General features: G+C 42.9%; 1 protein-coding gene across 4 annotated transcripts; it reads left to right on the top strand.

The window, feature by feature from the left end:
- Positions 1–13,831: 13,831 nt before the first annotated feature.
- LOC110508399 (nuclear receptor coactivator 6) lies at positions 13,832–51,922 on the top strand. Of its 4 annotated transcripts, none has more exons than XM_021588910.3 (19): positions 13,832–13,955; positions 21,047–21,335; positions 21,557–21,712; positions 21,845–21,967; positions 22,068–22,190; positions 22,301–22,404; positions 22,532–23,270; positions 23,513–23,656; positions 35,897–36,513; positions 36,629–37,218; positions 37,319–37,437; positions 37,528–37,862; positions 37,953–38,174; positions 38,289–41,376; positions 43,098–43,154; positions 44,444–44,474; positions 50,713–50,754; positions 51,286–51,419; positions 51,562–51,922. In XM_021588910.3, exons 2-19 carry the CDS (start codon positions 21,095–21,097, stop codon positions 51,606–51,608), a joined length of 6,912 nt encoding a protein of 2,303 aa, XP_021444585.3. In that variant the 5' UTR covers positions 13,832–13,955; positions 21,047–21,094; the 3' UTR covers positions 51,609–51,922. The 4 variants fall into 4 exon arrangements, with proteins under 4 accessions (XP_021444585.3, XP_021444583.3, XP_090081809.1 ...); XM_021588908.3 differs by having other exon boundaries at positions 37,950–38,174; XM_090225683.1 differs by lacking the exon at positions 23,513–23,656.
- The last annotated feature ends 20,167 nt before the right edge of the window (positions 51,923–72,089 follow it).

Here is a 72,089-nt window from a genome sequence, read left to right as displayed (position 1 = left end):
GTGTTTCTCAAACTAGACACTCTAATGTACTCGTCCTCTTGCCCAGTTGTGCACCGGGGCCTCTCACTTCTCTTTCTATTCTACTTAGAGCCAGTTTGCGCTGTTCTGTGAAGGGAGTAGTACACAGCGTTGTACAAGATCTTTCGTTTCTAGACTGTTTCTCACATGGAATAGCCTTCATTTCTCAGAACAAGAATAGACCGATGAGTTTCAGAAGAAAGGTCTTTGTTTCTAGCCATATTGAGCCTGTAATCGAACCCAGAAATTCTGATGCTCCAGATACTCAACTAGTCTAAAGGACAGTTGTATTGCTTCTTTAATCAGGACAACAGTTTTCAGCTGTGCTAACATAATTGCAAAAGGGTTATTAAATGATCAATTAGCCTAATAAAATGATAAACTTGGATTAGCTAGCACAACGGGCCATTGTGTTAGCCTCTGTATGTCTATGTAGATATTCCATTAAAAATCAGCCATTTACAACATATTTCTGATGTCTACACTATATTTCTGATCAATTTGATGTTCTTTTTATGGTAGAACATTTTGGCTTTTCTAACAAAAACAAGGACATTTCTAAGTGACCCCAACCTTTTGATCGGTAGTGTAGGACAACCAAACAAACACGAAAAAATTGCACTGTTAGTGACCTCATTTCTCTTCCCTTCCCAGAATGGTGTGAATGGACGCCTAGCCAACAATACAGTCCATCCAGATGACAAGTGGGATGAAGAGAAAGGTTCCCCAGAGCTGAAATTGAACCAGACAGCCATTGCCCTGGTTGACCGACCCATCAACGGACAGGTTTGTAGTGTGATATACGAAAGTATAGTGAGGCATTTTAGCAAAACAATTGTGTAGATGTATGAACCCTGAAAAGATTCAGATGTGTAGCCACCCCAGATTTGGCCCCTGGGGCTGTGGCTTCCATTTTTCAAAGTTGAAACATGAAAAACACCTTGAGGATTGATTATAAACAACGTTTGCCATGTTTCTTTCGATATTGTGGAGCTAATTTGGAATATTTTTCGGCATTGTAGTGACCGCAATTTCCGGTCGATTTCGCAGCCAACTGTGAAGAACAAACCGAGCTATTTCGCCTACAAAAATAATATTTTGGGGAAAAAGGAACATTTGCTATCTAACTGGGAGTCTCGTGAGTGAAAACATCCGAAGCTCATCAAAGGTAAACGATTTAATTTGATTGCTTTTCTGATTTTCGTGACCAGGTTGCCTGCTGCTAGCTAGTCATAGTGCTATGCCAGGCTATCGATAAACTTACACAAATGCTTGTCTTGCTTTGGCTGTAAAGCATATTTTCAAAATCTGAGATGACAGGGTGATTAACAAAAGGCTAAGCTGTGTTTCAACATATTTCACTTGTGATTTCACGAATAGGAATATTTTCTAGCAATATTTATGTCTGTTGCGTTATGCTAATTAGTGTCAGTTGATGATTACGCTCCCGGACCCAGGATGGGTAGTATCAAGAGGTTTTAAGTGTTCCCTTTATTTTTTTGAGCAGTGTATTTTCATGAATGTTTAATATGACTATTTATGTAGTGACAGTACGCAGAGAGGTTAATATTGTTCATTTCACTCAAGTCAAATAACATTTTATTAGTCACCTGCGCCGAATACAACAGGTGTAGAACTTACAGTGAAATGCTTACTTACGAGACCCTAATCGACAGTGCGGTTTCAAAGAATTTGGATAATAATAACAGAAAAGCAATTAAAGAGAAGTAAAAAATAACAATATACAGTTGAAGTCGGAAGTTTACATACACTTAGGTTTGAGTCATTTACATGAAATTAGCGGAGTGGTTGAAAAACAAGTTTTAAAGGCACAGTCAACTTAGTGTATGTAAACTTCTGACCCACTGGAATTGTGATTAGTGAATGAATCTGTCTGTAAACAATTGTTGGAAAAATGACTTGTCATGCACAAAGAACATGTTCTAACTGACTTGCCAAAACTACAGCTTGGAAAATTCCAGAAAATGATGTCTTTAGAAGCTTCTGATAGGCTAATTGACATCATTTGAGTCAATTGGAGGTGTACCTGTGGATGTATTTCAAGTCCTACCTTCAAAATCAGTGCCTCTTTGCTTGACGTCATGGGGAAATCAAAAGAAATCAGCCAAAACCTCAGAAAATTGTTGACTTCCACAAGTCTGGTTCATCCTTGGGAGAAATTTCCAAAAGCCTGAAGGTACCACGTTCATCTGTACCAACAATAGTACACAAGTATAAACACCATGGGACCATGCAGCCATCATACCGCTGAGGAAGGAGACACGTTCTGTCTCCTAGAGATGAACATACTGTGGTGCGAAAAGTGCAAATCAATCCCAGAACAACAGCAAAGGACCTTGTGAAGATGCAGGAGGAAACAGGTACAAAAATATCCTGCTCCTTGAAAGCGGCATCTCTATCCTTTAACTCAGTGTGGATGTTGCCTGTAATCCATGGCTTCTGGTTGGGGTATGTACGCACAGGCACTGTGGGGACGACATCATCGATGCACTTATTTAGCCAGTGACTGATGTGGTGTACTCCTCAATGTCATCGGAAGAATCCCGGAACATATTCTAGTCTGTCATAGCAAAACAGTCCTGTAGCTTAGCATCTGCTTCATCTGATCACTTTGGTTGCACAGTTTTTTCCCTCTGGTTGCACATTTAACATGCTGATAGAAATTAGGTAAAACTGATTTGAGTTTACCTGCATTAAAGTCCCCGGCCACTAGGGGTGCCACCTCTGGATGAGCATTTTCCTGTTTGCTTATGGCCATATACAGCTCATTAAGTGCATTATTAGTGCCAGCATCGGTCTGCGGTGGTATATAGACAGCAGGTGAAACAGATCAAGGTGTGACACCTTATTCCGCTTACTATGTCCTTGTTAGTATAAAATTCAAGGAATTCATAAAGTAAATAGTTACTTAATACTTAGGATAGAATTCATTATTAGTTGTACATTGAGTGCATGAAATTTAACTGAATTGAAACACCGGAGAATTCAGGTGCCCTTGCTGTTCTTTTACAAGAGTAAAGTTGAAATTTGTGTTTACCTGTATTGTGGCTACACATTTACTGTCAGTTTTTTCAGACACACACTATGGTGGAAATTCTAATCAAGTGAGAGAGACTTTGTCATTTCTTCAAACAATCATTTTTAATATTGATTAATTATTGCAATAATGAAGCTGGTTGACCCCACATTCTGAAGTGTGTTGCCGAGAGCAGAACTAAAGCACAGAATTTTATGGCAAAGTCTATCCTCTTGGATGTTCATGACAAACAACAGATTTGCAGAATTATACAAAGGTACGTTGTGATATCAAGCAACAGACAGCAAGATTTACATTGCGCCAGGTTTCTGTCTCTAGGTCAGTTACTGCTTGTTTATCCAGAAATACAAATGTAACATAGGACACTAGGTCCTTCTCTCTAATTATGAAGTCCAGTGTTCATCTGCGATGTGGGAGAAATAACCTGGAGGGAGGGTCTGCTTGGCACCGGCACACAGACACTAATCATGGAATGGAATGCAGTCTCTAGGTTTTATCACCAAGACATCGTAAATCAATTGCCAGCCCAAGCCTCAACTCAGTCCCGTAAACACAGATGAGACAGTACTAAGAAACCTTATTTGATGCATAAACAGTATTAAAAAAATATTGTATTTTTTGTTTTACCTTAACACACACCTCCTCCACTCCTCTCTGCACCTCAGATCTCCAGTGCCCTGCCCTCTCTCTCTTCATGGCCATGGCTAAAGTCCTCCTACTAAGTCTTTATGAGTAGAGTCCCTGCATGTGTCTGCAGTTGTGCCAAAATGCATGCTCTTGTTGTTCTCTTACAGATGAATTGTGTGTTTAGCTACACACACACACACCTCTTTGAATACTTGTTTAATTTTTTGAAACATTTTTATAACATACATACCTGTCATGTTCTTCCCTGTACTTGAGTAATGTTTTCATAGTCAGTTTCATTTGTTTATTAGTGTCTCATTTAGACTTAATCTCCTTTTTCCCCCCAACGCAGTTGCAGATCTAAGATAAGATGAAAGTAAAAACCCATTCTCGTTCTAATTGTTTTTTTTCCACCTGCATTTTGTCAGACCAGTGAAGATGGTGGAAAACTGTACTATTTGTATGGACGCTAGGTTACCTTTTCCCATTGTTATCATACTAACTGTATGTCACATAACCTTAATTAGAGCTCTTGCTCACCTGATGTACCATGCCAGGTGTGTATAATACGGATGTTAATGGGAGAAGGAAGGTGTGGTCTCTCTATGAGAGGTCCTCCGCAGGTAGTAGTGGAGAACACGTGACCTTCACGCAGACATCGACATTTGAGGGGCTGAGACAAAGCACTCTCCGATACATTTTCCACCGGGCTGCCAGAATCCCAAAGGCACATTTGAACAACTAATCTTGCCCTAGACAGTCGTTTGTTGAAGATCCTTACAGACCATGGCAGCTGGCGTCTAGCGTAGGGCCTCATGGGGTTGGGTTTCAAAGGGAAGACCTCGTCGCCGACAAAGACGTTGGGAATAGGTCCCAGGTCTTCAGCCCATGGAGTGATACAGGTGGTGGAATCTCCAGGGTGCCATCCTGGTGTGCCTGGCCAAAGGCAGAGTCCCGGGGGGTACCGCCATCACTTTCCTTGCCGTAAGCACCGACATCAACGTCATGAAAACAGTACATGGAATCCACACACTATCAACAAGACAGGTCCTAGTTTTGTCACACCTGGTCTACGGTTCAGTGGGGTGGTCAGGTGCCACAAACAGGGACTTAGGAAAATTGCAATTGGCTCAGCATGGCTGGCCCTTGTATGTCCACAGAGAATAATAATATGCATGTCAATCTTTCCTGGCTCAAAGTGGAGGAGAGATTGACTTCATCACAACTTGTATTTAGCAGTGACTGTGAAGCAACACAAACATAGGCACAGACACATACATGTTATGCACGCCTCTATGAAGAGGGAACGCAACACCCTGCTACAACTAAACTCTCTGTGAAGTGAAAAAGGTATGGACTGTAGGTGCGAGTAAGGATGACAGACAGAATGTGGTACCGTTTTACAAGGACTTTATTCCTGTACACGGTAATATGGGGAAAAGGGGCTGGACGGAACCAAAGCAAAGAAAGTAAATCTCAAAGCCCCCCCCCTCTCCTATCTTACCTGCCTACCCACTACTTACCTATTTTAGCACCACCTGGTGCGCTAACCAAAATACAGGGAGTGGTCCACCCAGGTCTTAACTAGTGTGCCTAGACAATGAATATACTACGGGTATATGTATGCCCGCGGGCCTCTTGCCTAAGCACTCCCAAGGTGCCTTCCCCTTCCCCCCGGGAACAAATGAAACAGAATATTACACAATTTCAAACTAACAAAGGACATCAAATAAGCTCCATCTGAGCAACAAACTCATAGAACATACCACTTCCCAGCAATGAACTCCCAGCACAATCAATCTCCAGCAAAAAAAAAAAATCTCTCTATCACAAACAATCGCTCTGCAATGACCTCAGAGCAAATCTCTAGCAAAATCTCTCTCAGCAATCCCTACCTCCAAAATCTCACTAGCAAAATCTCTCTCAGCAATCCCTACCTCCAAAAATCTCTCTCTCCTGAACAGAACATTGGCTTTTATGTAGCTTCAGAATGAATGTGTAATTGGAGACAGCTGTGTCTTGACGAGGGGGCGGGGTCAGCTCTCCAATTAGCCCTGGAGTCGACCAATCAGCTGCTTGAGGATTTCAGGAAGCCATTTCCTGAAATAAACACATGCACAAACACAAACTACAACACATAAACTGGGGAACGTAACAACACACAATAACATTCTCACTATACACACATGTACACATGGATTTTGTGTTGTAGATATGTGGTAGTGGAGTAGGCACACACTTAATGTGTTGTGAAATCTGAATGTACTGTAATGTTTTAAAAATTGTATAACTGCCTTTATTTTGCCGGACCCCAGGAAATGTAGCTGCTGCCTTGGATCCATAATAAATACAAATACAATATTCTTTCTACTCATATAGCTACATCACTATTGTTTATTAGGCTCTACTGATTATATTGTAATACTCAACAACAGTCATTAACAATACCTTGAACAGTACAATTCAGTCTATGACTGTACCAATAAACTTGACAAGGATGACTAGGTGATATCTAGAACCTAAAAGGGTTCTCTGGCTGTCCCCATAGGAGAACCCTTTGAAGAACCCTTTTGGTTCCAGGTAGAACCCTATTGGGATCCATATAGAACCTCTTCCCCAAAGGATTTTACTTGGAACTCAAAAGAGTTCTACCACTTTTACTTTTTTCTAAAAGTGTACATGATCTCAATAAGAATGTAATGAATGACTGTCTTGAACAACAAGTGGTCCTGGAGGAAACTACCCTACCTTCATCAGGGCAGAAGGCACCCTAACTTTCTTATAATTTGGTAACTTAACATTTAATATTTAAAAAAAAATGATTTTAAACCAACTTTCGGAAAAGTAATAGTACTTACCAACATTCTGTAAAAGTACATCCGATGTCACATAGGGGCTATTAACTAGAGAGCCCTTTAGCTAGCTAGGTTGCACATAAAATATATCTAATATCAATCAATTACGGTATCAAAGGCTGTGAATTTATCTTACCGGAGACAAATCGCAGGGGTAGAGAGGGTGATCGAACTTGCACATAGGCACAGGTGATTAGAATGGCGCTGGAGGAGATGGGTGGCGTTTTAAGGACTTCTAACCAATTGTACTATTGTGTGTGTTTTTTCGCATTATTTGTAACTTATTTTGTACATAATGTTTCTGCCAACGTCTCTTATGACCAAAAAGAGCTTCTGGATATCAGGACAGCGATTATCCACCTCGTACTGGACAAATATTTTTTCTTTAACGAGTCGTCCACGAAGGATTTACTACAAACACCCGACAAGGCCCATTTGCATGAGAAAGAAACTGAGATATCGGGGACGAAGGTCGGGGTGCCATGTAAGGATCCGACGGCGAGTGGGTAATCTGCCTCTACCATCAGTCCTATTAGCCAACGTAAAATCATTGAATAACAAAATAGACAAGCTACGATCATGAATATCCGACCAACGGGACATAACAAACTGTAATATCTTATGTTTCACCGAGTTGTGGCTGAAAGACAACACGGATAACATACAGCCAGGGTTTACGCTGCCTGGGCAAGATAGAACAGCTGACTCCGGTAAGACAAGGGGTGGTGAAATCTAATATTAAGGAATACTCTAAGTGTTGCTCACCTGAGGTAGAGTATCTCATGATAAGCTGTAGACCACACCAAGAGAGTTTTCATCTATATTTTTCGTAGCTGTACATTTACCACCACAAACCGATGCTGTCACCAAGACCGCACTCAATGAGCTGTATACGGTCATAAGCAAACAGGAAAACCCTCATCCAGAGGTGCTGCTCCTAGTGGCCGGGGACTTTATTGCAATCAACTCTGTTTTAACTCATTTGTACCAGCATGTTAAATGTGCAACCGGAGGGAAAAAAAAGTCTAGCCACCTTTACTCCACACACAGAGACGTGTACAAAGCTCTCCTCGCCCAAATCTGACCATAATTCTATCCTCCTGATTCCCGCTTACAAGCAAAAAATTAAAGCAGGAAGAACCAGTGACTCATTCACTAAAGAAGTGATCAGATGACGCAGACTCTAAGCTAGCACAGACTGGAATACGTTCCGGGATTTTTCCGATAGCATTGAGGAGTACACCACATCAGTCACTGGCTTCATCAATAAGTGCATCGATGGAGTCGTCCCCACAGTGACCGTTCGTACTTTTCCCAACCACATGTCATGGATTACTGGCAACATTCACACTGAGCTAAAGGGTGGAGCTGCAGCTTTCAAGAAGTGGGACTCTAACCCGGACGCTTATAAGAAATCCAGCTACGCCCTCCGACAAACCATCAAACAGGCAAAGCATCAATACAGGACTAAGATTGAATCGTACTACACAGGCTCCGGCGCTCGTTGGATGTGGCAGGGCTTGCAAACTATTACTATTACCACAAAGGAAAGCACAGCAATGAGCTGTCCAGTGACACAAGATAATCAACTGTTCCGGATGACTGTGTGATCACACTCTCCATAGCTGACGTAGGTCAACTTTCAGGTCAACTTTCACAAGGCCGCAGGGCCAGACGGATTACCAGGACGTGTATTCCCGAGCATACGTTGACAGTTGACCAACTGGCAAGTGTTTTCACTGACATTTCCAACCTGTCCATGACAGAGTCTGTAATACCAACATGTTTCAAGCAAACCACTATAGTCCCTGTGCCTAAGAACACCAAGGTAACCTGTCTAAATGACTTCTGACCCGTAGCACTCACGTCTGTAGCCATTAAAGTGCTTTGAAAAGCTGGTCATGGCTCACATCAACACCATCATCCTTGTAACCCTAGACCCACTCTAATTTGCATACCGCCCCAACAGATCCAGAGATGAAGCAATCTCTATTGCACTCCACACTGTTCTTTCCCACCTGGACAAAAGGTGCTATTCATTGGCTACAGCTCAGCGTTCAACAGCATAGTTTGCTCAAAGCTCATTACTAAGCTAAGGACCCTGGGACTAAACATCTCCCTTTGCAACTGGATCCTGGACCTCCTGACAGGCCTCCTCCAGGTGGTAAGGATAGGTAACAACACATCTGCCACGCTGATCCTCAACACGGGGGCCCCTCAGGGGTGCGTGCTCAGTCCTCTCCTGTACTCCTGTACAGGAACAACTCTAACGCCATCATTAAGATTTCCGACGACACAACTGTGGTAGGCCTGATCACCGACAATGATGAAACAGCCTATAGGGAGGAGGTCAGAGACCTGGCCTTGTGGTGCCAGGATAACAACTTCTCCCTCAACCTGATCAAGACAAAGGAGATGATTGCACTTGCTTGACTGACTACAGGAAAAGGAGGACTGAGCACTGGATTCTCATCAACGGGGCATAGATGGGGCAGCAATGGAGCAGGTTTAGAGCTTCAAGTTTTAAGGTGTCCACATCACCAATCAACTTTCATGGTCAAAACACACTAAGACAGTTTTGAAGAGGGCACGGCAAAGCCTATTCCCCCTCAAGAGACTTTTGGCATGGGTCTTCAGATCCTCTAAAAGTTCTACAGCTACACCATCGAGAGCATCCTGACCGGTTGCATCACAGCCTGGTACGGCAACTGCTTGGTCCGACTGCAAGGTACTACAGAGGGTAGTGCGTACAGCCCAGTACATCACTGGGGCAAAGCTTCCTGCCATCCTGGACCTCTATACCAGGTGGTGTCAGAGGAATCGCCTAAAAATTGTTATAGACCCTATCCACCATAGTCATAGACTATACGGAGCGGCAAGTCTAGGTCCAAAACGCTTCATAACAGCTTCTACCTATAAGACTTCTGAACAGCTAGTCAAATGTCTACCCAGACTATTTGAATTGTCCCCCCCCCTCCACCTCTTTTACTGGAGCAACGAACCGCCCTTGCTGTCTCTGACTGGCCGGTTCTCCTGTTTCCACTGGGATTCTCTGCCTCTAACCCTATTACAAGGGCAGAGTCACTGGCTTACTGGTGCTCTTCCATGCCGTCCCTAAGATGGGTGCGTCACTTGAGTGGGTTGAGTCACTGACGTGGTCTTCCTGTCTGGGTTGGCGCCCACCCCTTGGGTTGTGCTGTGGCGGAGATCTTTGTGGGCTATACTCGGCCTTGTCTCAGGATTGTAAGTTGGTGGTTGAAGATATCCCTCTAGTGGTGTGGGGGCTGTGCTTTGGCAAAGTGGGTGGGGTTATATCCTGCCTGTTTGGCCCTGTCTGGAGGTATCATCGGATGTGGCCACAGTGTCTCCTGACCCCTCCTGTCTCAGCCTCCAGTATTTATGCTGCCTGTCCCAGACCTGCTGTTTTCAACTCTCTAGAGCATGGGTGTCAAACTCTGGCCCGTGGGCCAAATTTGGCCCGCGGGGTAATTATATTTGGCCCGCGAGACAATACCAAATTACTACTAGAGCTGGCCCGCCGGTATTATACAGCTCATTCACCACTAATACTACGAATCCCATAATGCTCTGCTGTTTTCGCGCGCCAATCAGGACAGGACCCAGAAACGCTCTCTCCTCTGTGACAGTAGTCATAGCAACATAGACGCTACAACTGTCAGCGAGCTAACCCTTCCCAAAAATGGCGAAAAGAAAGGCAGAAAACAGGAGCTTTCTGGACAAGTGGGAGGCAGAATATCTGTTTACATATGTAAAAGACAAACCTGTTTGTCTTGTTTGTGGAGTCAACGTGGCTGTAAGTAAGGAGTACAACATTAGACAACACTATGAAACGAAACACCATGACAAATACAAGGACCTGGACATGACTCAAAGGAGCCAGAAAGTAGAGGAGATGAAAAGAAGTTTGGTTTCACAACAGAATATGTTTAAAAAAGCCACATCACAAAGCGAGGCTGCTGTAAAGGCTAGTTATATAGTGGCAGCAGAGATCGCAAAATCAGCCCGGCCCTTTAATGAGGGAGAGTTCATGAAAAAGTGCATGATGAAGGTTTGTGACCTTGTATGCCCAGAGAAAAAACAAGCATTTTCAAACGTGAGCCTGAGCAGGAACACAGTAGCTGATCGCACATGTGATCTTGCCACCAATCTGTATGACCAGCTGATGGAAAAGGGAAAAGATTTTGTTGCGTTCTCCCTCGCTGTGGATGAGAGCGGCGACGCATCTGATACTGCTCAGCTGTCAGTCTTCATCCGTGGAGTGGACTCAAATCTGTGTGTTACGGAGGAGCTATTAGGATTCAAATCAATGCATGGCACAACCACAGGAAAGGAAATCTTTGAGGAGGTTTCCAAATGTGTAACTGAAATAAAGCTGCCGTGGGATAAACTCGTTGGATTAACGACAGATGGTGCGCCAGCGATGTGCGGTAAAAAGAGTGGACTGGTGGGCATGGTTCGGGAGAAGATGCGGGAAGAGAACTGTGCAGGTGAGCTAACTGTTTACCACTGCATCATACATCAGGAAGCACTGTGTGCCAAAGCCCTAAAGATGGAACATGTTATGACCACAGTAACACAGGTAGTTAACTTTATAAGAGCCAAAGGTCTAAATCACCGCCAGTTTAAATCTTTTCTGGAGGAGTGTGGTTCGGAATACGCAGACGTGCCGTATCACACAGAGGTGAGATGGCTAAGCAGAGGAAAAGTACTGAACAGATGTTTCGAGCTGCGTGAGGAAATATGTAAATTCCTGGAAACCAAAGGGAAGGATACAGCAGAGCTCTGGGAGCAAAAGTTCCTGTGTGAGCTGGCCTTTCTCTGTGACATCTCGAGCCATCTCGATGCGCTGAACCTGCAGCTTCAGGGGCGGGGGCGCATCATCACAGACATGTACGCTGCAGTGAGGGCCTTCAAAACTAAACTGTGCCTGTGGGAGAATCAGATGCTACAAGGAAACCCTTGCCATTTTCCCTGCTGCCAATCCATAAAAGCGCAGATCTCTACCGCCGTGTTCCCATGCGCACAGTTTGCTGAAAAACTCAGTGTTCTCGCCACTGAGTTTAGCCGGCGATTTGCCGACTTCGATGCCCAGAAATGCAAGTTTGAACTGCTTAGTAATCCCTTCCCAGTTGATGTGGAAAATGCACCAACCAACATCCAAATGGAGCTGATTGAACTCCAGTGCAACGACACGCTGAAGTCAAAGTATGATGCTGTGGGCGCCGCACAGTTTCCACGGTTCATCCCTGACACAATGCCTCAGCTCCGCACCCAAGCTGCTCAGATGCTCTCCATGTTCGGCAGCACTTATCTATGCGAGCAACTTTTCTCCTCGATGAAGATGACCAAAACAACTCACAGGAGACGTCTGACTGAAGAACATCTTCGCTCGATACTGAGGATTTCTTCAGCTCAGAGCTTGAGCCCAGACATTGATGAACTAGCATCCAAGAAGAGATGCCAGGTATCTGGCTTGGGCACATCAGATTAGACCAGTGTGCAATAATTAACGTTTTATTATGCACTTTTTCTTGCTACAAGGCATGGGCTTGAATGGTTGATTGATTTATTATCATTTTATTTGTAAAATTATTAGCCAGTGGAAAAAAATTATTTTGGTATTTAAATCAGAAGGCTGCAAATAGAAAAGAGGCATACAATTTTTATTTAAATTTTATTTATTTAATAAATGAATGCCATTGATGTGTTTTTTCATTTGAAATTCGATTTTGCATGTCTCCACTATTAAATGATATATTGTATGGTAATAAGCGATGCTTGTTCCATATTCAATGTTAAAGCAAAACTTGTTTGGATCCATATTAAAAGGTTAATTTGTTCAATGTTGGCCCGTGACTTTGTTCAGGTTTTACATTTTGGCCCACTGGGTATTTGAGTTTGACACCTCTGCTCTAGAGACAGCAGGAGAGGTAGAGATACTCTCAATGATCGGCTATGGAAAGCCAACTGACATTTACTCCTGAGGTGCTGACCTGTTGCACCCTCTACAACCACTGTTATTATTATTATTTGACACTGCTGGTCATCTATGAACATTTGAACATCTTGGCCATGTTCTGTTATAATCTCCACCCGGCACAGCCAGAAGAGGACTGGCCACCCCTCATAGCCTGGTTCCTCTCTAGGTTTCTTCCTAGGTTTTTCCTAACCACCGTGCTTCTACACCTGCATTGCTTGCTGTTTGGGGTTTTAGGCTGGGTTTCTGTACAGCACTTTGAGATATCAGCTGATCTAAGAAGGGCTATGTGATTTTACACTGCTGTTACTCTCTGTTTATTATCTATGCATATTCACTTTAACTCTACCTTGACTAACCTGTACCCCTGCACATTGACTCAGTACTTTCCCCCCCTGTATATAGCCTTGCTATTGTTATTTTACTGCTGCTCTTTAATTATTTGTTATTTTAATTTTTTACTTCTCTATTTTTACTGAATACTTTATTTTTTCTTAAAGCTTTAGGGCTCGTAAATAAGCATTTCACTGCCAATTACAGCACCTGTTGTAGTTGGCGCATTTGACGAATACAATTTGATTTGAGACACATACATACACACACATGATAACATATGCACTATACACACATACACATGGATTTTGCATTGTAGATATGTGATAGTGGAGTATGGGCCTGAGGGCATACACTTACTGTGTTGTGAATTCTGTAATTCATGTATTGTAATGTTTTTAAAATTGTATAAATATCTTAATTTCTATGGACCCCAGGAAGAGTAACTGCTGCCTTGGAAGCAGCTAATTGGGATCCATAATTAATACAAATACAAATCATAATAGCTTGCAAACAGAGTTTGAATAAGACATCCGATTACCACTTTACAGTTAGAACAGTTGGTTTTATTATAGCTAATAAATAACAACATAATTGATGGATCATAAAACAAATGCATGTTTTACATTTTTTTACTTTTTTATTAACAAATATCAATAAACAGAAGAGGAATAGTCACATGCAAACAAGCATACATACAAACTATTTACATTGCCAGGATTCCTAAACAAAGTTTTAATTGCCTTTTTGTATTTCATTTTAGTTAAAGTGTTGCCATATTGTTAAAATTAATTTATAAAGTGAAAAAAGTTAGGTCTCGAATTAGACCATTTGCATTTGTGAATATGAAATGTACCTACTATTATTAGCAGTTGAATGAAATATACTACATCTTTATCAATGTCAGAATTTCTGAAATAAATCCTATCAAAACCATTAAACTGTTGCAATGCGTTCGGCATCTGATTGGTTGACTCTGTGGCTGTGTTAACTAGAGACGGCTCCCCGGTTCATGTTTTCTAGCAGGCGTTGCATTGTTGTACTTGCCCCCAAATGGATTTTTCTGGTAAGGATTTCGTTGTTTGTTTTGAGAATTTGTCAGTTGTATGTAGTTAGCTAACCAGCAACATAACGTTAGCTGGAACGGAGGTCATGAAATAGCTAGCTAGCTACGTTAACGTAGTTAGCTAACCGGTACATAATGAATCAATGTACTAGTAGCTTGCAGCTAGCCAAATCCCAAAAGCGAACTGCTGCTAGCCAGCAGGCCCAGTTAACTGTGTTGTGATCTAGTTTTCTAATTGTATTGCGCCGTGTAATGGCAGCTTAACACCAATTGGTGTTTTGGTGATCTCTTAATATTCAACTTCGCTTGCTTGCGCGGTATTATGCAAGCTTGTCAATGTCTTATTCGATAAGCAGCGAAGGCCTCGTTCTCCTTAGCCGATCGAATAAATGATTGAATCGCTTTTGCCAGATACTAGTTGGCTAAATATTTTGTAGCAGCAGGAATGGTCTAATTAGTTTTTGCTAAAGCATGTACCGTAACTATGGTGTTCACTAACGTTAGCCCGTTGGTGTTGGTTTCTCATCAACAGTTAAGCCAGCTAACGCTAGCTACCTACCTGTCTTGATGTTCATGATAACAAGCAGCTTGCTATTGAACGCTGGACCTAGTAATAAGCTATAAGTAACCACATTATCACTACTGCTTGAAACAGAGTTACAACGCCCGTGACAACGGCAGTATTCTACATTGAGCTACAATGTTGTTAGACTAAGCTTCGGACACACCGACAGCATCATTGCGCAAAATAGTACACAGCATCATCTGGATATGTATGCAACAAAAGTTAAACATTCACCTTATGCTGCCATTTCTGTCAAGCCGTTTTCGCATACAGTTTGTATTGACCACACCGAATGCACTGCATGTGCCACGCAATGTTGCAAGGAAAACGCAGCGTTTTCTTGGGTATGAATGTAATGCTGGTGTACCAAAATGCAATGACACTGTCGGTGTGTTGGAAGTGAGCACCTTGGCACCAAAGACCTTTTCCCAAACGTCCTACTCCCAGACCATTGTCCGGCTTCGCCCACGTTAACCTTGTAAGGTACCTCGCAGGGTTGCCTCACAAGTAACTAATTATTAACATGGTTACGACTCCATTGTGAGTACGCTCACTGTTTGCCCGGGCACACGTCCTGGCGATGGCTGGCGCATACCAATCAAACGGTAAACATTTTCTGGTCATGGTTAACCATATTTGTTTTCAAAAAAATGCTGTAATGACAAAACCCGTGTTCCAGTCCTCTCTTTCAAGATGTGGCCGATTTTAAACATTTTATAATTAAGAAATAACCGAATAACCAACTATTTGTGGTTTCTTGTTAATTTGATATGCGTCGAAATCTGTTCATTCATAGACATCGAATTGAGCGAATGCTGAGCAGATTCACTGAGTTGCAAATCAAATGGATAGGTGTAGCTCATTGATTTGTAGATCTGAAGCAGTTGCTACCTCAGATTATGAGCCTAGCAAGTGTCACAAATTAGTTATGTAGTACCCACAGAAGGCCACAGTGAGGAGCAAGAGCTAGCTGTTTTTTGCCTTAAAAAAACTGATCCCACGCATAACCTATATTAGCCTCAACCATAGGTTTCACCTATTTTAGCCATAACCCCTAATTTTAGGGTTAGGATTATACAATAGGGATAACCTAGAACATTTATAGAAAATATTTTATAACTAATATTACGTTATTAAATACCATTATAGTACTAAATAGCATTTCGATTGTTATTAAAAAAAGAATAATCAAAACCTATGTAAGCATTTTGCTGTTTTTTTGTTATTAGTTATTTTAGGATATTTATTATTGCAAAGCAGAACACTTGATTAACAAGCCACATTTGTTTTATTTTTTAAATGTGATTTGAATTGGGTGTGACCTAGTAACCACTATGTGAAAGTCCAGAAATTGGCGTGGGGCAGGGTTGAGACTGATCTCGGGAATTACTAAGAAAAATACCCTTTATTTCTCGGCTGCCTCACCAATGTCTTTATGCGAATTAATAACTTTTAATTGCTAAATATTTCCAATAGATGGCAGCATAAGACCACAAAGAATCAGTTATAATTTTGGCTATGAGCAGCAATATGATTGACATAAAATAGCATGCAACTAAATACTATATGTCCGATGATTTTCTAAAATGGTCACCCATTGCTTTACAGTTAGCTACTTGTGTGAGAAGGCAGAGCTTCTCGAAGCTGGTTGATGAATTTGACAATAAATGTTCTAGAACAATACATTTCTCGACCAGAGGTGACTGAATTAATGTTCAGGATTATTGATAATCGTTATTGAAATAGTAATCAAGTATAATTTCAAAAATGAACATGAAAATAGGTAATAATAAACGTTAATCATCATCATAGTAATTCACAGTTATCTGTTAAAAGGGTGTTTCTGTCCTTCCTCTTGAGTTAGCCGTGTGGAAGGGACAGAAAAAAGTGTTTGTGGGGGGGGGGGGATGCTGTCGGCAAGAGCTTGAGTTGGCTACTTGCATGAGAAGGCAGAGCTGCTCGATGCCTTTTCCTCGCTTTGGCATCAAACTTGGTTGAATAAACCATGAACGCTATCAGCAATGACGTTCATTCACGGACGGTCCAGATTATCAATACATAACATACAGATTAACAATACATACAATTCTGAAAACTTGTTTTATCCATAAACAGTCTTGCATTTTAATTGATAAACTCATCATTACTGCCGGGCTATCCAGGCTGTATCACATCCAGCTGTGATTGGGAGTCCCATAGGGCGGTGCACAATTGGCCCAGCTTCGTCCAGGTTTGGCCGTGTTAAGCCATCATTGTAAATAAGAATTTGTTCTTAACTGACTTGCCTAGTTAAATAAAGGTAGCAGTCAATAGCCAATTGGCCCTGGGCATTTGTTTTGCATACTGTAAGGCAGGGGTTCCCAAACATTTTATAGTCCCGTACCCCTTCAAACATTCAACCTCCAGCTGCCTACCCCCTCTAGCAGCGCACTCTCAAATGTTGTTTTTTTGCCATCATTGTAAGCCTGCCACACACACTATACAATACATTTATTAAACATAATAATGAGTGTGAGGTTTTGTCACAACAAACAAACCAATTCTTCCTTTGGCCGCCTCTCCTTCCAGTTCTCTGCTGCCAATGACTGGAACAAACTACACAAATCTCTGAAACTGGAAACACTTATCTCCCTCACTAGCTTTAAGCACCAGCTATCAGAGCAGCTCACAGATTACTGCACCTGTACATAGCCCATCTATAATTTAGCCCAAACAACTACCTCTTTCCCTACTGTATTTATTTATTTAATTATGTTGCTCCTTTGCACTATCTACTTTGCACATTCTTCCACTGCAAATCAACCATTCCAGTGTTTTACTTGCTATATTGTATTTACTTTGCCACCATGGCCTTTTGTTTTTGCCTTTACCTCCCTTATCTCACCTCACTTGCATATAGACTTATTTTTCTACTGTATTATTGACTGTGTTTGTTTTACTCCATGTGTAACTCTATGTTGTTGTATGTGTCAAACTTTATATTGGCCAGGTCGAAATTGTAAATGAGAACTTGTTCTCAACGTGCCTACCTGGTTAAATAAAGGTGAAATAAAATAAATAAACAACCCGGTGTGTGGGAAGTGACAAGCTCTTATAGGACCAGGGCACAAATAATAATCAATCATTTTGCTTTATTTAGCCATCTTACATAAAAAAAACATATTTGTTCATCAAAAATCGTGAATAACTTACCACAGGTTATTGAGAAGGTTGTGCTTGAAAGGATGCACATAACTCTGCAATGTTGGGTTGTATTGGAGAGAGTCTGTCTTAAATCATTTTCCACACACAGTCTATGCCTGTATTTAGTTTTCATGCTAGTGAGTGCCGAGAATCCACTCTCACATAGATACGTGGTTGAAAGGGATAACAAATCCAGTTGTTTTTGTCATCCGTTTCGGGAAAGTACCTGCGTAATTGCGCACCCAACTCACTCAGGTTCTTTGCTATATCACATTTGACATTGTACGTAAGCTTGAGTTCAAGAGCTCCAACTTCTTAATCATAGCCTCAATTTTGTTTCACACATTGAATATAGTTGCGGAGAGTCCCTGTAATCCTAGAATCAGATCATTCATGCAAGAAAAAACATCACCCAGATAGGCCAGTCGTGTGAGAAACTCGTCATCATGCAAGCGTTCAGACAAGTGAAAATTATGGTCAGTAAAGAAAACTTTAAGCTCATCTCTCAATTTAAAAAAAAGTCTCAATACTTTGCCCCTTGATAACCAGCGCACTTCTGTATGTTGTAAAAGCGTTACATGGTCGCTGCCCATATCATTGCATAGTGCAGAAAATACACGAGAGTTCAGGGGCCTTGCTTTAACAAAGTTAACCATTTTCACTGTAGTGTCCAAAATGTCTTTCAAGCTGTCAGGCATTCCCTTGGCAGCAAGAGCCTCTCCGTGGATGCTACAGTGTACCAAAGTGGCGTCGGGAGCAACTGCTTGCACGCGCGTTACCACTCCGATATGTCTCCCTGTCATGGCTTTTGCGCCATCGGTACAGATACCAACATGAGCAGCAGCTATGTTTGGGTACATATGGACCGTTAGTAGAATTCCCGTGAGAGAGTAACTTTTAATGTGATTGGATGTTAATTATTTGACTAGGCTACCTGTATTTGATATTGTGTTGTTATTTCGCCGAACACTAGATGGTTGAATTTTTGGGGGGGCAGTGAAACAAGGCTACTCAGGCAAGAAAAAAACTTCACCCAAATGTATAGCCCCGTTGGAAAATATAAATGGACTGTTTGAAAATGTGAAGATAAAATGCAAGACCGAAGATGCACCCCGCATGTCCCTATGGGCTTTAGAGAAGCTTGGCGCTGGCACGTTGCCTTCAGAGGGTCGGGTAGGGTTGCAAAGGATCGGAAACTTTCCGGGGAAATTTCTGAAAATTTTCCATGGGAAGTTAAGCCCGAGAATGTTGGGAATTTTGCTTAAATTCATTAAAAAAAATTAGCTTATACCAGTGAACCTTTTTTTGTGTGGGATACACATAAGCAAATTATTGTGGCATATTTTGGTTAAACTATCCCCTAGTGATGCACCGATATGACATTTTTGGCCAACACCGATATCCAATATTTTCCTTGCCAGCAAAACCCCATACCGAAAACCGATATTTAAAATTTTAGCGGCCTTTTAAGCATACTAGTACAGTTAAATAGTTAACACACACACATGGACTCAGCGGTCTAAGGCACTTCATCTCAGTGCAAGAGGCGTCACTTCAGTCCCTGGTTCGAATCCAGGCTGCATCACATCTGGTCGTGATTGGTAGTCCCATAGTGCAGCGCACATTTGGCCCAGCATCGTCCGGGCCATCATTGTAAATAAGAATTTGTTCTTAACTGACTTGCCTAGTTAAATATAGGTTACACACACACCACACTGAGTTATTTTGTTGGCATTTATTGATGTCCCCATTACCGGTAAAACATAATTAAAACCTGTTTATTTCACTTACTTGCTGTGCTCTTTCGTTGTTCATTTGTTCAGTCGTTTCATTCTCAACCAGGATTTCTATGGAACGCCGTTTGGGTCTTTGCATGTCAAAAAAGATACACGTCAAATAACAACACCATTTGACGTGTCAAATAAGCTTGTTGCCCAAACAGGACCTGAATATGACTGCATTTCTGTACATTTCTTACATAGTTATTACATATTGATTATCACTCATATTTCATGTGTCACATTGATTCATCGATACGTATGCTATGATGCTGGTAAATATTAAGTTCTGCCTTTCTGATGGATCAAATACTTATGTCATGCAATAAAATGCAAATTAATTACTTAAAAATCATACAATGTGATTTTCTGGATTTTTGTTTTAGATTCCGTCTCTCACAGTTGAAGTGTACCTATGATAAAAATTACAGACCTCTACATGCTTTGTAAGTGGGAAAACCTGCAAAATCGGCAGTGTATCAAATACTTGTTCTCCCCAATGTATGTACTGTATTCTATATCCTCTACTGCATCTTTATGTAATGCATGTATCACTAGCCATTTTAAACTATGCCACTTTGTTTACATACATTACTCATCTCATATGTATATACTGTACTCGATACCATCTACTGCATCTTGCCTATGCCGTTCTGTACCATCACTCATTCATATATCTTTATGTACATATTCTTTATCCCTTTACACTTGTGTGTATAAGGTAGTAGTTTTGAAATTGTTAGGTTAGATTACTCGTTGGTTATTACTGCATTGTCGGAACTAGAAGCATTTCGCTACACTCGCATTTTAACATCTGCTAACCATGTGTATGTGACAAATAAATGTTATTTGATGTGTTACTTTTATTTGGGCTGCAATTTCTGAGGCTGTTAACTCTCTAATGAACTTATCCTCTGCGGCAGAGGAAACTCTGGTTCTTCCTTTCCTGTGGCGGTCCTCATGAGTCAGTTTCATCATAGCACTTGATGGTTTTTGCGACTGCACTTGAAGAAACTTTCAAAGTTGTTGACATTTTCCGTATTGACTGACCTTCACGTCTTAAAGTAATGAAGGACTGTTGTTTCTTTTTGCTTATTTGAGCAGTTCTTGCCATAAAATGGATTTAGCCCTACTTGGTAGAATACCATCGTCTGTCCTTGTCACAACACAACTGATGGGCATAAATGCAATAAGAAGGAAAGCAATTCCACAAAATAACTTTTAAGAAGGCACACCTGTTAATTGTAATGCATTCCAGGGTACAAAGCTGTCATCAAGGCAAAGGGTGGCTACTTTTAAGAATCTCAAATATAACGTACATTTTGATTTGTTTAACATGTCTTCATTATTATTCTACAATGTAGAATAGTAAAGATAAAGAAAAACCTTTGAATGAGTAGGTGTTCTAAAACTGTTGACTGGTGCTGAAGATTGACACTTATGTTCTTTCCATTGAAAAACATGTTTTGCATGACATTTCATGGATTTACATGTAATTGATCACATACAATATTTGTGTCAATTGGGCATATCTTTAGAGGTAAAGTTATCTTTTGGTTCTACAGCATAAACGGTTCCAGCCTTCCCCACGCCAGTCCCACTAAGAGGGGTGGATGGCACATCAACACCCCCCATCAGAGCTTCCCCAGTGGACAGCAGTCCCAGATGGGGACCCTGACTCAGATTCTGACCAGGACTCTGGAGTTGGAGAGGATGCTGGTGTTCACTGGCAGGAGGGAGTTGGAGAGCGGGATTTCAACATCTTTGTTGCCTTTCGGGGAAACATGGATGACGAGGACTTCCAAGAGAAACTTGACAACATACTTAACAGGATGCCTAGTATGCTTGAATTGGGTTAGTAAGGGTTGGTGATGTGGTGCACCGTTCTAACTGGCTAAACACTTTCCAACTTTTGAATGTATTATGAAAGTAAAATGTTGAAAGTCATGATTTCAAAGCTCTGTATTACTTATATACTGATAAGAACAGTGATATTGAGGTATTGTACTCCTACCACTCCCCCCTCATCACCCAACTCTCATCCTCTTTCTTCATGTCTACCTATCCCTCTCCAGACTCAGAGAGACTGCAGCTCCAGCATGTGGAGCCATGGAACAGTGTGCGAGTCACCTTTAACATTCCTCGGGACGCGGCAGAGCGCCTCAGGCTGCTGGCCCAGAACAACCAGCAGCAGCTCCGAGACCTGGGCATCCTCTCTGTACAGATAGAGGGTATGTACAGTAGCAAAATAGCAACAGCCATGGGTATGGTCAGGCCCAAAGTCAATTGTTTATTTTATAGTAAGCATCCTGAAAAGTACTTAGATTGTTGTTAATATTTTTTTTTCTTTTTTTTTCGTCCAGGTGAAGGAGCCATAAACGTGGCCATTGGGCAGAATAGAGGTCAGGAGGTCAGGGTAAATGGACCAATCGGTGCGTCCGGTCAGATGAGGATGGATTTGGGATTCCCGGGACAAGCAGGCCCAGGTGATTTGGGGCAGTACAGTGACAAGTTGAACTCTATGCATTGATTGATCGACTTTTAGTTGTTAGAATATAAACCAACTCCCATACTAATCTCTTGTAGGAGGCATGAGAATGAGCAACCCGTCGATGGTACCCCCTTGCCCCAGTATGTCTGGACAGGCCATGGTTCCCGGCAGCAGTGGACAGATGCACCCCAGAGCCGCCAGACCCCCCTCACAGACTGGTGAGGTCATATGCATGCTTAATAAGCAACCAGTTAACTCATTCACACATCCAAAATATGTGCAACTTGTTCAAAGGTATTGACCATATACGTTTTTACCCTCCCTTCAGATGCGATGGGCTCAATGATGTCCTTGCAGCAGCAGCTTCAGCATCCTCAGGCTGGCCCCTACGGCCAAGGACCCATACCCCCCCAGGCAGCTCACCACATGCAGGTACACAATCACTAATGGAGCTCAACAATAACCATGCATTATAATCACTATCAATACTACCAATTAATGCAAGGATTACATGTATCAGGAGTTGACTGTATTTATAAAGGCTGTATTTTGACCACAGACCATGCAGGTGGGGAGGCAGCTCAACCCGGCTGCCCTCCATCAGCTGCAGCAACAGCAGCAGCAGGCCCAGCAACAAGCTCAGCTCTCCCAGCTTGGTGTCCCCCGTCCCCCCTTCAACCCCTCTGGCCAGATGCCTGTACCCTCCGGCTGGAACCAGCTCCCCTCAGGGGTCCTCCAGCCGCCGCCAGCCCAGGGAGGACCCATGGGCTCAGGCTGGAGGAAGGCCCCTCCCCAAGCTCAAATGACTCAACGTCCCCCCTCCCTGGCCATGGTCCAGACCCCCAGCCACCCTCCACCTCCGTACCCATTTGGTAGCCAGCAGGCTGGCCAGGTGTTTAATGCTATGGTGCAGGGGCAGCTCCAGCAGCAGCCAGGGGCTGGTCAGTTTGCAGCCCCCCAGCCTAAAGGTCCCCAGGGTGGGCCTGGAGGGGTGGCAGGACCCCTTAGACCTCCACCACCTCTGCCTCCTTCAGCAGGGCCTCAGGGAAACCTCACAGCCAAGTCTCCTGGGTCTTCACCTTCCCTCTTCCAGCAGGGTTCTCCAGGGACTCCTCCCATGATGGGGCAGGGTCAGGCCCAGCTGGGACCGAGACCTATGACCCCACAGGGTTTCTCTCAAGGGGTAGGCTCACCGGGCAGGGCGATACTGGGACAGCAGGGTAACCTGCAGCAAGGGTTCATGGTAATGCCCCAAAATGGGCAGGCTGGACCTCCGGTTCATCAAGGAGGAATGGGAGGTAAGAAATTGAACTACTGCTGATAACTACAAATGATGCATTCACTTTCACAGTGTAGGTTTGTTCCATGGTCACAAATGATCTCCTGAAGCATTGCCTTATTAGTTAGAAGTACTTATTAGTTAGTAACACAATTCATGCTGAAATCAAAGTAATATTCAGACAGTTAGTGTATCCAGACTTACTATAATGACCTTTAATGCTGGGCTAATGAAATTCCCAACAGTGGTGTTTGATCATAGGCATGCCCAATCGCCTGCCCATGGGGTTTCCTAACGTCCCAGGGAACCAGAACTTTGTCGAGGGTCAGGTGACTAGCGCCCCAGGAACCCCTGGGGGAGGAGCCAATCCCCAGCTCCAGAGCAGCCAGGTTATGGCACACACAGGTACAAGACAAAGAATAGATCTGCACAGTTAAAATTATACTTTGTTTTTGAAAGAAACGCAAATTTCTTGTCCATTTTTAAAATAACATCAAATTGATCAGAAATGCAGTGTAGACATTGTTCATTTTGTAAATTACTATTGTAGCTGGAAATGGCAGATTTATTATGGGATATCTACATAGGAATACAGAGGCCCATTATCAGCAACCAACACTCCTGTGTTCCAATGGCACGTTGTGTTAGCTAATCCAAGTTTATTTTTTTAAAAGTCTAATTGATAATTGGAAAACCATTTTGCAATTATGTTAGCACAGCTGAACATTTTTGTTCTCATTAAAGAAGCAAATAAACTGTCCTTCTTTAAACTAGTTGAGTATCTGGAGCATCGGCATTTGTAAATTAGATTACAGGCAAAAAAAGGCCAGAAACAAAGACCTTCTTATTAAACTTGTCAGTCTATTCTCATTCTGAGAAATTAAGGCTAATCCATGCGAGAAACTGAAGATCTTGTACAACGCTGTGTACTACTCCCTTCACAGAACAGCGCAAACTGGCTTTAACCAGAATAGAAAGAGTGGGAGGCCCCGGTGCACAACTGAGCAAGAGGACATTAGTGTGTAGTTTGAGAAACAAGACCCCTCACAAGTCCTCAACTGGCAGTTTCATTAAATGTACCCGCAAAACACCAGTCTCAACGTCAACAGTGAAGAGGTGACTCCAGGATACTGACCTTCTAGGCAGAGTTCCAAAGAAAAAGCCATATTTCATAGTCAGTCTGGCCAATAAAAAGAACAGACAGAGGAAGATTGGAAAAAAGTGTTATGGACAGACAAATCTAAGTTTGAGGATCACAAAGAAGAACATTCGTGAGACACAGAAAAAGTTTAATGATGCTGGAGAAGTGCTTGACGCCACCAAGCATGGTGGAGGCAATGTGATGGTCTGGGGAGCTTTGCTGGTGGTAAAGTGGGAGATTTTTACAGGGTAAAGGGATCTTGAAGAAGGAAGGCTATCACTCCATTTTTCAACACCATGCCTATACCCTGTGGACGGAGCTTAATTGGAGGCAATTTTTTCCTACAACAGGACATTGACCCAAAGCACAGCTCCAAACTATTTTTTATTTATTTATCTGTTATTTTACCAGGTAAGTTAACTGAGAACACGTTCTCATTTGCAGCAACGACCTGAGGAATAGTTACAGGGGAGAGGAGGGGGATGAATGAGCCAATTGTAAACTGGGGATTATTAGGTGACCGTGATGGTTTGAGGGCCAGATTGGGAATTTAGCCAGGACACCGGGGTTAACACCCCTACTCTCACGATAAGTGCCATGGGATCTTTAATGACCTCAGAGTCAGGACACCTGTTTAACGTCCCATTCGAAAGACAGCACCCTACACAGGGCAGGGCATTGGGATATTTTTTTAGACCAGAGGAAAGAGTGCCTCCTACTGGCCCTCCAGCAGCATCTGGTCTCCCATCCAGGAACTGACCAGGACCAATTTGATTGGTTGATTAACTATTTAGGGAAGAAGCAGTCGGCTGTTATTCTGTCTATAATGGAGTGTCCAGCACAGTGACCGGATCTCAACCCTATTAAACTGTTGTGGGCACTTCTTACGGTCAAGCTGCTCCCATCAGTCCAACTTGTGTGAGGTGCTTCAGGAAGCATGGGGTGACATCTCTTCAGATTACCTCAACAAAATGACAATTAGAATGCCAAAGGTCTGGAAGGCTGTAATTGCTGCAAATGGAGGATTCTTTGACGAAAGCACTTTGAAGGACAATTATTATTTATAACCTTGTCAACATCTTGACTATATTTCCTGTTCATTTTGCAACTAATTTCATGTATGGTTTCTTGGAAAACAAGGACATTTCTAAGTGACCACAAACTTTTGAACGGTAGTGAGAGAAAAAGCCCTAGCAGGGTCGTTCAATGTGATTTCAATCACTTTTTGACTGCACACCATTAAAATTTAGATTAAAATAAAAATGTAACTTCCAATTGCTACCACAAAGATGGCCTCCGGTCCGCACACGGTTGACTGTCTATTCTATTATCTATATTTCTATGATTTAATTTGGAAGATTGCCAGTGTAATTTACCGTTTGAAAGTTGAAATGCCAACGCTTTTCCCATTTTAGTGCATTTATCAGCCAAAACTTGACACCCACCCTCTATTCAAGAGCATGCTTTGTCTCAACCGCGGACGGGCACAACCCAAACACCTCAGATTATGTAAAATTGGTTATCAGCTACAATGTATACGAAAAAAAAGTTAATAATGACAGATTTTTTATATAATTGATGTTGAAAGTTTTTATATATACAGTTGAAGTCGGAAGTTTACATACCGTAAGGGAACATTTTGATATTTGCCATATGGTTAGTGAGAAAGTCCACATTGCAAATGTACGGTCCCTTACTAGACGTCCGAAAACGTTTGTAAAATTTGCGGACGGCGTCGGGCCGTGCGGCAGGGCCGAATCCTCCAGGAAGTCATCAAACGAACTCTCTCGGACATTCGGTTTCCATTTTATAAAATAATCAAATTTTGGTCAATTTTCCACTGTCCCGGTAAATCCCACAAGAGGGCGAATGGAATCATATTGCAAATGTACAAAACATCACGAATAACGGCGTGGCCTTATCTCCTAAACGGAAAATATTTCAAAGCAGAAACTTGGTGTGCATAGGTTTGGCATAATGGGCAGTTGGCCCCGAACAAGATGGCGTCTAGGCCACAACGGTTTTTGAGTTATGGCCATTTTTCTGGGATTAAAGGTCCAAAATGGAAATAAAGAATAATTTTTCAATGTAAAGGAACCTACGGTGTCAATAAAAAAAGAACCAGCCATTTATCTATCGTCATTTAAGAGAAATCGTACCATGTCAAATTGGTGATGATCAAAAATAGATAAATATATTTTTTAAACAGTTACAGATCCAGTTGCAGCGTGTTCATACGAATCTTTTTAAAGTGTGCTCTGCGAGATTTCTGTGATTTTCTGAAATAACACACACTCACTAAACCCTCCATAAATAAGTCAGTTATTAACATAAAGACTTAAAACTCAAAATTCTATAATTGCCTACCCCAAGGAGGATATGTGTTCCCTTTCAGCTTCTTGTGTAAACCGGAAGTGCCTTAAAATGGTGTCATAGGTGCTGTTTCGAAAGGTTAAAAAGGTCAGATCTTTTCAAAACTTCATATGTGTGATTAGGCAACCCTCATGAACTGTAAGTCAGTCATTTCTCCCAACAGGTGTCAAAGAAAAGCTCTCTCACGCACACACACAAACAGCAAGGATGGAGTGACAAAGTGCGGTGCTTAAAGACGCACAAAGCCTGCAATGGCATTTCCATATTCTCTAGGCCGTGCCGAGTTCAACAAGATGCCCCGCTTGACCGTAGCTCGCTCTGAGTGCAGCGACCGTGAAAAAAGTAGGCCCAAAATGAAGCCTGGCCCTAAATGTCATTTGCTTTTGGGTGAAAGAACCGTTAGGGTGAGAAGCACAATTTGACATCATGTATGTTCCCGAGGTCCTCCCGATCTGTGCAAGCCTAACCTTGACCGTGTGGCATTAACCCTTAACAGTTAATCAGGGTTTTTTGATCTCACAGATTACAATGACATCTCTCCCCATAGGAATACATTGCCTGCTCCACTAAAGTCAGCCTGAAGCCTATGTGGGTTATGAATGCCTTATGAACCTGTCTTCAATGACAGTCCATCAGGACACTGAGGTCTACCTGTGTTGATTCTAAGCTTCCTGAAGCAACCGGAAGTAGTTAAAATCACCCTAAAAGTGTTTTTCCATACCCAACCAGCAGTTTGTGATAAATAGTGCATTCAACCCTGTGTAAATCGGTCAGTTCTTAACGTAAACACTTAAAACTCAGGATTCTGTAAAAGCACACCCCAATCAGGATATGTGTTTACTTATATAGCTTCCTGTGCCAACCGGAAGTTCCTTAAATAATATCATAGGGGCTGTTTCAAAGGGTTAAAAAGGTCAGATCTTTTCAAAACTTAATATGTGTGTTTAGACAACCCCCATGAACTGTAAATCAGTCATTTCTCCCATAACATTTCAAAGAAAAACTAAATCACACACACACACAGCTTAGAAGGAGGGACACATTGGGTTGCGACATATACTGCCTGCATTTGTTAACCTTGTTCGAACTATTAAAGAACCGTCAGACCTAGAGTTCTGAAACTTTAGAAACCTGTTCTAGACCTCAGGTCGATAGTGCGTGGTGAGTTACGTGGCTCTAGAAGGTTCTTGGACTGAGAAACAGCCTCGTACATTTGCAATAACTTCAATTCATTTTTGCATCATGAAAATTACGACATTTAGAAATGTCCCAGAGTCGCAAGACTAGGTGCATTGCGACCGCCTCGGCCCATATAGATGGACCCCAACGTTTCTGTCCGATAGCTCATTCAAGGACCCCGTAGCAAGGCATGGAAAAAAGTGGATTTTCAGCATCTATTAGGGTCTTGCTCGGGCACCAAATGACCTATCGAGCCGAAACGTGGGATTCGGGGTCGTATCACATAGGCCTACACATAATGTCAGAACTGGACCCGCAGCTAGAACGTAACTACGTGTTTTATGTTTTTATTATGGTTTGAACAGAAGGTGCTGTGAATTTTGGGCCAGCTCTGAAGTATGTGATAGTTGGCTTCTAAACGAGTTGGAAAAAGTGGGTGTGGTGTCAGTTTGTATCAGTTTGGTGTCAGAATGATGGACAGTGACTTTTGTCAATTTGCAATATGTTTCAACAGTGAGGGACCATCAGCAAAGTGACATTCTGAAATCAACCCCAACGAGTGATCGAGAGGAACCAGAATCACTGCCCAGCCATCCCGAGTTCATCTGGCCAGTCAATTTTGCCTTCCTGCAGGATTTTTGAGCATGCCAAATTCGTGATGGTAAATGCCCATTGAACCATTATGCAAATGCACAGTGCATTTGCAACAGTGAAGAAACATCACCAAATGGACATGATGAAACAACACAACGAGCGATGGAGAAGAACCACTATCACTGCCCGGCCATCCTGTGTTCATCAGGCCAGACAATTTTGCAATTCTGCAGGAGTTTTGAGCATGCCAAATTTGTGATGGTAAATGCCCATTGAAACATATTGTAAATGCACGTGCATTTGCAACAGTGAAGAAACATCACCAAATGGACATGATGAAACAACACAACGAGCGATGGAGAAGAACCACTATCACTGCCCGGCCGTCCTGTGTTCATCAGGCCAGACAATTTTGCATTTCTGCAGGAGTTTTGAGCATGTCAAATTCGTGATGGTACATGACAAATGGACATAACATCCTGATTTGTCATTTTCAAATCTTTCATATTGCTTTGGGACAATTCTTATGGCATTTGGCCAAAAAAAAGTGACTTGACTTCCTATGAAATTATATTGCAAATGGACAAACATATGCCTTGTGCACAAGTGTGTGTGTGTGTGTGTGTATATATATATATATATATATATATGTGTATATATACAGTGCCTTGCGAAAGTATTCGGCCCCCTTGAACTTTGCGACCTTTTGCCACATTTCAGGTTTCAAACAAAAATATATAAAACTGTATTTTTTTGTGAAGAATCAACAAGTGGGACACAATCATGAAGTGGATCGACATTTATTGGATATCTCAAACTTTTTTAACAAATCAAAAACTGAAAAATTGGGCATGCAAAATTATTCAGCCCCTTTACTTTCAGTGCAGCAAACTCTCTCCAGAAGTTCAGTGAGGATCTCTGAATGATCCAATGTTGACCTAAATGACTAATGATGATAAATACAATCCACCTGTGTGTAATCTCCGTATAAATGCACCTGCACTGTGATAGTCTCAGAGGTCCGTTAAAAGCGCAGAGAGCATCATGAAGAACAAGGAACACACCAGGCAGGTCCGAGATACTGTTGTGAAGAAGTTTAAAGCCGGATTTGGATAGAAAAATATTTCCCAAGCTTTAAACATCCCAAGGAGCACTGTGCAAGCGATAATATTGAAATGGAAGGAGTATCAGACCACTGCAAATCTACCAAGACCTGGCCGTCCCTCTAAACTTTCAGCTCATACAAGGAGAAGACTGATCAGAGATGCAGCCAAGAGGCCCATGATCACTCTGGATGAACTGCAGAGATCTACAGCTGAGGTGGGAGACTCTGTCCATAGGACAACAATCAGTCGTATATTGCACAAATGTGGCCTTTATGGAAGAGTGGCAAGAAATCCATAAAAAGTGTGGTTTAAAGTTTGCTACAAGCCACCTGGGAGACACACCAAACATGTGGAAGAAGGTGCTCTGGTCAGATGAAACCAAAATTTAACTTTTTGGCAACAATGCAAAACGTTATGTTTGGCGTAAAAGCAACACAGCTGAACACACCATCCCCACTGTCAAACATGGTGGTGGCAGCATCATGGTTTGGGCCTGCTTTTCTTCAGCAGGGACAGGGAAGATGGTTAAAATTGATGGGAAGATGGATGGAGCCAAATACAGGACCATTCTGGAAGAAAACCTGATGGAGTCTGCAAAAGACCTGAGACTGGGACGGAGATTTGTCTTCCAACAAGACAATGATCCAAAACATAAAGCAAAATCTACAATGGAATGGTTCAAAAATAAACATATCCAGGTGTTAGAATGGCCAAGTCAAAGTCCAGACCTGAATCCAATCGAGAATCTGTGGAAAGAACTGAAAACTGCTGTTCACAAATGCTCTCCATCCAATCTCACTGAGCTCGAGCTGTTTTGCAAGGAGGAATGGGAAAAAATTTCAGTCTCTCGATGTGCAAAACTGATAGAGACATACCCCAAGCGACTTACAGCTGTAATCGCAGCAAAAGGTGGCGCTACAAAGTATTAACTTAAGGGGGCTGAATAATTTTGCACGCCCAATTTTTCAGTTTTTGATTTGTTAAAGTTTGAAATATCCAATAAATGTTGTTCCACTTCATGATTGTGTCCCACTTGTTGTTGATTCTTCACAAAAAAAATAGTTTTATATCTTTATGTTTGAAGCCTGAAATGTGGCAAAAGGTCGCAAAGTTCAAGGGGGCCGAATACTTTCGCAAGGCACTATATATATATATATATATGTATATGTGTATATATGTATATATGTGTGTGTATATATATATATATATATATATGTGTATGTATATATATATATATATATATATATATATATATATATATATTATATTATATATATATATATATATATATATTATATATATATATATATTATATATATATATATATATATATATATTATATATATATATATATATATATAATATATATACACACAAAAAAATATATATATTATATATACACACAAAAAAAATATATATATATATATAAGTGATGATAATAAAATATGACTAAAGTATGTTGATACAGCTCTTATACATGTGTAATTGACACAAAATTCGAAAGAATTTCAAAAAACGGTCCAGAAAGCACTTTTTTAAGGGGGTGATAAGTTTTTCAAAATTTTACTTTTGGATGTTGACTTGTATTACATTTGCAATATGAAAATCCACGGTGGAGCGCACTCGCCATCTGTTGGATTTTTAAAGTGTTACACTTGGCATTTGCAATCAACTTTGAATGAAACGACGCCGAATTGAGTGGTATTGGACACCGTGTATATGGTTTGTCCAGTGCCAGTGACTTCCCATAGATTTTTTGTACATTTCAGGGGGGGGGTGTTCCCTTACATATACTTAGGGTCATGCGCTTAGGTTGGAGTCATTAAAACTACCTTTTCAACCACTCCACACATTTCTTGTTAACAAACTATAGTTTTTGGCAAGTCGGTTAGGACATCTACTTTGTGCATGACACAAGTCATTTTTCCAACAATTGTTTACATACAGTGAATTATAAGTGAAATAATCTGTATCTCAATTCCAGTGGGACAGAAATTTGTGAAATGCTATGGTGCAGGGAATTTTTACAAGGATTAAATGTCAGGAATTGTGAAACTGAGTTTAAATGTATTTGGCTAAGGTATGTCAACTTCCGACTTCAACTATATACAGTGGGGCAAAAAAGTATTTAGTCAGCCACCAATTGTGCAAGTTCTCCCACTTAAAAAAGATGAGAGAGGCCTGTAATTTTCATCATAGGTGCACTTCAACTATGACAGACAAAAGGAGAAAAAAAATCCAGAAAATCACATTGTAGAATTTTTAATGAATTTATTTGCAAATTATGGTGGAAAATAAGTATTTGGTCAATAGAGACGTTCTGCTGCCTGCAACAATCTCCAGCAGGACCGGTTTGGCGGTGGGTCAGTCATGGTGTGGGGGGCCGCACAGCCTTCCATGTGCTCGCCAGAGGTAGCCTGACTCCTATTAGGTACCGAGATGAGATCCTCAGACCCCTTGTGATACCATATGCTGGTGCGGTTGGCCCTGGGTTCCTCCTAATGCAAGACAATGCTAGACCTCATGTGGCTGGAGTGTGTCAGCAGTTCCTGCAAGAGGAAGGCATTGATGCTATGGACTGGCCCGCCCATTCCCCAGACCTGAATCCAATTGAGCACATCTGGGACATCATGTCTCGTTCCATCCACCAACGCCACTTTGCGCCACAGACTGTCCAGGAGTTGGCGGATGCTTTAGTCCAGGTCTGGGAGGAGATCCCTCAGGAGACCATCCGCCACCTCATCAGTAGCATGCCCAGGCGTTGTAGGGAGGTCATACAGGCACGTGGAGGCCACACACACTACTGAGCCTCATTTTGACTTGTTTTAAGGACATTACATCAAAGTTGGATCAGCCTGTAGTGTGGTTTTCCACTTTAATTTTGAGTGTGACTCCAAATGCAGACCTCCATGGGTTGATAAATTTGATTTCCATTGATAATTTTTGTGTGATTTTGTTGTCAGCACATTCAACTATGTAAAGAAAAAAGTATTTAATAAGAATGTGTTATTTTAGTGTTCCCTTTATTTTTTTGAGCAGTTCAAGTTGGAAGTTTACATACACCTTAGCCAAATACATTTCAACTCAGTTTTTCACAAATCCTGACATTTTATCCTAGTAATAATTCCCTGTTTTAGGTCAGTTAAGATCGCCACTTTATTTTAAGAATGTGAAATGTCAGAATAATAGAGTGATTTATTTCAGCTTGTATTTCTTTCATCACATTCCCAGTGGGTCTGAAGTTTACATACACTCAATTAGTATTTGGGTGCATTGCCTTTTAAATTGTTTAACTTGGGTCAAACGTTTCAGGTAGCCTTCCACAAGCTTCCCACAATAAGTTGGGTGAATTTTGTCCCATTCCTCCCGACAGGGCTCTGGTAACTGAGTCAGGTGTGTATGCCTCCTTGCTCGCACACACTTTTTCAGTTCTGCTCACAAATTTTCTATAGGATTGAGGTCAGGGCTTTGTGATGGCCACTCCAATACCTTGACATGGTTGTCCTTAAGCCATTTTGCCACAACTTTGGAAGTATGCTTGGGGTCAATGTCCATTTGGAAGAACCATTTGGCCAAACAGTTCTATTTTGGTTCATCAGACCTGCGGACATTTCTCCAAAAAGTACGATCTTTGTCCCCATGTGCAGTTGCAAACTGTAGTCTGGCTTTTTTATGGCGGTTTTGGAGTAGTGTCTTCTTCCTTGCTGAGCGGCCTTTCGGGTTATGTCGATATAGGACTCGTTTTACTGTGGATATAGATACATTTGTTCCTGTTTCCTCCAGCATCTTCACAAGGTCCTTTGCTGCTGTTCTGGGATTGATTTGCACTTTTCGCACCACAGTACGTTCATCTCTAGGAGACAGAACACATCTCCTTCCTGTGCGGTATGACGGCTGTGTTGTCCCATGGTGTTTATACTTGCGTACTATTGTTTGTACAGATGAACGTGATACCTTCAGGCGTTTGGAAATCGCTCCCAAGGATGAACCAGACCGGGTCTACAACTATGTAAAGAAAGGTCTACAATTTTTCTGAGGTCTTGGCTGATTTCTTTTGATTTTCCCATGATGTCAAGCAAAGAGGCACTGAGTTTGAAGGTAGGCCTTGAAATACATCCACAGGTACACATCCAACTGACTCAAATGATTTCAATTAGCTTATCAGAAGCATTTAAAGCCATGACATCATTTTCTGGACTATTACAAGCTGTTTACGTTCTCTTGGATATGTGGGACGGTAGCGTCCCACCTTGCCAACAGCCGGTGAAATTGAAGGACGCCAAATCATAACAGAAATCCCATAATTAAAATTCCTCAAACATACAAGTATTATACACCATTTTAAAGATAAACTTCTTGTAAATCCAGCCACAGTGTCCGATTTCAAATAGGCTTTACGGCGAAAGCACACCAAACGATTATGTTAGGTCAGCACCTAGTCACAGAAAACCATACAGCCATTTTCCAGCCAAGGAGAGGGCTCACAAAAGACAGAAATAGCGTTAAAATTGATCACTAACCTTTGATGATCTTAACCGGATGGCACTCACAGAACTTCATGTTACACAATAAATGTGTGTTTGGTTCGATAAAGTTAATCTTTATGTCCAAAAACCTAATTTGAAATTGGTGTGTTATGTTTAGAAATGCATTGTCTCAAACAAACATCCGGTGAAAGTGCAGAGAACCACATCAAATTACAGAAATACTCATAATAAACATTGATGAATGACAAGTGTTATGCATGGAATTATAGATAAACTTCTCCTTAATTCAACCGCTGTGTCAGATTTCAAAAAGGCTTTATTGCGAAAGGATACCTAGCGATTTATGTTAGGTCAGCACCTAGCCACAGAAAAAACATACAGCCATTTTCCAAAGAAGGAGAGGTGTCACAAATAGCGTTATAAATATTCACTTACCTTTGATGATCTTGATCGAAATGCACTCCCAGGAATCCCAGTTCCACCATAAATGTTTGTTTTGTTCTATAAAGTCCATTTATGTCCAAATACATCCTTTTTGTTTTCGTGTTTAGCCCAGTAATCCAAATGTTCAATACGCGATCACTTAGTTCTGACGAAAAGTTTAAAAAGTTATATTATAGTTCGTAGAAACATGTCAAACGAAGTATAGAATCGATCTTTAGGATGTTTTATCATAAATCTTCAATAATGTTTCAACCGAACAATTAAAAGGAACGCAGCTACCTCTCACGGGCGCGCGCATGATTTAGCTCATGGCATTCTGCCAGACACCTGACTCAAACAGCTCTCATTCGCTCCCCCTCACAGTAGAAGCCTGAAACAAGGTTCTAAAGACTGTTGGCATCTAGTGGAAGCCTTGGGAAGTGCAATATGACCCCATAGACACTGTATATTCGATTGGCAATGACTTGAAAAACTACAAACCTCAGATATCCCACTTCCTGGTTGGATTTTTTTCTCAGGGTTTTGCCTGCCATATGAGTTCTGTTATACTCACAGACATCATTCAAACAGTTTTAGAAACTTCAGTGTGTTTCCTAACCAAATCTACTAATTATATGCATATTCTAGCTTTTGAGCCTGAGTAGCAGGCAGTTTACTCTGAGCACCTTATTATCCAAGCTACTCAATACTGCCCCCCAGTCCCAAAGAAGTTAAAGGCACAGTCAACTTAGTGTATGTAATCTTCTGACCCACTGGAATTGTGATAGAGTGAATTAATCTCTCTGTAAACAATTGTTGGAAAAATTACTTGTTTCGTTCACAAAGTAGATGTCCTAACCGACTTGTCAAAACTATAGTTTGTTAACAAGAAATGTGTGGAGTGGTTGAAAAACAAGTTTTAATGACTCCAACCTAAGTGTATGTAAACTTCTGACTTCAGCTGTGTGTAAATATATTATTTTTTTCTTCAGGAAATGAACGCTAGTTTGACAACCCTCTTTGTAAGCTTTTAAATTATGTCAAACTCAATCGTTGTATCTTTTCCAGTGCTGAAGACATGGATGTCTCATATACCATGAGTGGGGTATGCAAAAAGGTTCAACTTTGGGCACCTCTATCTCTTGAATGTTTTGGCATTCAGGTCCAAAAAGTTACTTTCTGACCACTGGGCGAGTATGTATGGAGAGTTTAGTTAAAATCAAAAGAGGTGTTGTCAAAAAGTGATTAAAATCAAGTGGACTAACCCAGCAGACAATACAGTGATATGATTTAATCTGTATCAGGCCAACTTCAGTGTCATTCTCTTATGATCTGATTTCAGGAGCCCAGTCGTCAGCCTCCACCCCCAACAACATGCAAGGTCCGTGCCACTCCCAGCCCAATGTCATGGGCCTCCACGGTGGCATGGCCGGCCAGCCCCCAGGCACCACCTCAGGCCCCAGTATGGGCCAGCCCAGCCTCCAGAACCAGATGATGGGCCTCCAGGGCCAGCCTGTGTCCTCGTCCCCCAGCCAGATGGTCCAGGGTGGGGGTCCGGGGCAAACGGTCCTCTCCAGACCCCTCAACCCAGGGCAGAGAGGAGGCATGACCCCACCCAAGCAGCTGGTGCCCCAGCAGGGCCAGGGGGTGATGCACAGCCAGGTGGTTGGAGGGCAGGGGCACCAGGCGATGCTCCTACAACAGCAGCATCAGCAGCAACAACAGCAAAACTCCATGATGGAACAGATGCAAGGAAACAAACATGCGTTTGGGGTGAAAGGTCAAGCTGGGGTCATGCGGGGTCCGTCTCCTAACGGACCCGGTAACATGTCTCAGTTCCAGCAAGCTCAGGTGGGCCAACAGCAGCAGCAGCAGCAGCAAATGGCTCAGCTCCAACAACAGCAGCAGCAACACCAGCTACAACAACATCAACAGATGACCCAGCAGCAGCCCCAACAGGTATTCAATTTCTTTAAAAAAAAAAATGTTATTTGCATTGTGGCAATAGGTGGAAAACCCAATTTCCCTGTGTAGGGAAATATTATTTCACTTGCTCATTCCTAAATTTGTCCAGGTCCCCATGGGTGGCAACCCAAACCAGGTCATGGGTATGCACAGTCAGATGAGACTCCCCAGTGGTCATCCTCTGGTCCAGCAGCAGCTACAGCAGCAGCAGCTCCAACAACAGAAACAACAAGCCATTCTACAACAGCAGCAACAACAGGCGACGCAGCAACACCCACACGCTCTCGGAGACCCCAGTGGCTGTACAGGCGACATGGGCAGTGTCCAACAGATGCTCCAGGACATACAGGGTCAGCAACAGCAGCAAGGCATGACAGGAATTGGAGCCCCCCAGCACATGCAGGTGGGCAACGGCCACTTCCCGGGTCACGGGATGAACTTCAATCCCCAGTTCGGGGGTCAAATGCCTATGAGTGGGTTGTGCGCTCAGGCAGGGGGTTTTCCAGTGAACAAGGACGTGACGCTCACCAGTCCTCTCCTGGTCAACCTGCTCCAGAGTGACATCTCGGCTAGTCAGTTTGGACCTGGGGGGAAGCAGGGGGCTGGAGGACCTGGCCAGGCCAAACCCAAGAAGAAGAAACCACCACGCAAGAAGAAGCCCAAAGTAGGGGAGGGACAGCAGCCGATGGAGGGGCTAGGGTAAGGAGCTGAATGTTATTGAAATCTTAAGCTATATCCACACAAAGTATTTGATATTGGACATGGTTAGTCATTTGAGGTATTATTTTCTTCTACCCAGGGGTCTGGATGTGGGTGTTGGCCTGGAGGACCCAGAGCTGCCAGCACTGAGTGGGGAACAGGGGGTGGGCATGGACCATTCTGGACCCAAACTTTCAGACTTCACCAACAGGCCTGCAGGTATGCAATGTTCGTGATTCTTGGTTTGCTCACTCACACTTGTATATTTTAGTTGAGTGGCTTCTTATCATTCATTTTTTCTCATGTCAGGTTTCCCAGGTCAGCCTGGAGACCAGAGAGTCCTACCGCAGGTGCCTATGCAGTTCATGCAGCAGCATCAACAACAGCAGCATATTCAGCAGCAGCAGCAGCATCAGCAGCAGCTGCAACAACAGCAGCTACAGCAACAACAACAAATGCAACAACAGCAGCAACAGATGCAACAGCAGATGCAGGGAATGCAAGTTCCTCCAGGACAGCAACAGGGGGTGGCTGGAGCTCTGGGTCAGACTCAAGGCCAGCCACAGATGCACCCTCATCATCTACAACAACAACAAAAGCAGCAACAACCACACCATCAACAGCAGCAGCAGCAGCAACAACAGGTACCATCGACTGCGTGTGTGTCGTCACGACACATTTTCCATGTTAACTATGGATTATATAGCTAATTTGTTCCGGTTGTGTTATAGCAGCAGATGGTCATGAAGATGCAGCAGGAGCAGGCTAAAAACCGGATGCCCCTCCATCCAGGTGGGCAGAACCCCCCCAGGGGCATGATGAACACCGGGGAGGCCCAGAGGATGCCTGGCACCCAGCAGGGCAACATGCCCGTCATGATCAACCTCCAGGGGCACGGAGGAGTGCCCCCCTCCCCAGACAAACCCAGAGGGATGCCCCTCATGGTCAACCCACAGGTTGGACACGATCTGATAGATGTTTGAATTATATCATATTTATTATTGTCTTGTTAATATTCTATGCCTGTTAATTCCCTGGGGTGTGTATATCATCTATCCCTACCAATGTAGATGACTGGGGCAGCCCGGCGGATGTCTCACCCTGAGGCAGGGCCTGGTTCCCAAGGAACGGGGGCTGAGGAGGCCCCTGGAGGTCCCAACTCACTACAGGACAGATCTGGAGGCCAGGAGATGGGGATGCAGTCTGGGAATGGAGCCCAACAGTTGGTGGTGAACCAGGGCACAAACGCCCACATGATGAAGCAGGGCCCCAGCCCCTCGCCCATGCCCCAGCACCCTGGAGCCAGTCCCCAGCAACAGATGCCCCCTCAGCCCCTGCAGGGTGGCCCCATGCCTGGCCTCCACTTCCCTAGCGTTGCCACCACCTCCCAGAGCTCCAGGCCCAAAACACCCAACCGGGCCAGTCCCAGGCCCTACCACCACCCTCTCACACCTACCAACCGTCCTCCCAGCACTGAGCCCTCTGAGATCAACCTCTCCCCTGAGAGGCTGAACGCCTCCATCGCATGCCTGTTTCCCCCCAAGATCAACATCCCTCTACCACCCAGGCAGCCCAACCTCAGCCGGGGCTTTGAACAGCAGGGTGGGCTCAACCCCACCACTCTCAAAGCCATAGGGCAGGCCCCTCCCAGCCTAACTATGTCTAGCAACAATGGAAGTGGTGGAGGTAACTCTAACAATGGTCAGCAGTCTTTCCCTATAGGCAGTGGAGCGGCCAACTTGGGCCAAGGGAAACAGGACAAGCAGTCTGGAGGAGGGCAGGCTAAAAGGGCCAGTCCCAGTAACAGCCGCAGATCCAGCCCTGCCTCCAGCCGCAAATCCACTACCCCCAGCCCGGGGAGGCAGAAGGGGGCTAAGATTGCACTAACCTCCCCTCACCAGCAACACATCAACCCCCAGACAGGGCAGACCATGATGTTGAGCCCAACCCCAGTGCCTCCTAGCCCGGTCTCACTCCCACTCGCGGTTGGGGTGGGCCTGGATGCCCATCAGATCCAGAGCCCCTTCCAGGGGTTCCAGGATAACACAGCTGAGATGCCCAGGGAAGGGCAGGGAATGGCAGGTGTAGAGCAGCGGCAGATGCCCCAGCCTTTGAGAGAGCTCTCTGCCCCCCGGATGGCTAGCCTTCGTGTCCCAACTCCTCAGGAGGCTAAAGCTGGGCTTGAGCGCACAATGGTAACAGGGGAGAGGCAGCCTGTACAGATGGCTCCTCAGCAGGAGTATGTATCTGTATATGAGGCCTCTCCTGCTCTCAGGGATGTTCCTACCTCCCTTAACCAGCTACTGGATAACACAGCCACCCCCAGCGTGCCTGCCAGGCCCACTCAGAGTGCTCCAGCTGGGGATACTGTCTACAAGGAGAGCACTAAAGCCTCCATAGATCAAGAGAACCCATCCAGTGCTTTTCAGAGCTTGGAAGTGGGGGATACTGCTGTTGCTACTACTGGTGCTGCTGTGAACGAGCCAGAAGCTAAACCCAAGCCCAGCTCAACCCCCTGCCCCAAACTCTCAAATCCAGCCAGTAGTCCTAATCTGCAGCCTAAAGGAAGCCCCAATCTTAATGCTAATCACAGCCCTAGCCCCAATCTAAACTCGACTGCTAGCCCCAACCCTACTCTAAACCCTGCTCCTAGTCTTCGTGTCAATGTGGGCGCTAGCCCCAACACAGCCACAGTCAGTCATAGTTGTCCCAGCCTCAACGTTTCCCCCAGGCCAAACTCTAACTCAAACCCTGCAGTTAGTCCCAAATTAATCCCCAGCCCTAAACCCCTGGCCAGTGTCTCCACAGTCCTGCAGATCCCTGCGTCCTCTGCCACCATCTCCCCCAACCAGATAACCGTGTTTGTCACCTCCAACCCTATCAGTTCCACCCCTCAGGCCCCCCCAGCCATCGTCTCCACTATGGTGGCCATGCCCAGTAAGAACATCAGACCACAGCAGCTCAGCCAGCAGACCACTGCCCCCCGGCCCCAATTCATTACCACGCCTGTGTTTATTAATACTGGTACCCCAATCTTCCAGGTCCCCGCTGCGTCTGTGGCCCCCAACACCACAATGGTGTCCCAGCCGATCACCATGGTAGGGCCCATACAGGTGTCCACAACTAATATCCAGCTCACCACCGCTCCAACCCAGGCCCAAGGCTCTGCCTGGACCCAGGCTTCTGTGGTCAGTGTGGCCGGCACCCAGCCTGCCCGAACGCTAGTTGAGCAGGTCCAGATGGCCAGTAGACAGGCTTCCCCTGTTAGTAACTTGCCTCCTCCCCAGCAGCAAAGCCCTACCACTCCCAAACCAGAGACCTCTGGTGAGGCGCTCACCGGACAGAAATCTACCCCACCAGTTGGGCAGCCTTCCCGCCGTCCAAGCCCCTATCCCACAGCCTCTACGTTTGCCTCGTCTCCCTTCCAGCAGCCCCTAGGGTCCCCCTTTCCATGCTCCCCCTCCTTGGCTGCCCAGGGCAAGCCTTTCCAGGCTCCTGGCTCTGCACCAGTGAGCAGTCCACCAGATTCCCAGCAGGTTTCTAAGGAATGGCCAGCCCAGACTTTAGGGGGGGCTTACCAGCACCAGACAGGTCTGAACGCTGGGGGTGTGCCCATTCATACATCCCCTGCATCTCTCACCCAGACTGAGGCCACAGTGTCTGGAGCACAGACTCGGACTACTTCTGCTGCTGCTCCGAAAGTCACCACTACTCCTCCTCCCGTATCAGCTCCAACTCCTGTTCATGCTCAACCTGCTACACCAGCCCAGTCCCCTGTTCCTGCTCCACCAGCCCAGTCCCCTGTTCCTGCTCCAGCCTCTAAACCTACCACCCCTCTGCCAGTCTCAGTCCCTGTCACCACCCCAATCACTACTACTGCCCCTGTTCCTACCACTGCTACATTTCTTGCTGATCTGGCTCCTCCTTCAGCCCCAGTCCTGATACCAAATCTGTCCCCATCTACATCTCCTGTTGTTGCCACCACTGGACCCTCCAACCCCCCCAGGGACTCCTCAGCCATATCCTCCCCAGCCATATCCTCCCCAGCGGCCCTTACCCCTACTGTGGCTCAGCCTGTCCCCACAGCCATGGAGCCTCCAAGCCAGCCAGCCCCACCAGAGGCCACAGCACCTTCGGAGAATATCCAGATCACCCCAGGTACAGTGCCTTCCGAAAGTATTCGGCCCCCTTGAACTTTGCGACCTTTTGCCACATTTCAGGCTTCAAATAAAGATATAAAACTGTATTTTTTTGTGAAGAATCAACAACAAGTGGGACACAATCATGAAGTGGAACGACATTTATTGGATATTTCAAACTTTTTTAACAAATCAAAAACTGAAAAATTGGGTGTGCAAAATTATTCAGCCCCTTTACTTTCAGTGCAGCAAACTCTCTCCAGAAGTTCAGTGAGGATCTCTGAATGATCCAATGTTGACCTAAATGACTAATGATGATAAATACAATCCACCTGTGTGTAATCAAGTCTCCGTATAAATGCACCTGCACTGTGATAGTCTCAGAGGTCCGTTAAAAGCGCAGAGAGCATCATGAAGAGCAAGGAACACACCAGGCAGGTCCGAGATACTGTTGTGAAGAAGTTTAAAGCCGAATTTGGATACAAAAAGATTTCCCAAGCTTTAAACATCCCAAGGAGCACTGTGCAAGCGATAATATTGAAATGGAAGGAGTATCAGACCACTGCAAATCTACCAAGACCTGGCCGTCCCTCTAAACTTTCAGCTCATACAAGGAGAAGACTGATCAGAGATGCAGCCAAGAGGCCCATGATCACTCTGGATGAACTGCAGAGATCTACAGCTGAGGTGGGAGACTCTGTCCATAGGACAACAATCAGTCGTATATTGCACAAATCTGGCCTTTATGGAAGAGTGGCAAGAAGAAAGCCATTTCTTAAAGATATCCATAAAAAGTGTTGTTTAAAGTTTGCCACAAGCCACCTGGGAGACACACCAAACATGTGGAAGAAGGTGCTCTGGTCAGATGAAACCAAAATTGAACTTTTTGGCAACAATGCAAAACGTTATGTTTGGCGTAAAAGCAACACAGCTCATCACCCTGAACACACCATACCCACTGTCAAACATGGTGGTGGCAGCATCATGGTTTGGGCCTGCTTTTCTTCAGCAGGGACAGGGAAGATGGTTAAAATTGATGGGAAGATGGATGGAGCCAAATAAAGGACCATTCTGGAAGAAAACCTGATGGAGTCTGCAAAAGACCTGAGACTGGGACGGAGATTTGTCTTCCAACAAGACAATGATCCAAAACATAAAGCAAAATCTACAATGGAATGGTTCAAAAATAAACATATCCAGGTGTTAGAATGGCCAAGTCAAAGTCCAGACCTGAATCCAATCGAGAATCTGTGGAAAGAACTGAAAACTGCTGTTCACAAATGCTCTCCATCCAACCTCACTGAGCTCGAGCTGTTTTGCAAGGAGGAATGGGAAAAAAATTCAGTCTCTCGATGTGCAAAACTGATAGAGACATACCCCAAGCGATTTACAGCTGTAATCGCAGCAAAAGGTGGCGCTACAAAGTATTAACTTAAGGGGGCTGAATAATTTTGCACGCCCAATTTTTAAGTTTTTGATTTGTTAAAAAAGTTAAATATCCAATAAATGTCGTTCCACTTCATGATTGTGTCCCACTTGTTGTTGATTCTTCACAAAAAAATACAGTTTTATATCTTGATGTTTGAAGCCTGAAATGTGGCAAAAGGTCGCAAAGTTCAATGGGGCCGAATACTTTCGCAAGGCACTTAACATATCAATCAATCCATGATTGAGTAACTTATCCCCCACATATCGACCTTTCAGTGATAATAACAACCTCCACCATCTCCTTCCTCCCAGTGTCAATCCAACCTGAAGCTCTACAGCAAGAGGAGCCTTCTGCTACTGAAAATACTGGTAAGTACTGTCACACTAACTGATCTATAACAAAATGGTGGATGTTCCGGACCCTTTATGTAATGACATGGCAATGACATAATATGACTTGGCAACCGAGTACAAATGGAATATATGCAAAGATGGTGGTATATCTAGATGGCACCATAAAATGAAACAACTACAGCATAGAAGCACAAGTTACACTACATGAACAAAAGTATGCATTTACCTGCTCGTCAAACATCTCATTCCAAAATCATGGGCATTAATATGGAGTTGGTCCCCCCTTTGCTGCTATAACAGCCTGGGAAGGCTTTCCACTAAGGTGTTCGATGGGGTTGAGGTCAGGGCTCTGTGCAGGCCAGTCATGTTCTTCCAGACTGATCTCAACAAACCATTTTAGTATGGACCTCGCTTTGTGCATGCTGAAGTGAGATAGGGCCTTCCAACTTTGTGGCAACAGTTTGGGGAAGCACAGAATTGTCTAGAATGTCATTGTATGCAGGTAGCGTTCTCTTGGCATCCCCCAAACCCAGATTCGTCCATTGGAATCGCAGATGGTGAAGCGTGATTCATCACACCAGAGAACCCGTTTCCACTGCTCCAGAGTCCAATGGCGGCAAGCTTTGCACCACTCCAGTTGACACGTTGCATTGACCATGGTGATCGTAGGCTTGTGTGCGGCTGCTCGGCCATGGAAACCCATTTCATGAAGCTCCAGACTAACAGTTATTGTGCTGACGTTGCTTCCAGAGGCAGTTTGGAACTCGGTAGTGAGCATTGCAACCGAGGACAGACGATTTTTACGCACTTCTGCAGTCGGCGGTCCCGTTCTCTGAGCTTGTGTGGCCTACCACTTCACGGCTGAGCCGTTGTTGCGCCTAGACATTTCTACTTCACAATAACAGCACTTACAGTTGACCAGGGCAGCTCTAGCATGGCAGAAATTTGGCAAACCTACTTGTTGGAAAGGTGGTATTGTATCACAGAGCCACATTGAAAGTAATTGAGCTCTTCAGTAAGGCCATTCTACTGCCAATGTTTGTATAAAACATTATATGGCTGTGTGCTTGATTTTATATACCTGTCAGCAACGTGTGTAGCTTAAATAGCCAAGTCCACATACTTTTGTATATACAGTATTAAATAATGTTATAGTCTGAGACCAAATCTGAAAATGGTTTTGTTATAAGATACTTGTACAGGTCTTGGACCGTGCTTTTATATGATGCACTGTATGCCGTGAACATAGCATGCATCTTGTGATATTTAGTAACTTTTTTGTTTGTCTTTTTTTCTTTCTACAGCAGAAGAAGTTGCCACTGTGACTGAACAAGGGTGAGGTTCTCAAGACATTTCAGACTAACAAAATGTCAGTATGAAAGAAATAATTGTCATGCCAGAGGTAATTGGGTTATTCCATTGCCTGTAAAAGGTTACTTCACTATTCTTTAAGTATTTGTTAGTAATTGGCCTAGTCTACAGTAAGTGCCATGTTTGTAAACAGAAATGCTTTGCCATTTGTAACTACTGAAACTCAGGTAGTTCATTTGGTTGGGCGGTGGGGGTACTTGAGGAAAATCGATGAGCCACTTGTTAAACTACATGACCAAAGGTATGTGGACACCTCGACGGTTCTGTTCTCTGAGCTTGTGTGGCCTACCTCTTTGCGGCTGAGCTGTTGTTGCTCCTAGAAGTTTCCTCTTCACAATATTAGCACTTACAGTTGACCAGGGCATCTCTAGCAGGGCAGAAATGTGACGAACTGAATTGTTGGAAAGGTGGCATCCTATGACAGTGCCACTTCTACTATTTTCTGCAGCCACAGACGTCACTTCCTGTTGTATATGGAACGGGAAAGAGCTCGGTTTTGTTTGTTTGGAAAGTTTGCTGTTTAAAGTATTTTGGAAAGTTCTCGGTAGCTACCTAGCTTCTTATGTTGGATCCCACGACGCAGTTGGCATCAATTGCTGGGACTGCTTGTATCTTTCCAGTGATCCTGCCGACCAAGGACGGGTCTGAGGAGCTATTTGGAGTCGCAGCTAGCCTAACTGCTAGATAGCTGGACATCAACCTAGCGAGGTGTTCTTGAACGCAGCCTGCGACCTGGTTAGCCATTGTGGCTGGGACTGCGGATTGTCCCGGGTTTGTGGCTGTCTAGAGCCCTGCTGTTTGTTGTTTTCAAATTTCTCTGTGACCTGCCCTGTCTGGAAAAGTGAGGAGTAACAGCCTAACATATGTTGCTAGCTACCATGACAAAGACCAAAGCCGGCGGCTGTACCATTGAGGACAGTGCCATTGGTGTCTCTCTATCACGCGTTAATGATCTTTTAAACAAACAAAAAGAGACCTACAAGGAGTTACAACAAAAAGAAAATAGCTTCAAGTTTTTTGTCCAAATAATGGTGGATTCTACTAATAAAAGAATGGACGACCTGAAGAACAGTTTGCAGTTCTCCCAGGGTCAGCTCTACGAGTTGAAACAGGAGAACGGCAGCAATCTGTAAGTCATTGAGAGAGGACATCAGTCCTGTGTGTGAATCCATGATAACATGATAACAGATAAATCAGACTATCTTGAGGGACAATCAAGGCGAAACAACATGGTTGTGGACGGAATTGCAGAATCTCCACCTGAGACCTGGGTGGAGTCTTGAGGACAAAGTGAGGGAAATGATCTCTGAGAAATTGAAGATGGACCACAGGAAGATTGGAGGTGGAGCGTGTCCACAGGACTGGAAAACCCACTACCGGCCCTGGTGATAGGCCCAGGCCGATAGTGGTCAAGTTCCTGAGGTTCAAGAACAAGGTAGCTGTTCTGGAAAGAGCCAAGAACTTGAGAGGAATGCATATCTTAACCAGGACTATCCTGAAGCTGTGTGCCTGAAGAGGAAAGAACTGATCCCAGTCATGATAGCTGCCAGAGCGCGTGGGGACATTGCGTACATCCGCTATGACAGGCTCATTGTCCACCCTCCCTCCCAGAAATCTGGAAGGGATGAGAGCCAAGCCTATGGGTTCGTAGCCTCAACCCCGCAGCACACACACACACACCAATTGATTAATGGAATGTATATATGTGCTGAATGTATATTTGTTCTCTTGCTTTGCTTGCTCTTTTCAGTATTATGTTTATCTCTGATAAGCTACCCAGGAAAGGGCTAAAAATAGCCCATATTAATATATGTAACCTTAGAAATAAGGTTCATGAAATCAATAACTTGCTAACATCAGATAACATTCATATATTAGTCATTTCTGAGACTCACTTAGTTAATTCATTTGATGATACAGCAGTAGCAATACAAGGATATAACATTTATAGAAGAGACAATAATTATTATGGGGGAGGTGTTGCCATATATACACTGCTCCAAAAAATAAAGGGAACACTAAAATAACACATCCTAGATCTGAATGAATGAAATACTTGTTTCTTTACATAGTTGAATGTGCTGACAACAAAATCACACAAAAATGATCAATGGAAATCAAATGTATCAACCCATGGAGGTCTGGATTTGGAGTCACACTCAAAATTAAAGTGGAAAACCAGGCTCATCCAGGCTCATCCAACTTTGATGTAATGTCCTTAAAACAAGTAAAAATGAGGCTCAGTAGTGTGTGTGGCCTCCACGTGGCTGTATGACCTCCCTACAATGCCTGGGCATGCTCCTGATGAGGTGGCGGATGGTCTCCTGAGGGATCTCCTCCCAGACCTGGCCTAAAGCATCCGCCAACTCCTGGACAGTCTGTGGTGCAACGTGGTGTTGGTGGATGGAGCGAGACATGATGTGCTCAATTGGATTCAGGTCTGGGGAACATGCGGGCCAGTCCATAGCATCAATGCCTTCCTCTTGCAGGAACTGCTGACACACTCCAGCCATATGAGGTCTAGCATTGTCTTGCATTAGGAGGAACCCAGGGCCAACCGCACCAGCATATGGTCTCACAAGGGGTCTGAGGATCTCATCTCGGTACCTAATGGCAGTCAGGCTACCTCTGGCACAGCCCCCCAAAGAAATGCCACCCCACACCATGACTGACCCATGTTGTGGAAATTTCCTCTATTTACCAAATCATGGGAGCAAACCACACACACAAGTCAGAGTTAGTTATAAAAGTCCATCTTTAATTATATGAGCTCTATCACAACCCTGTGACTCTCAGATAAATTCAGTGTCTCCCCCTGAATTCTCTGAGAGCCCCTTCCACATTGTAAATGAGGTCCTTTATAGTAAAGACACACACACAGGATAAGACAGCATAGACATAATAAATCGTTCAGCTTTGTCTCCTTACTCAAACCCCAGAACCATAAACCAACCCTCCATATCAACAGGCATATATCAAATTGTCATTTAGATACAACCAATTCTAAATACAACCAATCCTGGACAAGCTCACGGAGAGGAGAATGATTCCAGACACTGCCATCTCCGATGGGAAAACTAGGGAGTGAACTGGCACACACACAGTGGAGCAAAAGATATGTTTACACATGATGATACTTTGACCTCTCCCCTCTCAGCGGCCCTGCAACTTAGTCTTGACATAGAACAGATACTGCAACCCTGCCACAGTATTATACAAAAATAACATTCTTGATGAGAAGTAATTTTACACACATTTGATTAATATAAAACATCTTACATATGTTACCAACAAATTCTGATTATCCCACGACACCCACCGCCAAACCGGTCATGCTGGAGGATGTTGCAGGCAGCAGAACGTTCTCCACGGCGTCTCCAGACTCTGTCACATGTGCTCAGTGTGAACCTGCTTTCATCTATGAAGAGCACAGGGCGCCAGTGGCGAATTTGCCAATCTTGGTGTTCTCTGGCAAATGCCAAACGTCTTGCACGGTGTTGGGCTGTAAGCACAACCCCCATCTGTGGACGTCGGGCCCTCATACCACCCTCATGGAGTCTGTTTTTGACCGTTTGAGCAGACACATGCACATTTGTGGCCTGCTGGAGGTCATTTTGCAGGGATCTGGCAGTGCTCCTCCTTGCACAAAGGCGGAGGTAGCGGTCTTACTGCTGGGTTGTTGCCCTCCTACGGCCTCCTCCACGTCTCCTGATGTACTGGCCTGTCTCTTGGTAGCACCACCATGCTCTGGACACTACGCTGACAGACACAGCAAACCTTCTTGCCACAGCTCGCATTGATGTGCCATCCTGGATGAGCTGCACTACCTGAGCCACTTGTATGGGTTGTAGACTCCGTCTCATGCTACCACTAGAGTGAAAGCACCGCCAGCATTCAAAAGTGACCAAATCATCAGCCAGGAGGCATAGGAACTGAGAAGTGGTCTGTGGTCACCACCTGCAGAACCACTCCTTTATTGGGGGTGTCTTGCTAATTGCCTATAATTTCCACCTGTTGTCTATTCCATTTGCACAACAGCATGTGAAATTTATTGTCAATCAGTGTTGCTTCCTAAGTGGACAGTTTGATTTCACAGAAGTGTGATTGACTTAGAGTTACATTGTGTTGTTTAAGTGTTCCCTTTATTTTTTTGAGCAGTGTATTCAGAGCCATATCCCTGTAATGCTTAGAGAAGATCTTATTAATCAACCTACTAGGGTGTTTACAAACAATACAGGAACAAGATCATCCACATGTATCAATCACATGTTTTTTAATACTGTAGAACTTTGTTCTAAAGCTGTATCCCTACCCATTGGGTGCATTGATCACAATACAATGGCTATATCCAGGAAGCCAAAGTTACAGCTGGGCCTAAAATAGTGTATAAAATAGTGTATCATACAAAAGATTTTGCTGTGAATCTTGTGGAATATGTTAAAAACATTTGTTGGTCTGATATGATATTTAAGCATCCAGATGCTGCACTCGATACATTTATGAAATTGCTTCTTCCAATTATTGATAAACATGCACCGGTTAAGAAACCTACTGTTAAGGCTCCATGGATTGATGAGGAAAATGCAAAATGAGAAATTATGTGACTTAACTCAACAAAAAAGAAGAAACTATATTATGAAGCCAAGATCAGTGATTATAAAAAATGATGGATAAAAAACTTTGGCGTACTTTAAATAATATTAATGGCAGAAAGACAAATTCAACTCCATCTTTCATCAAATCAGATGGCTTATTCATCACAAAACCATTTGATGTTGGCAATTATTTTCATGATTATTTCATTTAATTTTGTAAAGTTAGTGTGGGAGAGGTGGATTTTTTTTTGTTAATGATCAATAATGACAAACCTCTTGGCATAGTCAACTTAGATGGAAAGCTACTGAGGATGGTAGCTGACTATAGCAACTCCTATCTGGCATATTTTTAATATGAGCCTAGAGGAAAGTCTTTGTCCTCAGGCCTGGAGGGAAGCTAAAGTTATTATTCTACCCAAGAGTGGTCTTACCTCGTTCTAACAGCAGACCTATCAGCTTGCTGCCAGCTTTTAGCAAACTGTTGGAAAAAACAACAACATTTCAGCATGCTTATAGAGAAGGGCACTCAACATGTATTGCACTGACACAAATGACTGATGATTGGTTGAAAGAAATTGATATGAAGATTGTGGGAGCTGTACTGTTAGATTTCAGTGCAGCCTTTGATATTATTGACCATAACCTGTGATTGAAAAAACGTAAGTGCTGTGGCTTTTCAACCTCTGCCAAATCATGGATTCAGAGCTATCTATCTAATAGAACTCAAAGGGTCTGATGCATGCCAGTCTCTCTTGGCTAAGAGTTGAGGAGAGACTGACTGCATCACTTTTTCATTTTATAAGAAACATTAATGTGTTAAATCACATTGATTGGATAGTCAATTTACACACAGCTCTGACACACACACTTATGCCACCAGGGGTCTTTTCACAGTCCCCAAATCCAGAACAAATTCAAGATAACGTACGGTATTATATAGAGCCCTTATTGCATGGAACTTCAATCCATCTCATATTGCTCAAATAAACAACAAACTTGGGTTCAAAAAACAGATAAAGCAACACCTCGCTGCACAACTTATCTCCCCTATTTGACCAGATAGTTTATATGTATGCATTGATATGTAGGCTACGTGTGCCTTTTTTTTAAATGAATGTGGTTCTTCTCTAATGATGTTCTGTATTATGTCATTCTGTATTATGTTTTGTGTGGACCCCAGGAAGAGTAGCTGCTGATTTTGCAACAGCTAATGGGGATCCCAATCAAATACCAAATACGTTGAAAGTCACTGAGCTCTTCAGTAAGGCCATTCTACTGTCAATGATTGTCTATGGAGATTGCATGGCTGTGTGCTCAATTTTATACACGTTTCAGCAACGGGTGTGGATGAAATAGCCGAAGCCATTCATTTGAAGGGGTGTCCACATACCTTTTGTGTATGTATATATCTATATATCCAAACGTCAAAAGACGACAAGTACTTCCACTGCATAAGAACTGACTGTGCTAAATTTAGTATGAATATGGCTATGTCTGATGATTTCTTCTGGCGATGATTGTCACTAAGAGTATGTTGGGGGAATAAAACCATTTTGTCAAGCATTATCACAGTTTAGTTGACTGCTGTTTTTCCACTTCTATCACAGATGGGCAAAGAAAAGAAAGACACCCGTTAACTTAGTCTCAAGGTATGTATTTACACGTGAGCACTGCCAGGACGCAGCCCTGTCGTGTCCACCATTTTGTTATCTATCCACCATTTTGTTATTTATCGGATACTATTTACGGTGAAGACGGACAGTATCTGTGGTGGACAGGCTCCCGAGTGGCGCAGCGGCTAAGGCACTGCATCGCAGTGCTTGAGGCCTTCCTATAGAACCTGGTTCGATTCCAGGCTGTATCACAACCGGCCGTGATTTCCCATAAGGTGGCGCACAATTGGCCCAGCGTCATCTTGGTTTGGCCGTGGTAGGCCGTCATTGTAAATAAGAATTTGTTCTTAACTGACTTGCCTAGTTAAAGGTTAAATAAAAAAATATATGAGGAAAGCCCACTCCGAAGCGATTTCCCAACTTGAAGGAATACCGGAGCGATATTCCAACTTTTACTGAGTAGCTACTGAAGTTTCTTCTTTTATCTTTGTAACTGATCTCTCCTGCTTTTCTTTTCTTTCTCCTCTGCTGTGTCTCTTGCTCTGTTTTCTGTCGGGCATCTATCAGGGCTGCCGTGGAGAAGTCGAAGGGTCCTAGCAGACGGAGCTCGCGGGCCGACAAGGAGGTGGAGGAGGAGACTGTGGCAGACAGCATGCAGAGGAAGAGACCGGCCAGGCCTGGAGCCGGTGCTGCTGCTAAAGGTACACGCGCATGCACGCAGACTTGATTAAGAGCACAAAACACTCTCTCATACACAACTTACTCTTACATATAGTTTACATTTTATTGTAAAGGGATTTGTCTCATCAAACATGTCCCCCTCTCGCTCCTCTGTCCTTTCAGAAACGGGTGCCAGCCCTACCCAGGCTAAGAGAAGGAAGTCTAAATGACCGCAGTAGTGAAACCCTGTGAACTGAATTGTAAATGTATTTTTCTTTGTCAATCATTCGATGAGCTTCTTTTCTCCAGGATTACACATTTTTTATGGTGAAAATAACCATGTACAGATAATTGAAAAATAATTGTTGATGTTTTGTCCCTGCTATCATGTGAGGTTGTAGTGTGTGTGTGTGTGTGTGTGTGTGTGTGTGTGTGTGTGTGTGTGTGTGTGTGTGTGTTTAATTAATTATGTGAAGACTGATAATAAAACTTGACTCAATTGTATAATTATGTTGTAAAACTTCATTAAATGTTCTACTACTTTTTTGTCCTGTGATGAAATGGTTTAATGTGCTGTACCTCCAAAGTTGTACTGTGATATTCTGTGAAAGTTGGCTGCATGAGTTGTTTCATATACCGTTTTAACATGGTTCAATGCTGTCACCTTTGCATTGCAGGCTGAAAATGTAGTATTTACTGTAATTCAGAAAGTGATCCTATTTCTCATCGGTTTCCATGTTTCGAACATGACCTTACCAGAAATCAGTGAATTACAACTGTTTTAGGGAAGAACCATGTAGGACAGTAGGCAACATTATTTTAACTAATTTGAGTATGCACAGTGGCCAGAAATTCGGACCCAGTGCGCAACGATTCCAGTCTATCCAGACGACTCCATCAACCTCATCTTCTGACCTTGGGCGTCTGTCTTGTGTATGCTTTACAAGCAAACCTCATCTTCTGACCTTGGGCGTCTGTCTTGTGTATGCTTGTAAAGCAACCTCATCTTCTGACCTTGGGCGTCTGTCTTGTGTATGCTTTACAAGCAAATTGACAATGAGCAGAGATCATGGTCAAAGAGACTCACAGGTAGTGTTATTATGCTTTATGATTTTAATATTTAGTAGGCTAGATAGTTATTTGAATTGTAACATTTGGTTTCGTTGACTATATAATGATAACATGGCATTTTTAATATGTTCACATGGATACAATCGATATGTAAATAAAGTTTAATTAGTTGTCATTCAGGAAGCAACTTTATTTCAAATGCGCTAGCGATCGCTGTGCTTCGTGTATAATTTTTCTTATTTCTCTGTCTGAATCTTGACATTCTCCTTTCTACTGGCATACATAACATATTTGTATTTATTCTGTACAGTTTGCAGGTCAATTCTGCGCCTCGAGCCAATGGTAAATTGTCTTTTGATGTAGATTTTATAATATTTATCATGGTTTTGCTTTTGTTCCTCTTATCTTCATCCGTCTATTGTTCGTTTTCAAAGGACAGATGGCCCCCCCAGAGAGTAAAGATGTGTTCAAATACCCATACTAACATATTGTATACTACATTCTTAATGAGGATACATGTTATAAATTCATTTTAGGGTGGGTTCGTAAATTCACTCTGGCTATCTACTATTAACTTCAGAGCACTCTCGTCTGAGTGTGCCAGAGCACAGAATAACTGATGAATTTACAAATGCTCAACACCCGTTGAATAGGGCCAGTGTCACTAAACGTCGGCAAAAAAAACCGAATAAAATGTTGTCCACCAACACACTTAGTTACCAACGTCCTGGGCGCGTTCGTAAATTCAATCTGGAGTGCCAGAGTGCCTTCTCGGCGTTTGTATATTCAGAGAGTTGTCAGATTGTCCGTTGGTAAATCCAGAGCGCCCATTGGTATAAACCTAATGGTGTAAACCTGAACAAAACACATGTCCATGACCTCATTTTCAAGATTTGGCCGATTTTAAACAGCCAGAAGAAATTTTTTAAATAAACCTTTTTTGACGATTTGTTTCTAAATGGCAGCTGGGTAATTTGATTTGCGTCAATCCGTTTTTCCGTATGCATCGAATAGAGTGAATGCTGCGCAGGTTCACCGATTTGCAAACCAAATGTATACGTCTCTAGCTCATTGATTTGTAGATCTGACGCAGTTGCTTCCTCAGATTATGAGCCGAGCAAAAATCGCAAATGAGTTGTACACAGAATGCCACTGGGAGGAGCAAGAGAGCTATAACTATAGCTACAACTCTCAGGTCAATGAAGGTGTGGATGAAAGACCACCAAATCAAGACCCTGGCCAGCCCAATCTCCAGACCTGAACCCCATTGAAAACCTCTGAAATGTGATCAAGAGGAAGATGGATGGTCACAAGCCAGGCGTGGCATAAAGTCACCCAACATCAATGTGAAAGACTGGTGGAGAGCATGCCAAGACGCATGAAAGCTGTGATTTGAAAATCAGGTTTATTCCACCAAATATTGATTTCTGAACTTTTCCTAAATTAAAACATTAGTATTGTGTTGTTTAAAAATGAATATGAACTTATTTTCATTGCATTATTCAAGGACTGAAAACACTGCATCTTTATTGTTATTTTGACCAGTTGTCATTTTCTGTAAATAAATGCTCTAAATGACCATATTTTAATTTAGAATTTGGGAGTAATGTTGATACTAGTTTATACAATAAAACTAAAATGTTAACTTTACCCAAACACATACCTATAAATAGTACAACCAGAGAAACTGAATTTTTCAGTGGTCTCAATTTTTTCCAGAGATGTATATGTGTACAAACTCAGCAAAAAAAAGTGCCCTTTTTTCAGAACCATGTCTTTCAAAGATAGTTTGTAAAAACCCAAATAACTTCACAGATCTTCATTATGAAGGGTTTCAACACTGTTTCCCAGGCTTGTTCAATGAACCATAAACAATTAATGAACATGCACCTGTGGAACGGTTGTTAAGACACTAGCAGCTTACAGACGGTAGGCAATTAAGGTCACAGTTATGAAAACTTAGGACACTAAAGAGGCCTTTCTACTGACTCTGAAAAACACCAAAAGAAAGATGCCCAGGGTCCCTGCTAATCTGCATGAATGTGCCTTAGGCATGCTGCAAGAAGCATGAGGACTGCAGATGTGGCCAGGGCAATAAATTGCAATGTCTACTGTGAGACGCCTAAGACACCACTACGGGGAGACAGGACGGACAGCTGACCGTCCTCGCAGTGGCAGACCATGTGTAACAACACCTACACAGGATCGGTACATCCGAACATCACACCTGCGGGACAGGTACAGGATGGCAACAACAACTGTCCGAGTTAGACCAGGAATGCACAATCCCTCCATCAGTGCTCAGACTGTCCGCAATAGGCTGAGAGGGGCTGGACTTAGGGCTTGTAGGCCTGTTGTAAGGCAGGTCCTTACCAGACATCACAGGCAACAACGTCGCCTATGGGCACAAACCCACCGTCGCTGGACCAGACAGGACTGGCAAAAAGTGTTCTTCACTGACGAGTCGCAGTTTTGTCTCACCAGGGGTGATGGTTGGATTCACGTTTATCGTCGAAGGAATGAGCATTACACCGAGGCCTGTACTCTGGAGTGGGATCGATTTGAAGTTGGAGGGTCCGCCATGGTCTGGGGCGGCGTGTCGCAGCATCATCGGACTGAGCTTGTTGTCATTGCAGGCAATCTCAACGCTGTGCGTTACAGGGAAGACATCCTCCTCCTTCATGTGGTACCCTTCCTGCAGGCTCATCCTGACATGACCCTCCAGCATGACAATGCCACCAGCCATACTGCTCGTTCTGTGCGCGATTTCCTGCAAGACAGGAATGTCAGATTGTCAGTGTTCCAATTTCATTTTGTGTTAGCTAATCCAAGTTGATCAATTTGCCATTGAAAGTGATAATTAGAAAACCCTTTTTCAATTATGTTAGCACAGCTGAAAACTTGTGTTCTGATTAAAGTAGCAATACAATTGACCTTTTTTAGACTAGTTGAGTATCTGGAGCATCAGCATTTGTGGCTTTGATTACAGGCTCAAAATGGCCAGAAACAAAGACTTTCTTCTGAAACTAAGGCTATTCCATGTGAGAAATTGCCAAAAAACATTATTAACCCCTTTTTTTTAATTTTCGCCTAAAATGTCATACCCAAATCTGCCTGTAGCAAGGATATGCATATTCTTGCTACCATTTGAAAGGAAACACTTTGAAGTTTATGGAAATGTGAAAGGAATATAACACAATAGATCTGGTAAATGATAATGCAAAGAAAAAAACAACCGTTCTTTTGTATTTTATTTGCACCATCGTCTTTGAAATGTATAGGCCATAATGTATTATTTCAGCCCATGTGCAATTAAGATGGCATCAGTGTATGTGCAAAGGTTTAGACTGATCCGATGAACCATTGTATTTCTTTTCAAAATGTTGTATCAAGACTGCCCAAATATACCTAATTTGTTTATTAAAAATGTTTCATGTTCCTCAAACAATAGCCTGGTATTATTTCACTGTAATAGCTACTGTAAATTGGACAGTGCAGTTAGATTAACAAGAATTTAAGCTTTCTGCCAATATCAGATATGTCTTGTTCCTTACAACCTCATGCTAATTGCATCAGCCTACATTAGCTCAACCATCCTGTGGAAGAGACATCGATCCCGAAGACGTTAAACATAATTCTTGTGACTGTTTTGCGGGTTTTGCACTTTTACCTCAATAAAGTGTACGCCTGTTCACAAATCTCTGCTCTCCTGCACCTGACTTCGCTACCAGTACGCACACACCTGACACACTCAAACGAGAGTGCTCTGAAATCGGAGTAGATAGACAGACATAGCTGGTAAATTCGCTCTGGCTATCAACTGTTGTCGCAGTGACATTCTATTGAAATGATTCCTTGCATAGTGAAGTCTTTTTTTAATAAGACATGTAGCTAGCTAGGTAAACAATGAACCATAACCTCAACTCATGACATTACTATCTTGCATGAATCCGTGACAGAAGCCGTGACAGAAGCCGTGACAGAATGTGCCAAAGCGCAGAATAACTGACAAATTTCCAAACTCTCAACACCAGTTGAATATGACCGTTGTCAGTAAATGTTGGAAAAAAAGCATTAATTATTGCGAAGCACAGTTGCAGTCACCAACGCTCTAAATAACATAAAAACAGCCTAACCAGCTCTGCTAGGGCGAGTAAAATGGTCAGTGAACGATTCTCTCCCGTTAGCCAGTTAGCTTGAGTGCTTGACTTGTTAGGACAGATCAACCCTTAAAGGGATGGGTCGGGCTAAAGCTTAAGAGGGTCTGAACTATGCTGAATGAGTGTAGACAAAGAAGAGCTCTCCAGTATGTACCAAAATATTCAAAGTCCATTTTCTGAAAAGTGAATTTACAACATTCAAAGAATAATTACTTTCCCATTGTTCCTCAAATGCTGTGTTTACTCCCCCTTGGAGTAAAGATGGATTGATGTTTCTAATTTCGCATTTTAAACATAATTTTTTATTCTGTAGATTATACGATAGGCTATGCTCTTTGGCCGGACTGTACTTCTTCCAGAGCTACCTTCATTTGACGGACATGAATGATTGTCCCTCTTTCTTCCCTCTAGTCTATGACAGGCCTATTCATAGTTGTAATAATATTTTGTTAAAGCCTAAAGGCAATAGGATACATTCCGGTATTGAATGTATACATTAACTTTTAATTTGATTAAAATTATTTGTTGTCAATCAATCTTGAAATAGAAAAACATCAATTTTCAGACGCCTTCACTTTTCCCACTTCACAGAATTCTTCTAAATTTGATTAAATTGTTTTTTCCCTCATCAATCTACAAACAATACACCATAATGACTAAGAAAAAACAGTTTTGTTTGCACATTTATAAAAAAACAAACACAGAAGTATCACAATAACATAAGTATTCAGACCCTTTACTCAGAACTTTGAGTCTTCTTGGCACACCTGTATTTGGGGGGGGTTTCCCTTTCTTCTCTACAAATCATCTCAAGCTCTGTCAGGTTGGATAGGGAGCGTCACTGCACAGCTATTTTCAGGTCTCTCCAGCGATGTTCGATCGGGTTCAAGTCCGGGCTCTGGCTGAACTACCCCAAGGACATTCAGAGACTTGTCCCGATGCCACCCCTGCGTTGTCTTGGCCGTGTGCTTAGGGTCGTTGTCCTGTTGGAAGGTGAACCTTCACCCCAGTCTGAACGCTCTGGAGCACAGTTAAAAAATATATGACAAATAGAAATCAAAACTAGATGGTCTTCAGAGATAGATGGGAGGGGTTGAGGGAAGCTGAAGGAAGGAACTAAAAACAACAAAACATTTGATTGGAAGTGATGCAGACAACTCCGTTGATGGAAGCCACAATCTATCTGCAATATTAAAGCTGATCTACAGCTTTAGGAGACAAACAGGGTGAAATAAACTGTTATTGGGTTTTGTCATTAGCATTAACTGACTGCCCTTTTCGCTGTCTCTCCCTCCCTCCCTTAATTTCTCTCTCAATCTCTCTCTCCCTCCCTCCCCATTTCCCCCTCTCCTTCCTCCTTCTACCGCTCCTCTCCTACAGCAGCTGACAGAGAACAGTCCTCTGGGAGACCTGCTGAGAGGAAGTATTGATGTGCCTTCCTGTCAGATTGGTGAGTGACTCCTCCTCTTCCTGTTTCCCTCCTTCTGTAGGGGGGTAGAGAGCACGGTCAACCTTGCCTTTGGATGACCTCTAGATGTCTGTCTCTCATGCCCTCTTTATCTCTTCACTCTTCACCTCCCACTCTCTCTAGTTGTATCACTGTTCCTATATTCCTCTCTGCAGTGTATCTACTCTGTATTGATACACTCTAAAGGTTCAATACACAGCAATCACATTACTACAGGCACATGCTGGGCCATATACCACTCTGTTTGTTATGAGTGAGCACCAAAACAGCCAGACTAGCATGTTCATTGCTGCCTCTCTCTTGTGCTCTTGCTCTCGCTCCCTTTCTCCCCCTAGTGGCGAGGTCTGATGGTAAGCGAAGCAGGATGTATGTGTTCTCCCTCCTCCCTGCAGCCTCTCCCCAGGGCAGGGCAAGTCATTCACATTGCTGCCAACACCCAGGAGGAGCTCAAAGATTGGGTCATCAAGATCAGAGAGGTCACCATGACATCAGAGGCCAAGGTATGAACTTCACAGAAGGGGAAGAGAGGGAGGCATTTAGATTAAGGTTTAAAGAATAAATCAAATCAAATTTTATTTGTCACATACACATGGTTAGCAGATGTTAATGCGAGTGTAGCGAAACGCTTGTAGAATAGTTTATAAGACTAAGATTATTCATTTGTAGTGTCCTACTGATAGTCTGTGAAGTAGTGTGTGTGTGTGTGTGTGTGTGTGTGTGTGTGTGTGTGTGTGTGTGTGTGTGTGTGTGTGTGTGTGTGCGCGTGCGTGCATGCGTGTGTGTGTGTGTCAGTCAGCTGGAGGAGGGGAAGATGATAGAGAGGAGGAAGAAGATTGCTCTGGAGCTGTCTGACCTGGTCATCTACAGTAAACATGTACCCTTAGTAAGGACACATCTGTGCTACACACACCAGCATATCTCACCTCCATCTACTCCTTTTCCCTGTAAAGATTGGGATGGAGCGGGTGTGTTTCCGGGACATGCCGTCATTCCCAAGGCAGAGAAATATGTGAACTGGATCAAGCGGAAGAGGTTCCTGCATTACAACCAGCAGCAGCTGTCTTGTATCTACCCCCGTAGACAGAGGCTGGACTCCTTCAACTACGACCCTCTGCCCATGTTGCTCTGTGGATCCCAGCTGGTCGCACTCAACTTTCAGACCGCAGGTACAGAGGGAGGGAGGAATGATGAGTTGTTTGAGGGAGGGAGTTACTCGGGGATGGATACACTCAGGTAGGAGAGGGGATTTTTCCCAATGAAGAATAACTGGTTTACCTTTTTGAAAATGACTGAACTTTCTTTTCCCCCTCCGTCCTCCTTTCTTCCATCTCCAGACAAGCCCATGCAGATGAACCACGCTCTGTTCATGTTGAACGGGAGGAGTGGCTATGTCCCCCAGCCACCAATCATGAGAGACGACAACTTTGACCGACACACACTCGGGGGCCTGGAGTCTGTCATCCTGCAGATAGTGTGTGGGTGTTTAGTTGGAGTGAAAGTGTTTAAACTGTTTGTCCTTTCCCAGGTGTTGGGTGCTCATCACCTGCCTAAACATGGGCCTGGCAACAGACCTGACATATACAATACAACTGATTCAACCAATCAGTTTCTCTTTATATCTCGTTGTTGAATAGTTGACACAGGTGTTATTTCACCAGGCTAAGAGAAGAGTCCAAGGTGTTAGGACAACTAATGGCGTGAAAACATTTCAGATTATCATTATCATTCTGTTTGCATTACTAGACCTATGACTGTCTGTGTTATCTCAGGTTGCTGGTCGGTCCCTCTGAAGAACAGTTATAACGAGGATCTGGAGCTGGCCTCTGTTGGTGTACATGGACATCACTAGGGCAGGGTGCGTACACTCACTGGACTCCACTACCGCTGTCAGAGTGCCCATCACAAATTGGCTGGGAAGGACAGTTATTCACCCCTCCTCACTCTTCTCCTTCAACTTATTTTCTCTCCCTTTGCAAGGATGAGAATGGGGAGGTGCTAAGCCTGTTCCTGCCGGTAGGAGGTGCATCTGTGGCAGTGGTCACGCAGACAGGGCTCCGTGACACAGGCTCCACGTCTTCAGCCTCCTCCATGCCCCAGTCCCCAGCAGCTCAGACCAACAGAGGCAGCAAGGGCTCCTTCAAGGCCTGCTACCAGACACACCCTCATAGTATCACAGGAGGCTCTGCTGGACCTGGACTCTCAGAACAGGAGGTATGTGTAAGGGTGCGTACTTCTATGTGTTTCTATCTGTCTGTGTTAGAGCATTTAAGTGTTCTGGTTTGTGTGAGATTCTAGTGTGTCCGTCTCTCTCCCATGCTCAGGATGGTGTGCAGGTGGGCGGAGAGAATCGTGTTTAGGTCGGACCAATCAGGGTGTATTCCAAGTCCCAGTCCCTCCCTATACCGATGATGTCACCGACTGCTGTGAACACTGTTTCTATGGAAATGCCCACCACCGCTTTGGCCTACATTTCAGGCAGCTGTCTCTCCCTCTGCTCTCTCTCACTCCTCTGCGTGTCCCTCTCCCCCTTCATGTAGTAAGTGGGTGGTGAAAGAGAAGCTGTCAGTTGCAGAGAGGAAAGAGAAAAGACAAAAACAACACAAGAAACAAATAAAATGCTAAAAAGTTTCAGCCCTCGGCTAAGATGTCAGGAGATGGGGAATTTTTTGTTGTGGTCTACTCAAGCGCAAAAGTTTGTAAGGGAAAGGAGAGAGGAGGATGAAAGAGAGGGAGGGAAGAGATGAGGTAGAGTGAGCGAGCGAGAGGAAAAGATAACAGTTTGAAACTGTTTTCCACGTTGGGTTATTATTATTCTCTTATCTATACTGTGAGTAAATATATTTATTCCTGTTGTGCTGTTGGTCAGACAATGGCAGCAGAGCTTCTGTCTCCACGTTTTTTTTTTTTTACATTTAAACATTTATAATGTGATTACTTTTTTGTGTAAAAAATCTCTGTGGCTATTTTAAACGTGTCTTTCCTCCACGTTTATCAATGGAGTAACTCAAGCCTTTATCAACACACACAGGCTTTTCTTACTTTGCCAAACTTGCGTTCTGAAAACTGTCATTCCGTTCCCAGTTTTGTGGTGTAAAAGCAGGTGCACTTTAGTCTCCCTAGAAGTAACATACAGTTGAAGTCAGAAGTTTACATACACTTAGGTTGGAGTCATTAAAACTAGTTTTTTCAACCGCTCCACAAACTTCTTGTGAACAAACTATAGTTTTGGCAAGTCGGTTAGGACATTTACTTTTTGCATGACACAAGTAATGTTTCCAACAATTATTTATAGGCAGATTATTTCACTTATAATTCTCTGGGTCAGAAGTTTACATGAAGTTGACTGTGCTTTTTGAACAGCTTGGAAAATTCCAAAAAATGATGTCATGGCTTTAGAAGTTTCTGATAGGCTAATTGACCTCATTTGAGGCAATTAGAGATGTACCTGTGGATGTATTTCAAGGCCTACCTTCCAACTCCGTGCCTCTTTGCTTGACATCATGGGAAAATCAGAAGAAATCAGCCAAGTCCTCAGATGAAATTGTAGACCTCAACAAGTCTGATTCATCGTTGGGAGCAATTTCCAAATGCCTGAAGATACCACGTTCATCTGTACAAACAATAGTACGCAAGTATAAACACCATGGTACCACACAGCCGTCATACCGTTCAGGAAGGAGACATGTTCTGTCTCCTTGAGATGAACGTACTTTGGTGTGAAAAGTACAAATCAATCCCAGAACAACAGAAAATGACCTTGTGAAGATGCTGGAGGAAACAAGTACAAAGTATCTATATCCACAGCAAAATGAGTCCTATATTGACATAACCTGAAAGGCCGCTCAACAGGGAAGAAGCCACTGCACCAAAACCGCCATAAAAAAGCCAGACTATGGTTTGCAACTGCACATGGGGACAAAGATCGTACTTTTTGGAGAAATGTCCTCTGGTCTGATAAAACAAAAATAGAACTGTTTGGCCATAATGACCATCGTTATATTTGGAGGAAAAAGGGGAGGCTTGCAAGCCGAAGAACACCATCCCAACTGTGAAGCACGGGGGTGGCAGCATCATTTTGTGGGGGTGCTTTGCTGCAGGAGGGACTGGTGCACTTCACAAAATAGATGGCATCATGAGAAGGAAAATGATGTGGATATATTGAAGCAACAGCTCAAGACATCAGTCAGGAAGTTCAAGCTTGGTCGCAAATGGGTCTTCCAAATGGACAATGACCCCAAGCAAACTTCCAAACTTGTGGCAAATGGCTTAAGGACAACATTGTCAAGGTATTGGAGTGGCCATCACAAAGCCCTGACCTCAATCCCATGAAAATCTGTGGGCAGAACTGAAAAGGCGTGTGTGAGCAAGGATGCCTAGGAACCTGACTCAGTTACACCAGCTCTGTCAGGAGGAATGGGCCAAAATTCACCCAACTTATTGTGTGACGCTTGTGGAAGGCTACCCGAAACGTTTGACCCAAGTCAAACGTTTTGGGTAGTTCTTGGGGACCTTCAATGCTGCAGAAGTGTTTTGGTACCCTTTCCCAGATCTGTGCCTTGACACAATCCTGTCTCGGAGCTCTACGGACAATTCCTTTGACCCCATGGCTTGGTTTTAGCTCTGACATGCACTGTCAACTGTGGGACTTTATATAGACAGGTGTGTGCCTTTCCAAATCATGTCCAATCAACTGAATTTACCAAAGGTGGACTCCAATCAAGTTGTAGAACCATCTAAAGTATGATCAATGGAAACAAGATGCACCTGAGCTTAGTTTCGAGTCGCATACAAAGGGTCTGAATACTTACATAAATAAGACAGTTCAGTACATTTTTAATAGATTTGCAGAAATTGAGGTAATGTGTGTAGATAGATGATTTAAAATGTATTGAACCTTTATTTAACTGGGCAAGCCAGTTAAGAACAAATTCTTATTTACAGTGACAACCTACCCTGGCCAACGCTGGGCCAATTGGGCGCCGCCATATGGGACTCCCAATCACAGCCGGATGTGATACAGCCTGGATTCAAACCAGGGACTGTAGTGACGCCTCTTGCACTGAGATGTAGTCCCTTAGACCGCTGCGCCACTCAGGAACATTTTTTTATTTAATCAATTTCAGAATAAGGCTGTAACGTAACAAAATGTGGAAAATGGGAAGTGGTCTGAATACTTTCTGAATGCACTGTAACCTTGTCAAAGTACTACCCTATTTGGAGATTAGGGTCTCATTTATTTACCCTATAGGATGCCATATTGCTTTTGAAAGTGCCGTGCCAGGGCTAGGCTATCCGTGTCAGTAAGCAATGCTGTAAGTTCGAATGCCAGTGATGGAGTCACATCCTTAATTGGGGAGGAAAGGCAAGGTGCCACTGGATGCATAGTGGCTTTTTAAAAATGTTTTCCTGTGTCTACAGTCTCTGGACTTGCATTGAATTCCAAATGGAAATGTAATGGAGGTCATTGGAAGACATAACAGTTTGGTCTTTATGTTCAGCTATGTGTTAAAGTTGTCTTAAATGTAGACTGTCATTCCTCTTTCATTACCGTCTAAACTGGTTGTGAGATTGCTGGCCAAGAAGAAGCTAACTGAAATCCTATAGACTGTGTGGATTGAAAGGCTGTTCCTAAATGCTTGTAGGGTAGTGGTATTTTTGTGTATTATTCAGCTGAGGGGATGTTTTTCTTTGTTTTGCATTTCATTGCTGCATTCCAGATGCTCCCAAAGATCTTATATAGGGGTTAAATCACTGGTCTGTAGTGACATGACTCAGCCTGCAGAGGTCATAACATCACATTTGAATGCTTCTACACCTGCATTGCTTGCTGTTTTGGGGTTTTAGGCTGGGTTTCTGTACAGCACTTTGAGATATCAGCTGATGTACGAAGGGCTATAGAAATACATTTGATTTGATTTGAATGTGAATCAAGTGAGAGGAGCGAGAAATATTTGAATTGATTCATAAATCTACAAAGTAGATCTTAAACGGAATGTATATGTGTTGTTCCTGAAAGCTAATTTGATCAATGTCATTGATTATTCCTGACTGACACGCTAGTCTGGCATATTCACTCAGTCTGTATTTTATTGGAAGTTGCCCTCTGAAACCAATCTAAGGTCACTCCTTTTAACTTTTACCCCCATAGTGGTTTAGGCTGGGAGTAGGGGATGCTATGAACAGTGAATATGCTCATTCTGATGTTGTTTTGATGAAAGCACATGCAAGCCAGCATTTCAGTCCAGGCAGAGATGTTGTTGATGTTTCATGGCTTGCACTGGAAAGTGTTTTTTCTGATTGCTAAGGAAACAGGGACCCCAGAGGTGACTACCCTGTCTGATCACATGATTCCCTCACTGAGATCAGGGACTGGGGGAAGAGAGCTGTTTTGAAGTGTGTGTCAGTCTCTGCAATGCCCCTTTGAGCAGATTTTCTCCCTGGAAATAGTTTGTTTTGCCATGAAGGGAAACTGTTTTTGAAGCCTTATGGAGTTAAAGTGGCACTCCAGTCTTCTTTTCGCCTACGTTAACACCTGATTTAAAGTAGGGAGGTGCTTCTTAAGCAAAGGGAGAGACAGATGACATCACCAATTCCCTACTCCTTGAAGATTGCAGTTGTCTAAAAAACACAGCTCAAAATGTATATATTTTTTATTTTAGTGTGTGTACTTATACTTGGGATATTGCTTTTCAACAAAGTAAAAAAAAATCACTGGAGGACATTGAGTGGAAAATGGGGTTTGGAACTGAATGCCTAAGGTCTGAATCTTGCCACTTTATGGTCATTGCAACTTTAGTTAATTTGGTCTCCATTGTCAACCCTTCATAGAAAGGTTGAGTGATCAAGACTCCGTTAGACACACACACACACACCCTTTCTCTCGCTCTCTCTGTACCCCCAACTTAAGGTCTCTATGTTGAGGAGAGCTGTTCTCTTGCACTACATAGCGCCTACTGCTGACCAGTGTCTGCTTTCTTCCATGTGCCTGTCTGCGTATGTACACATAACTACACTACTTATTTGGACAGTGAAGCTAAAACTTAATTTGGCTCTAAAGTCCAGCATTTTGGATTTGAGATCAAATGTTTGAGGCGAAAGTACAGAATGTCACCTTTTATTTGAGGGTATTTTCATACATTTCTGTTTTACTGTTTAGAAATGAAAGCATTTTATGTCTCTTGTCTCCCCATTTGAAGGTATCATAAGCATTTTAGCAAATTAAAGTATAAGAGTATGCAATTATTTATATTTGGTCCTATATTCCTAACATGCAATGACTACATCAAGCTTGTGACTCTACAAATTTGTTGGATGCATTTGCAATTTGTTTTGGGTGTTTTTGATTAGTTTTGTTCCAATACACATGAATGGTAAATAATGAATTGTAATTTTGGAGTAACATATTGTGTATTTATTTTAACCTTTAGTTAATTTTTAATACATTTGCAGAAATTGAGGTATTGTGTGTAGAAAGATGTTTTAATTTTATTTAACCTTTATTTAACTAGGCAAGTCAGTTAAGAACAAATTCTTATTTACAATGATGGCCTACCCCGGCCAAACCCTGACAACACTGGGCCAATTGTGTGCCGCCCTTTGGGACTCCCAATCACGGCTGGATGTGATGCAGCCTGGATTCAAACCAGGTACTGCAGTGTCTTAGACCACTGCGCCACTCGGGAGCCAAGAATAGAATGTTTCTGAACACTTCTACATTGATATGGATGCTACCATGATTACGGATAATCATGGATAATGAGTGAACGTTAGAGGAACAAAGATCATACCCCAAAACATGCTAACCTCTCACCATTACCAATAACAGTGGAGGTCAGCATGTTAGTGGGGTGGGGTACATGTCTCAAACTTTCTCAGTCACGATTCATACGTGATTATCTGCAATCATGGTAGCATTTATGTCGAAGTGTTATGAATCATATTCTATTATTTACAATAAAAGTGACAATGAGAATTCATTATTTACTATTCATTTCTATTGGGCACAACATAATCCAAAACACAACCAAAACAAACAGCAAATGCATCCAACAAGTTTGTAGAGTCACAACCTTGGTGTAGTCTTTGCATCCTAGGAATATGTGACAAAAATACTAAATTTGACTACATTAATACACATACTTTATATTAATTTGACACCTTCAAATGGAGGGCACTAGATACATAAAAATGAAAGCATTAAATGGTAAAACCGATATGCATGAAAATACACTCAAATGAGTTGACATTCTGTACTGTTGCCTCATAAAACATTTGACCTGTCCAAACAAATATGTAGGGTAAGAGTACTACATTGCACACTCAGAAATCCCTTGTTGGTTTGTCATTGTTTGTATTTTGATCTTGACGCATCATAATTTTGTTATCGATGGTATCATTTATAAACTAAGCCTTTTTGTAATGTGCCTGAGCTACAGTGCCTTGCGAAAGTATTCGGCCCCCTTGAACTTTGCGACCTTTTGCCACATTTCAGGCTTCAAACATAATGATATAAAACTGTATTTTCTTGTGAAGAATCAACAACAAGTGGGACACAATCATGAAGTGGAACGACATTTATTGGATATTTCAAACTTTTTTAACAAATCAAAACCTGAACAATTGGGTGTGCAAAATTATTCAGCCCCTTTACTTTCAGTGCAGCAAACTCTCTCCAGAAGTTCAGTGAGGATCTCTGAATGATCCAATGTTGACCTAAATGACTAATGATGATAAATACAATCCACCTGTGTGTAATCAAGTCTCCGTATAAATGCACTTGCACTGTGATAGTCTCAGAGGTCCGTTAAAAGCGCAGAGAGCATCATGAAAAACAAGGAACACACCTGGCAGGTCCGAGATACTGTTGTGAAGAAGTTTAAAGCCGGATTTGGATACAAAAAGATTTCCCAAGCTTTAAACATCCCAAGGAGCACTGTGCAAGCGATAATATTGAAATGGAAGGAGTATCAGACCACTGCAAATATACCAAGACCTGGCCGTCCCTCTAAACTTTCAGCTCATACAAGGAGAAGACTGATCAGAGATGCAGCCAAGAGGCCCATGATCACTCTGGATGAACTGCAGAGATCTACAGCTGAGGTGGGAGACTCTGTCCATAGGACAACAATCAGTCGTATATTGCACAAATCTGGCCTTTATGGAAGAATGGCAAGAAAAAAGCCATTTCTTAAAGATATCCATAAAAAGTGTTGTTTAAAGTTTGCCACAAGCCACCTGGGAGACACACCAAACATGTGGAAGGTTCTCTGGTCAGATGAAACCAAAATTGAACTTTTTGGCAACAATGCAAAACGTTATGTTTGGCGTAAAAGCAACACAGCTGAACACACCATCCCCACTGTCAAACATGGTGGTGGCAGCATCATGGTTTGGGCCTGCTTTTCTTCAGCAGGGACAGGGAAGATGGTTAAAATTGATGGGAAGATGGATGGAGCCAAATACAGGACCATTCTGGAAGAAAACCTGATGGAGTCTGCAAAAGACCTGAGACTGGGAGAGAGATTTGTCTTCCAACAAGACAATGATCCAAAACATAAAGCAAAATCTACAATGGAATGGTTCAAAAATAAACATATCCAGGTGTTAGAATGGCCAAGTCAAAGTCCAGACCTGAATCCAATCGAGAATCTGTGGAAAGAACTGAAAACTGCTGTTCACAAATGCTCTCCATCCAACCTCACTGAGCTCGAGCTGTTTTGCAAGGAGGAATGGGAAAACATTTCAGTCTCTCGATGTGCAAAACTGATAGAGACATACCCCAAGCGACTTACAGCTGTAATCGCAGCAAAAGGTGGCGCTACAAAGTATTAACTTAAAGGGGCTGAATAATTTTGCACGCCCAATTTTTCAGTTTTTGATTTGTTAAAAAAGTTAGAAATATCCAATAAATGTTGTTCCACTTCATGATTGTGTCCCACTTGTTGTTGATTCTTCACAAAAAAATACAGTTTTATATCTTTATGTTTGAAGCCTGAAATGTGGCAAAAGGTCGCAAAGTTCAAGGGGGCCGAATACTTTCGCAAGGCACTGTATGAGAGGGTTATTCGCTCCCTTTGGACAGAGTCAATACATGCTGTGCTACAAGGCTGTTTCATCATGCTGACTGTTTCATTTGGATCCACAATGTGACTCTTAAATAACCTATTCTATCTAATCTACTAGATTTATTCTTGATACAACAATCTCTTCAGTGTTCCTTGTGTCCACATACAGTAGCCTAGGTTCTTAGCAATTATAGGTTTTCGCTTAAAGTGCAACTGCAACTTTTTTTTAGAAAATGGCCTATGGCACAAGCATTTATTCTACTGTCAAAATGTATTTTGGTCATGAAGTCAGTCTCATCCAAAACTGAGTTTTGTACCTGAATATGTCACAACTAAGGTTTCAACCCTGCCCACACAAGTAATCAACAATTCTGAGTGCAGCTGGATATCCTTATGGGGCTAGTTAGAGGCCATTGGTAAATTACACAGTGTAAGTGATTTCAATTACTTAAAAACCTCAAACCAACTACAAATTCTAGAAATTCTTATACAAACATTGAAAGATTTTAATAAGAAAACTAAAAGGTGTGCAACATGTTCATGTTGTCTCCTTTACATTGTGTAATTTATTGACGGTCCCTAACTAACCCTGGCGCTAGGCTATCCAAAGTAAAACCAATTTTGCCACGTTCACACACCAGCCAGCTGAAGCTAATGGGCTAAATAACTTTTCCCACCTGCGAACTTCCCACCTGCGAACACCCACATCAAACCACACCCCGAAACCAACTCACATTTGAATTCAGTCATGGCCGCTAGAATTTCTTAATGAACCAAATCTAAAGTGAGGCCAAATCAGGAAGTGCAGTTGTCCTTTAAACCATCCAGATTTGACTATCATCTCTCTTCCCTTTGTGGATGCATTACAAGTTACCACGTTACTTCAAATCTCCCACCTCTCCCCAAGTAAAGACAGTAGGGCACAATAATGGTTGGTCCCAAGATTGATGTACCTTACATTCAACGCCTTCACACCTCTTTACTTTTTCTACATTTTGTTGTATTACAGCCTGAATTGAAAATGGTTTAAATAGAACAATTGTGTCATTGGCCTACACACAATATCCCATAATGTCAAAGTGGAATTATGTTTTTGAAATTTCCCTCAGTCAGTCGAGCAGTGAATTTCAAACACAGATTCAACCACAAAGACCAAGGAGCTTTTCCAATGCCTTGCAAAGAAGGGCAGCTATTGGTAGATGGATAAAAACATTAGAAAAAAGCAGACATTGGATATCCCTTTGAGCATGGTGAAGTTATTAGTTGCCCTTCGGGTGGTGTAACAATACACCTAGTTTCGAAAATCTTGGCCATGTTCTGTTATAATCTCCACCCGGCACTGCCAGAAGAGGACTGGCCACCCCTCATAGCCTGGTTCCTCTCTAGGTTTCTTCCTAGGTTTTGGCCTTTCTAGGGAGTTTTTCCTAGCCACCGTGCTTCTACACCTGCATTGCTTGCTGTTTGGGGTTTTAGGCTGGGTTTCTGATCAGCACTTTGAGATATCAGCTGAAGGGCTATATAAATAAATTTGATTTGATTTGACCTAGGCACTACAAAGATACAGTCGTCCTTCCTAACTCAGTTGCCAAAGAAGCAGGTAACCACTCAGGGATTTAACGCATGAGGCCAAAGGTGACTTTAAAACATCTAATGGCTGTGATAGAAAACTGAGGATGGATCAACAACATTGTAGTTACTCCACAATACTGAAAAGAAGGAAGCTAGTAGAGAAAATAAATATTCCAAAAAATGCATCCTGTTTGCAATAAGGCACTAAAGTAAAACTACAAAAAAGGTGGCGAAGAAATGAACTTTATGTCCTGAAGACAAAAGCGTTATGTTTGGGGCAAATCCAACACATCACTGAGTACACTCTTCATATTTTCAAGCATGGTGGTGGCTGCATCATGTTATGGATATGCTTGACCACGGCAAGGACTAGGGAGTTTTTTTAGATTAAAAAAAATCCGGAATAGAGCTAAGCACAGGTAAAATCCTAGAGGAAAAGCTGCTTCAGTCTGCTTTCCAACAGACACTGGAAGACAAATTCACCGTTCAGCAGGACAATAACCCAAAACAGAAGGCTGGAATTGCTTACCAAGACAACATTGAATGTTCCTGAGTGGCCTAGTTACAGTTTTGATGTCTGTCTAGCAATGATCAACAACCAACTTGACAGAGCTTGGATAATGTTTTCAAGAATAATGCACAAAAACTGTACAATCCATGTGTGCAAAGCTCTAAGAGACTTACCCAGAAAGACTCACAGCTGTAAACGCCTCCAAAGGTGGGTGTGAATACTTATGTAGTTGATATTTCTGTATTTCATTTTCATTACATTTGTAAAAATGTGTAACAACATGTTTTCACTTTGTCATCATTATGGGGTATTGTGTGTAGATGGGTCAAAAAAATGCATTTCATCTATTTTGAATTCAGGCTGTAACACAATAAAATGTGGAATAAGTCAAGGGGCATGAATACTCTCTGAAGATACGGTATTACCAACTCCTCTCTCACTGTAACACAGATCATCCATCATCCATGTTGTTTCTGCCCCAAATCACACACTTAGTTATATATCAAAAGGGCAGACTTCAGGGTTCAGTGTTAAAATAATGTAATACTTTCATTTATCAGGATCTAACACCTTCAGACAGCACATCTGACAGAGAGAGAGAGAGAGATAGAAAGCAGGCAAAAATGCTAATCAAAAATGGGATAGGGGAAGAGGGGTAAAAAAAAGATCCTCAAATAGTTACCAGAGAAAATATTTAGATACAAAAAAAAACACAAGACGTCCAAATTTATCACACGTGTATAATGTTTTTGGGACGAAATATATATTTTTTAAATACGATATAAAGTACTACTATGAAAAAACATATTTAGGCTTTGAACCAGTGCTACTTCAGCTGAGCATGATTTATCCTAACTTCCACAGATTAGTAACAACCAGGAGTGCAACTTTCACTGGGGACGAGGGGGAGATGACACCCCCACATTCTGAAATTGTATTTTTGTCACCCGAGTTATCATTGCACTGTGATACCAAAATAGGCATCATAGCAGTCGGGTAGGCTGTTTGGCGGGTTCAGACGGCTGGATTTAGGACCGCACGGACACCACATGCTGTGTGAAGGCAAATCATCTGAAAGGCTGGCTTCACTTATAGCACCGGCAAGGCGGTTAACAAAAAAAGGACAAATTTAAGAAAGTGGAACATATGAATAAAAATGGAGTGGGGGATTGCACAAACCTAAAGGAAAATCTGGTAAAATAAGTAGGCAGATAAGGAAAACATTTGAAAAGTGTCAAATGTTTTTGAGGGAATATGGAATGGAGGATCGCACAGATCTTTTGGAAGGGCTTGAGACGGAAAGTGAGCGTGATGAGTGAGGGTGAATTAATTGTGGTGGCAGGTGCAGTGATGACCTCCGAGAAGGAGCTGAGTGTAGAGGGAAGGGCTGGGATGAGGAGGGTTGGAGTCAAGTGCAAAAAGAGGGGTACGCGCTCTAGTAGCTCAGAGAGGGAACCTCATGAGAGTATGAATGTAGTTCCTGCGGTGAGTACCTCTAAGTTTGGGCCTAATCTCAAGGAGGAAAAGTATGATTCTGATCCAGTGGGTGTGAGATTTGTGGAGTGAATGGATCATTGTATTCTGGCTGATCTATATGTGGTGTCAGGTTGGTTGGAGAAGAGGTTGGGGACTGTTGAGTTGGTGAAAGTAACTAGTGTGATTTATTGTGTTTCTTCAGTCCAGAGGGAGCGGGCACTTCGGATCACGCGATTAGGGAGAAGAAATGTGACTTGCTTTGCTCTCAGGAGCAGGGCGCCATTGAAAGGAGTGATAACAGGGGTGGCATTAAGTGTGGAGGAGGATCCTTTGAAATTAAAGATTCCCAGTGTCTGTGATGCCCGCCGTTTGGTAGAGTCTTTGCCCGACAA

This window comes from Oncorhynchus mykiss, chromosome 28, assembly GCF_057628025.1.
Source record: "Oncorhynchus mykiss isolate SJ-2025 chromosome 28, ASM5762802v1, whole genome shotgun sequence".
Lineage (NCBI taxonomy): Eukaryota > Metazoa > Chordata > Actinopteri > Salmoniformes > Salmonidae > Oncorhynchus > Oncorhynchus mykiss.
This window is presented reverse-complemented; position numbering and strand designations above follow the sequence as displayed.

Coding starts and splice junctions, on each gene's coding strand:
- LOC110508399 (XM_021588908.3), top strand. CDS start 21,095: ATGGCACATCAACACCCCCCATCAGAGCTTCCCCAGTGGACAGCAGTC. Junction 37,863..37,949: donor AGCAGCAGCAGCAACAACAG/GTACCATCGACT, acceptor GTTGTGTTATAG/CAGCAGATGGTCATGAAGAT. Junction 38,175..38,288: donor CCCTCATGGTCAACCCACAG/GTTGGACACGAT, acceptor CTACCAATGTAG/ATGACTGGGGCAGCCCGGCG.